Raw genomic sequence first — 72,089 nt, 5'->3', positions numbered from 1 at the left:
ACAGAACAATGGCAGAGTACTCTCTCTCTCTCTCTCTCTCTCTCTCTCTCTCTCTCTCTCTCTCTCTCTCTCTCTCTCTCTCTCTCTCTCTCTCTCTCTCTCTCTCTCTCTTCTCTCTCTCTCTCTCTCTCTCTCTCTCTCTCTCTCTCTCTCTCTCTCTCTCTCTCTCTCTCTCTCTCTCTCTCTTCTCTCTCTCTCTCTCTCTCTCTCTCTCTCTCTCTCTCTCTCTGTCCCTCAATTATATTCAATGCAAGGGGCTTGCCAAAGCAAGTTAAATAGATACTAAACAAAAGTTAAATAAACAATAAAACATTAACAGTAAACATTACACTCACAAAAGTTCCAAAGGAATAAAGACATTTCAAATGACATACTATGTCTATGTACAGTGTTGTAACCATGTGCAAATAGTTAAATTAAAAAAGGGAAAATAAGTAAACATAAATTTGTGTTATATTTACAGTGGTGTTTGTTCTTCACTGGTTGCCCTTCACTGGTTGCCCTTCACTGGTTGCCCTTCACTGGTTGCCCCCCCCCTTCTCCTTTTGATAGTCCTCCCGGTTCTGACCCCTGCCTGACTCTGGACTACTTTCCTGCCTGCCTGATCACCCTGCCTGCCCTGACTTGATTCTGCCTGCCCTTCGGTGCCTTTTGGACTCTGAACTGGTATTGACCCTTTTGCCTGTCCACGACCATTCTCTTGCCTTAACCTATTGGATGAATAACTATTGTAAGACTCCAACCATCTGCCTCCTGTGTCTGCATCTGGGTCTTGCCTTGTGTCATGATACACTGTAGTATTTCACCCAAGACGTATGGGAGTTTATCAAAATTGGGTTCATTTTTGAATTCTTTGGATCTGTGTAATCTGAGGGAAATATGTGTCTCTAATATGGTCATACATTTGGCAGGAGGTTAGGAAGTGTGGCTCAGTTTCCACCTCATTTTGTGGGCAGTGTGCACAGGCTGTCTTCTCTTGAGAGTCAGGTCTGCCTACGGTGGCCATTCTCAAAAGCAAGGCTATGCTCACTAAGTCTGTACATAGTCAAAGCTTTCCTAAAGTTTGGTTCAGGTACAGTGGTCAGGTATTCTGCCACTGTACTCTCTGTTAAACAGCTTGGAAAATTCCAGAAAATGATGGCATGGGTTTAGAGGCTTCTGATAGGCTAATTGACATAATTTGAGTCAACTGGAAGTGTACCTGTGGATGTATTTCAAGGCCTACATTCAAACTCAGTGCCTCTTTCCTTGACATCATGGGAAAGTCCAAAGAAATCAGCCAAGACTTCAGAAAAACAATTGTAGACCACAAGTCTGGCTCATCCTTGGGATAAATTTCCAAATGCCTGAAGGTACCACGTTCATCTGTACAAACAATAGTACGCAAGCATAAACACCATGGGACCACGCAGCCGTCATACCGCTCAGGAAGGAGACATGTTCTATCTCCTAGAGATGAACGTACTTTGGTGTGAAAAGTGCAAATCAATCCCAGAACAACAGCAAAGGACCTTGTGAAAATGCTGGAGGAAACAGGTACAAAAGTATCTATATCCACAGTAAAATTAGTCCTATATCGACATAACCGTAAAGAACGCTCAACAAGGAAGATGCCACTGCTCCATAACCACCATAAAAAGCCAGACTATGGTTTGCAACTGCACATAGGGACAAAGATCGTACTTTTTTGGAGAAGTCCTCTGGTCTGATGAAACAAAAATAGAACTGTTTGGCCATAATGACCATCGTTATGTTTGGAGGGAAAGGGGGAGGCTTGCAAGCCGAAGAACACCATCCCAACCGTGAAGCACGATGGTGGCAGCATCATGTTGTGGGGGTGCTTTGCTGCAGGAGGGACTGGTGCACTTCACAAAATAGATGGCATCATGAGGAGGGGAAGTTGTGGATATATCGAAGCAACGTCTCAAGACATCAGTCAGGAATTTAAAGCTTGGTCGCAAATGGGTCTTCCAAATTGGACAAAGACCCCAAGCAAACTTCCAAAGTTGTGGCAAAATGGCTTAAGGACAACAAAGTCAAGGTATTGGAGTGGCCATCACAAAGCCCTGACCTCAAACCCATCAAAAACGTGTTGGCAGAACTGAAACTGTGTGTGAGCAAGGAGGCCTGGAAACCTGACTTAGTTACACCAGCTCTGTCAGGAGGAATGGGCCAAAATTCACCCAACTTATTGTGGGACGCTTGTGGAAGGCTACCAGAAACGTTTGACCCAAGTTAAACAACTTAATGGCAATGCTACCAAATACTAATTGAGTGTATGTAAACTTCTGACCCACTGGGAATGTGATCAAAGAAATTAAAGCTGAAATAAATAATTCTTTCTACTATTATTCTGACATTTCACATTAAAATAACGGGGTGATCCTAACTGACCTAAAACAGGGAACTTTTACTTGGATTAAATGTCAGGAATTGTGAAAAACTGAGTTTAAATGTATTTGGCTAAGGCGTATGTAAACTTCCGACTTCAACTGTATATGTTGAAAATGTGGGGCTTAAGCTGCATCCCTGTCTCACAACTGTGGAAAGAAATGTGTTTTTTGCCAATTTTAACCGCACACTTGTTTCTTTACATGGATTGTATAATATCGTATGTTTTTCCCCAACACCATTTTCCATCAACTGTTTTATAGTGATCTGTTTTTTTTCTCTCTCTCTCTCTCTCTCTCTCTCTCTCTCTCTCTCTCTCTCTCTCTCTCTCTCTCTCTCTCTCTCTCTCTCTCTCTCTCTCTCTCTCTCTCTCTCTCTCTCTCCCCCTTGAGGGGTGTTTCTGTCTTCCTCTTCTCTCTTTTACTCTGTATGTATGTACGCATGAGTTTGTGAGTGTGAGTGTAGACGGTGTGTGTCTATCAGTGACTGAGTGAATGTGTGTTTATGAAGTTGTGACATCCTGACCCAAGCAGGCTGAGATTGCTGCTTTTGGACCAGTGGCGAGGTTGGATCGCACACGCTGTCAGCCAGAATGAGCTGTTGTGTTTAACCCTGCGCGGTCCAGACAGGAACGCATCACTGACCCCCCTGACCCAAAGGCAGTGGGGAGACAGACTGCCTGGTGTCTGTCCCTATTCCCTATATGATGCATTCCTTTTCACCATAGCCCTGTGGGTAGTGCACTTCATAGGGAATGAGTTGTCATGTGAGACGCATGCAAAGTATCACACGACGGTGATAAGGGAGATTGATATTTCTCTCAGTGGGGAATTGAGTAAAGACAGTAAGGAGAGTTGTGCTCTACTCACCGAACCTCTTGTATCCAAAAGACTGTACTTCCTCCTCGTCTGCAAAATCGTCTGTGGGCATGACAACAGAGACATGTGTGTTACCATGAGGTCTGTGAGAGAAATCACACACGGCAACGAATGGACCGTGTAGCCTATACTCCATTGGTTCCAGAACAAAAACACCATATAGATCAAGAAGATGGTACAGTCACATCACACACTGAAATCAACTGCGTGGGCTGATAAGTGTCACTACATTTACCGCAATGGAAATACGTTTTGACTTTTTTTGTGTCATCCTCAATGATTTTAAATGCGTTATGATGTGGTTGTATTGTGTATTGAATCATCAACTAAATATCTCTCTCTATAAACCTTCATATACACTGCATTATTGCATCCCAAATGGCACCCTACTTACTGTATACGGTCCTATACTACTATAGTATATGGGCCCTGGTCAAAAAACATTTGACACTCTGAATATATCAACTCCCCAGAGGAATGAGTACCCCACCCCACCTCAGCAAAGGTCAGGACCGAATGTTCTCCCCGAAACTGTTCTGTTACCATGGTTCTCTCTGGTTGAGAGACCTTGTGATATAACCAAGCATTTTCAGCCTCAACTATCACAACAAAAATGGCAAGATCCTGGAGGGACTGTTATATGTACACACGTTAGCACTCCATGTTTCACAGGGAATCCAGTGTATGTGATAAAAGTACAACTGACACAGACTGTTTATAATATGATACTTCCGGCATGTCTGAAGAATTATGCAGCACCGGGGATGTGTCCACAATGGCACCCTTTCCCCTGTCGTGCACTACTTTTAACCAGGGCTTACAATGGCTGTAGTCAAATGTAGTGCACCATAAAGGGAATAGGGTGCCATTTGAGACGTGACCCTAGGTAACCAAATGGATGCAGGACACCAACAGGCATTTGCTTCAGCCCAGGACACTACACAAATGTCTTTCTCTCTGGGGGGCGAATATATAGGCCTTAGTCAGCACATAGCTTTATCATCGTGGTATGTTATAGAGGCTATAACTCCCCATCAAGAGCCTCTTTCTATGTGGAAAGGAGACAGGAGGACTCAGGCCTGTAAAAGCCACAAGCTGCGGTTTCTCTGGGTTGTTGACTTTAAACCCTAATTACACTTTGCCACACTACACTGCACTCCACTTACACTAGAAGCCAGTGCAGGGAGGCTGCAGAAAGATAAGGACATCACTGACAATGGCTAGCAGATGTTGGAGAGGGAGAGATGCAGTTTTGACTGGGGGCAGTGTGAGGGGGAGGGGAGAAGGAGGTTGAGGAGGGCGGTAACACTACATAGAGAATAGGGCGCCATTTGGGATGCAAGCCTGTGTGACAGAGAGGTCCAAAATGGACATATGAGATGTTCTACAGTAAGACATTTCCTGTATTTTGTTTTACAATAAATGACTGGCAGCACAGTAGCTAGTAGGTTACTGTAAATGTACAGTAAATTACTAGCAGCACAGGAACCAGTAGATTGCCGTAGATTTACATGACCTTTACTGAAACAGAAATTTACAGCATATTACTGGACCACCTGACTACAGCAACATGCTGTATTTCTCAAATTTACAGTGGTTTACTGGAAGCACAGTGGTTAGTAAACTGTTGCAGATTTACAGCCCAGGCAGCTAGTGCCAACGATAGGCAGTATTTCTGTTACATGTATTTGATATAGGTATTTCCATATTTTCAATACCTATATTGAATACCTGTATTTTCTAATACAAAAAAAAAACTTACACGGTGCTCGCTTAACGACAACATTTTCGGTAATGGTAACATCCTCTTTTTACTTGCCATGATTGTGATATGTACTTGTTGATCTTCCTTAGTTCAATGCACTGACTGTAAGTCACTCTGGATAAGAATGTCTGCTAAATGACAGTGATGAAATAAATAACCTATCACAATAATAGCAAGTCAAAAGTTACTGAGAATGTTGTTGTAGTTAAGGATACATTGGTCTTCAAGGTATTTTGTATTTGTAACAAGGTACCTTTTGATGTCTCTTTGCCCATCTCTGGCTAGTGCAAAGTACGTTACTGTAATATTCACAGTAACTTGAAGCTACTGTAATGTCCGAGCAACTGTAATATCCGAGCAACGATACAGTACAATACTTAAACATTTGCCTACTATTGTCACGTCCTGACCTTAGAGAGCCTTTTTTATGTCTCTTTTTGGTTTGGTCAGGGTGTGATTTGGGTGGGCATTTTCTGTCCTTTATTTCTATGATTTGTTTGTTTCTATGTGATGGCAGGGACAGCTGTCTATCATTTTCTCTGATTGGGAATCATACCTAGGTAGCCCTTTTTCCCCCTCCTTTCAGTGTGGGTAGTTAACTTTGTTTGTGGCACTTAGCCCTGTTAAGCTTCACGGTTGTTTCTTTCGTTTGTTGTTTTGTTGGCGACATTTTAAAATACAAATAAAATGTACGCTCACCACGCTGCACCTTGGTCTACTTCCAACGACACCCGTGACAACTATACTGTATGGAAGTAAATGCTACTGTAATCGTAATATTGGTATTTTACTGTAATTACACGGGACTGGTGCAAACAGGTTGACTGCTAGGCATTTGTATAGTACAGAATATTTATGAATATTTGGTGTTTTATATCGCTTGCAAAGACTTCCAAAGTGGCTGTGACTACAGCGCCAAGCAGACCAAAAGGACTTGGCAAAAAACTCAACCAGTAAAGGTTTAAGACTTGCTGCCACTCTGATCTGTACCCTTTACACATGAAATGATTAGGGAACTTCAACCACATATCAGTTCAATTGCTACAGCATTCTCACTAACGGATGCACCAAATACCGTAGAGCCACTTACAAGTCACGCCAAAATATGTTGAGCTAGCGATTCTTTCCCCTCCCACAACATTTATCCCAAAACTTTGTCTTCATTTAAAGAATGCTGCAAAAAATATATACAACAACACAGCAATACAGTACTTTATGGTTAAAGCTGCAATATGTAACTTTTTTGGGGTGACCTGACCGAATTCAAATAAAAATGTGAGTTATAGATATGTAATTTGCATTAAAAGCAAGTCTAAGAAGTGGTAGATCTGTTCTATGTGCACTATTTCTTTGCCTCCCGTTATTAAGTTACTTTTGGTTTAGTACCCCAGCTTCAAACAGCTGAAAATACAATATTTTTAGTTATTAAAAATATATTCCACAGCGGTTTAGATGGTACAACGATTCTCCACACTATATTTGTTTTGTCACATCAATTGAAATTAACCACATTTTAGCAACCAAGAAATGGCAGAGCAATTTCAGCATATTGCACAAATTTAGCCCCCATAATGCATTGCTGTTTACAGTACTGTAATATAGATTTACAGTAGGTCTATGTACATCTTTCGCTGGAAACTTACAGCAATTGTTACAGTGATATTGTTCCCTGATCACTTTTGAATTTGAGAGACACATCTATCTGAGTACTACCATCTATGGTGTTACGTTTGATTTCGCACAGGTAAGATAACAAAACGGTTTTTCGCAAGGGAGTTAACATAACTATATAATGGAATACATCGATTTATAAGGAGAAAATGACAGATCCATGTAAAACACAAAAAATAATCAAATACGCAATACACGTCCATGCATAAAATATGGTTCAAATTCCACTTTACTAACATTACTGCAGCCTAGACCAAAAGTATCACTGCTATCGTACATGTAAGTCAAATCACCAAGGACCAAATTATCAAACAAAGACAGCCACTCTCTCATTGTCCAACCATAGAGAATGATGCGACTGGCGGAGAAAGGCAAAGTCATTTCCCAACGCAGCTGAACTCCACACCACAGGCTCTTAATCTCATCCAGATGTGCAACACACAGCCCAACGCACAAATAAGCACGCACGCACACATATACAGAAACCCGTGAATTCATCGAAATCATAGTTTAGCTACGACTTCAAATTTCTCAAAAACGACATTTTAAGATGAACATAACTGTGCATAACACATACTGTACCTTTCATGGCGTTATATAAATCTGTTAGGAGTGTAGAAGAGATGAGAGTCTCTATGTCACTTTTAGCGCATCTCAAAGTTCCGTCCAACCGGGCAGAGTTGAATTAGTTGCTTTGAGAACAGAAAACTAAACGTGTACACAAAAAGTTCAGCTCCCCCAACTGCAAAATGTAATGATTGCGCACGAACCGCTCCGTTTGGGCTATTTGTTCATCCCGAACATCCCGTTAGAATGTCATTGTTCCGTTATTTGCATACATAGTTGAATAAAATATGTAGCGTGCGTTGGAGAGAAATTTAAAAGTTCACGTATTCGTAATATTTTGTGTAGCTCTGTAAAATGTACCCGTGGCTATAGTGTTAGGTTGTTGATGTCTTCTTTCCAGTACGCTGCGCCTGCCACAATCACAAACCCACAAAAATGTCAAAGCCAAAGGAAGTCCCGCGTCTGGAGCCCCGTTCTAGCAGCAAACCACGTGTGTTCTACATCTGTCCGACCCCCCCCCCCCCCCCCCCCCCCACTCCTCGCACTCCTTAAAGGGGAAAAGGTGAGGATGCTTTTCAGCGCGAACTCTGGGACCCTTGTGGAGCTGCTAGCAGGAGATGAGATTAGATTACTGGCTTGATGGCGATCGCGTCCTCTGGGTGAAAAATCTGGTACTCATTAAAGACCATTTCAAAGGGGCTGCGGAGGGGGGCTCAACCAACATCACTGGACCAACCTGGGACATTAGACAGTGCACTGCATTTTTTTTGTGTGCATTCTTTCTCACTTCAAGTAGTATTTATAGGATATTAGACAAAACAGTTGGAATGTTCAAAATCCATCCACTCTTTTATAAAGTTGTACATTTCCACTACCACCAATAACTATTATCACCCTTGAGAGAAGTTACTACTCTCACAGCTGGGAATGTTGCTAGGAATGCCAGACCATTTTATTCAGCCTAATGGGAACCCAAACACAGACCTTATACCCTCTTTGGTTTGTGGCCCCTGAAATGTCATGCAGTTCGCTGATCAAATACACAGGGTCTTCTCGGGCTAATTAGGACAACAAGACAATGAGTATCTTTATCTTATCTTAAAGCCACATGTTTTACTGAGTGTCAATGGGAGTACACGCGGCGTTTCTGTTTTGTCTAAAACGGCCCAAAGTAATATAGAGTCACCTACGTTTGGCGCTTATGTCCACATTGAACAAAGCATGAATTGTATATGTGTGTGTGCGCGTGCTTATGTGCGCGTGTGTGTGGGTGTTTGTGTGCGGGTGCATGCATGTGTTTAGCGGCAAACTCCCTTGGTGTTCGCACTCAAACTGATCCTCTGGCACGCGTTCAGTCACAATCTGATTCTACAAACAGATCGATTTCAGGGAAAAACTGAAAATCCCCCAAGCTTTAAAGAGCAGCCACAGATCACCTCGTAAAGCTTCCGGTGCATTCCAAATGGCACCATATCCTGTTTGACAAGGGCCCATAGCGCATTATATAGGGAATATGGTGCCATTTGGGACTCAATTTTCTTATTTATGGATAGAGCCCATAACCAAGCCTAACCCAGGCTCAGTGTTAAGGGCTTGGGTTATGACACAGTCCGGAGGGTATCGGCTTCTAGATCAGTCTGAAATAATTTGAGGGGTCATCCAGTGTTTTCCATAGGGCTGCAAAACTGTTTTTTTATTTATATTTGTAACGTTTTTTGTGTGTGTTTTTTACTGTTGGCTATAATTGGAGCAGCAGGTTGGTATTAGTTCCCAGGTAGAGATCAGGGCTTGCTGATAGAAAGCAGTTGAGTGGCAGGTAGTCTATATACCAGACTCCTGCTGGGCCTCATTTAGAGGTTGGGACCTCATTTGCTGTGTCAGGGCTCTGTGCAGTACAGAGGGTTCATATTAACCAGGCAAGAAATACTGTGCCTTCAGTAAGTATTAACACCTCTTTACTTTTTCCACATTTTGTTGTCTTACAGCCTGAATTTAAAATGTATTCAAATTAGAATTTGTGTCACTGGCCAACACACAATATCCCATAATGTCAAAGTGGAATTATGTTTTTCGAAATGTTTCAGAAATGTATTAAAATTGAAAAACTTAAATGTCTTGAGTCAATAAGTATTTAACCCCTTTGTTATGGCAAGCCCTAATAAGTTCAGGAGTAAAAATGTGCTTAAGAAGTCACTAAAAAAGTTGCATGGACTCTGTCTACAATGATGTTTACATGATTTTGAATGACTACCTCATCTATGTATCCCACACATCTGTAAGGTCCCTCAGTTAAGCAGTGAATTTAAAAAAAGATTCAACCACAAAGACCAGGGGGGTTTTCAAATGCTTCGCAAAGAAGGGCACCTATTGGTAGATTGGTAAAATAAAAAGCAGACATTGAATATCCCTTTGAGCATGGTGAAGTTATTAATTACACTTTGGATGGTGTATCAATACACCCAGTCACTACAAAGATAAAATAATAATATTCCAAAATATGCATTCTGTATGCTATTTGGCACTAAAGTTAAACTTTATGTCCGGAATTGGGGCAAATTCAACACAACACATCACTGATTGCCACTCTTCATACTTTCAAGCATGCTGGTGGCTGCATCATGTTATGGGTATGCTTGTCATCAGCAAGGTCTAGGGTATTTTCTAGGATAAAAAGGAACGCAATAGAGCTAAGCACAGGCAAAATTCTTGAGGCAAACCTGGTTCAGTCTGCTTTCCAACAGACACTGAGACAAATTCACCTTTCAGCAAGACAATAACATAAAACATAAGGTCAAATATACACTGGAATTGCTTACCAATATGACATTGAATGTTCCTGAGTAGCTTAGTTACAGTTCTGACTTAAATCGTCTTGAAAATCTATGGCAAGACTTGAAAACGTACATACCCCAATCAGAAGCTATGGATTACAGGCAACATCCGCACCGAGCTAAAGGGTAGAGCTGCCGCTATCAAGGAGTGGGACTTTAACCCAGACGCTTATAAGAAATCCTGCTATGCCCTCCGACGAACCATCAAGCAGTCAAAGTGTCATTACAGCACTAAGATTTAATCTTACTACACCTGATCCGACGTTGGCCGGATGTGGCAGGGTTTACAAACTATTACGGACTACAAAGGGAAGCACAGCCGTGTGCTGCCCAGTGACACGAGCCTACCAAATGAGCTAAATAACTATATGATCGCTTCGAGGCAAGCAACACTGAAGCATGCATGAGAGTATCAGCTGTTCCAGACGACTGTGTGATCATGCTCTCCATAGCCAATGTGAGCACAGATGATGCAATCTCTATTGCACTCCACACTGCCCTTTCCCACCTGGACAAAAGGAACACCTACATGAGAATGCTATTCATTGACTACAACTTAGTGTTCAACACCATGTGGCCTCAAAGCCCATCACTAAGTGAAGGACCCTGGGACTAAACACCTCCCTCTGCAACTGGATCCTGGACTTCCTGACGGGCTGCCCCCAGGTGGTAAGGGTGGGTAACAACCCATCTGCCATGCTGATCTTTAACACAGGGGACTCTCAAGGGTGCGTGCTTAGTCTCCTCCTGTACTCCCTGTTCACCCATGACTGCATTGCGAAGCACGACTCCATCATTAAGTTTGCCGACGAAACAACAGTGGTAGGCCTGATCACCAACAATGATGAGACAGCCTATAGGGAGGAGGTCAGAGTACTGGCAGTGTGGTTCCAGGATAACAACCTCTCCCTCAACGTGATCAAGACTAAGGAGATGATTGACTAAGGAGATGGACTACAGGAAAAGGAGGACCGGGCATGCCCCCATTCTCATCGACAGGGCTGTAGTGGAGCAGGTTGAAAGCTTCAATTTCATTGGTGTCCACATCACCAACAAACTATCATGGTCCAAACACACCAAGACAGTTGTGAAGAGGGCTCGACAACACCAATTACCCATCAGGAGAATGAAAAGATTTGGCATGTGTCCTCAGATCCTCAAAATGTTTGACAGCTGCACCATCGAGAGCATCCTAACTGGTTGCATTACCGCCTGGTATGGCAACTGCCTTGGCCTCCGACCGCTAGGCACTACATAGAATAGTGCGTACGGCCCAGTACATCACATGGGGCCAAGCTTCCTGCCATCCAGGACCTCTATACCAGGCGGTGTCAGAGAAAGAAAAACATTGTAATTGCCAAAGATTCCAGCCACCCTAGTCATACACCGTTCTCTCTGCTACAGCACGGTAAGAGGTGCCGGACCACCAAGTCTAGGTCCAAAAGGCTTCTTAACAGCTTCTATCCGTTCTGTGACGACTTAATGCCCGTCAAGCTCGTTGGGCGTTGTTTTTTTCTCGTTTCGAGTTTGTGATTTCTTACCGTCCGGGTAGCAAGAACACCAAGCCTGATGCCTTATCCCGTCTGTTTAGTTCTTCTGTGGCTTCTACTGATCCCGAGGGGATTCTTCCTTATGGGCCCCCAAGCCATAACCGCTCCCATTCCTTCTCGACCATGGTCTCACATTGCCTTAGACTTCATTACCGGTCTGCCTTTGTCTGCGGGGAAGGACTGTTTTAAACTTCGTTTGATTGGTGCGAACAACTAATCAAATGGCTACTCGGACTATTTACATTGTCCCCCCTTCCCCATTTTTGCACTGCTGCTAATTTATGTTTATTATCTATGCATGATCACTTTAACTCTACCTACATGTACATATTACATCAATTACCTCGACTAACCTGTTGACCACATTGACTCTGAACCGGTAACCCCTGTATATCGCCTCGCTACTGTTATTTTATTGTTGCTCCTTAATTCTTTTTTATTTCAGTTTATTTTAGTAAATACTTTCTTAACACTTATGTTTCTTAAACTGCATTTTTGGTTAAGTGCTTTTAAGTAAGCATTTCACTGTAAGGTTGTATTCGGCATGTGACAAATACTATTGTGTTTTATTTGATTTGAAATGGTTGTCTAGCAATGATCAACAACCAACTTGACACAGCTTGAAGAATTTTGTGCAAATATTAAACAATCCAGGTGTGCAAAGCTCTTAGATACTTACCCAGAAAGACTCACAGCTGTGATTGCTGCCAAAGGTGATTCTAACATGTATTGACTCAGGGGTGTGAATACTTATGTCAGTGAGATACTTCTGTATTTAATTTACAATAGATTTGTCAAAAATGACTAAAACATGTTTTCACTCTGTCATTATGGAGTTTTGTGTGTATATGGGTGAATTTCATTCATTTTACATTCAGGCTTTAACACAACAAAATGTGGACTATGTCAATACAAATGTGTTCCACATTTACCAACCTGTTACCATACAGTTTAGATATTGACTAGTTCTGGTCCAGGGCGTCAATCACATTTCTACATTAAGTCAGTCAAGGAACGTGCACCAAGGCCCTGGACCAGAGCTCAATATTAAATATCATCTCATCAGGATGACGTAAAAATAGTCAGAAAGTGAAAAGGAAACAACATTCCCACAGACCAATTCGCACGCACACATGCACACGCACACACGCACACGCACGCACGCACACACATTCACACACACACACACACACACACACACACACACACACACACACACACACACACACACACACACACACACACACACACACACACACACACACACACACACACACACACACACACACACACACACACACACACACACACAGAGAGAGAGCACAGTTATTTTTCAATCGTGCAAATGCGAAAGCGGTGTTGCATGCATGGTGGATATTACGGGGCCCAAGGGATAGGAGGTCTTCGTGCCATGGGGTTCGGTTTAGAGTTTGGGTCTTTCTGGCATGGAGCCACAGTGAGGCCCTGGGTTGTGTATGTGTGATGGCCATGGCAAACAGGTTAGATTCAGAGTAGAGCCAACACTCAAACTTCGGTGCCAATGTCCGCCATGGGTCGGCCTTCTCTCTCTGCAGTGTGAATATGGGCGATTCGTGGAAATAGTTTCACTGAGACACGTAGCCTGTGGAGAAAAGGCTCTGAAGTCCTATGGAAAAGATAAGCAGATTGTTTTTTTTAGTTTAGTTTTGTTATGTATGCACTGAAACGGTCATCTCTAGTCAGCTGTGCAGGTGAGGTGTGGATGACGGCAGGCTTAGTGGTCGATATTGCAAATAGGCTAATTGGATACAAGATGACTGCTGTCTACAGCCATATAAATAGAACAAATCCTTGGGTTAATGCGAACACATCACGCTCGACCGCACGGCACTACCAAGTCTGCTGCTTCTGTTTTCTCTCATCTCTCAAGGTAAACGTACGTTTGTGCCATTCATCCTATAGCATGTTCCCATCACGTGTTGTCGCTTTGCTTTCTGATTGGTTTCTGGTATGTATTGAGTAAGTAATTAGGCATGTATGTAGGCTACTATGGATGCTGGTATGCAGGATATCTGTTCGCATTGGCAATATCTGATGACTGATATTCTGGTATGAGAAAGGTATGGTGTGTTTTGTGATGTGTTTTGCTGTTGCAGTCTTTTCTATGGATGATATTTTGCTCATACTGAAATAGAGATTATTGTCAGTAGGAGGAAAAATATTTTATGTAGTATTGAGTGGCTATCAGGGTTGGAGTCAATTCCATTTTAATTCCAGCCAATTCAGAAAGTAAACCAAATGTTCCTTGTTGAAAAGCATAGAAGAGAATTGGAATTTCAGTGTACTTCCTGAATTGATTGGAAGGGAAACAGAATTGACCCCAACCCTGGTTGCTATTCAGTTTACCATGTCGTTTTCCAGCCACTATTCAGTTACTTAATTTGCATTTCAGTGGAGAGAGACAGATGATTTATTTTGTGAAGTTGAACATATATCTTTTAAGTATGACCCATCTCTAACATTTGAACAATAAACATAAATAGTCTATCGAGCTATTGATTATACCCATCCGTTGCCCTTTATGGCTTCGAAATCATTGGCATCTTTTCACCAATCCTTTGAATACTTAAGATATTTGCACCCCCTTGTGGCAGACAACGGGATGCCTACGTCATGTCAGGTGTCTATTCAAATCCTCTTGTCTGTGAAGATCAGGCAAGATCCAGAACTGTCGATGAATCAATGACTTCCAGGAAGGTTCCGTGAGAAGAAGTCATCTCTCTAAAGCCAAATTCAAAGTCTACAGCCGGCAGAGCCACGATCATCCGGCGGCCCCATTGTGACATGCCTACGGGGGCCAGTCAAGAGAGCACATTTTTCTGTATCGATCTGACGTCCTAATATTTAACCAATTGGTTGTGTTTCAGAGCTGCACCTGTGAGAGTACGCCAGTGAAGATGAGAGCACTGCTGATTCTCACCCTCTACATTTCATCTCTTGGGGTCCTGCACTGTGGCCCCGACCCCTCTCCCACAGAACTGAGTGAGGATGTTCTCCAGGGTGAGACCTCATTTGAAATGTACTCTACCACATGCAACTTTCTTCACCTTTATCTAACATGTGACGTTCAGCAAACCCTTTTATCCAAATGGACTGACAGTAGTAGTGCATGCAAACATTTTCATATTCCTTGAACCCACAACCCTGGCATTGCAAGGACCATACTTTACCAGGACTATCGGTGTCACATAATGGCAATCAAAATCAAATCAAATAGTATTTGTTACATGTCGAATCCAACAGGTGTAGATCTTGAAATGCTTACTTACAAGCACTTAACCAACAATGCAGTTCAAGAAACAGAGTATTTAATAAAATAAACGAAAGTAAATATTAACACAATAAAATACCAATAACGAGGCTATATACAGGGGGGTACCGGTACCGAGTCAATGTGCGGGGGGTACAGGTTAGTCGAGGTAATTTGTGCATGTAGGTAGGGGTAAAGTGACTATGCATAGATAATAAACAGTGAGTAGCAGCAGTGTAAAAACAAAGGGGGGTGTCAATGTAAATAGTCTGGGTGGCCATTTGATCAATTGTTCAGTAGTCTTATGGCTTGGGGGTAGAAGCTGTTAAGGAGCCTTTTGGACCTAGACTTGGCGCTCTGGTACCGCTTGCCGTGAGGTAGCAGGGAGAACAGTCTATGACTTGGGTGACTGGAGTTTGGGCCTTCCTCTGTCACCGCCTAGTATATAGGTCCTGGATGTTAGGTATCATGGCCTTAGTGATGTACTGGGCTGTACGCACTACCCTCTGAAGCGCCTTACGGTCAGATGCCGAGCAGTTGCTATACCAAGTGGTGATACAACCGGTCAGGATGCTCTCGATGGTGCAGCTGTATAACTTTTTAAGGATCTGGGGACCCATGCCAAATCTTTTCAGTCTGCTAAGGGAGAATAGGAGTTGTCGTGCCCTCTTCACAACTTTCTTTGTGTTTGGACCATGATAGTTTATTGGTGATGTGGATACCAAGGAACTTGTATTTCTCGACCCGTTCCACTACAGCCCTGTCGATGTGAATGGGGGCTTGTTCGGCCCTCCTTTTCCTGTAGTCCACGATCATCTCCTTTGTGTTGCTCACGTTGAGGGAGAGGTTGTTGTCCTGGCACCCCACTACCATGTCTCTGACCTCCTCCCTATAGGCTGTCTCATCGTTGTCGGTGATCAGGCCTACCACCATTGTGTCGTCAGCAAACTTAATGATGGTGTTGGAGTCGTGCTTGCCGCAGTCGTGGGTGAACAGGGAGTACAGGAGGGGACTAAGCACGCACCTCTGAGGGGCCTGTGTGTTGAGGATCAGCGTGGCAGATGTGTTGTGGTCTACCCTTACCACCTGAGGGCGGCCCGTCAGGAAGTTTTTGTCCAGGTGGGAAAGAGGCCGTGTGGAGTGCGATTGAGATTGAGTCGTCTGTGGATCTGTTGGGGCGTTATGCAAATTGGAGTGGGTCTAGTGTTTCTGGGATGATGGTGTTGGTGTGAGCCATGACCAGCTTTTCAAAGCACTTCATGGCTACCTACGTGAGTGTTACGGGGCTGTAGTCGTTTAGGCAGGTTACCTTTGCTTCCTTGGGCACAAGGATTATGGTGGTCTGCTTGAAACATGTAGGTATAAGAGACTCGGTCAGGGAGAGGTTGAAAATGTCCGTGAAGACACTTTCCAGTTGGTCCGCGCATGCTCTGAGCACATGTCCCGGTAATCCGTCTGGCCTATATCCAGATGCTTTTTCTGTTGGTTCTGGGTCCAGGGCTGTCGAGGGATGGTGAGCGTTATGTTGACGAGGAGATGAAGAGAGCCTTGTTTGGGGTGAAGCGGATGAAGGAGGTGATGGAGAAGAACCAAGAGAAGCATGAACACCTCATGAAGACCCTCAAAGAAAGTAGCGACAAGAGGAAGGTAAGCCATTTCACAGACAAAGCCGTGCACATAAAATCATCATACAGTAACATATACAGTGCATTCGGAAAGTATTCATAGCCCTGGATCAAATAGTTTTTTTCCCGTTCATCAATCCGCACACAATACCCCCGAAATTACAAAGTAAAAACAGGTTTGTAGAACTTCTGTCATATCCAATTGGTAGTTTGCAGTCTTATCCCATCGCTGCAACTCCCGTACGGACTCGGGAGAGGCGGAGGTCGAGAGCCGTGCGTCCCTCGAAACACAACCCTGTCAAGCTGCACTGCTCCTTGACACCACGCACACGTTTAACCCGGAGGCCAGCCGCACCAATGGGTCAGAGGAAACAAAGATGAATGGAGAAAAGTACAGAGAGAATGGGTGAAACTCCTCGTTATACCCAAGAAGACTTGAGGCTGTTATCGCTGCCAAAGGTTCTTCAACAAAGTACTGAGTAAAGGGTCTGAATACTTATGTAAATGTGATATTTCAGGGCCTCCCGAGTGGCACAGTGGTCTAAAAGGTCCTGCATCGCAGTTACTACAGATCCCGCTGTAGTTTTGGTACCCTTCCCCAGATCTGTGCCTCGACACAATCCTGTCTCTGAGTTCTAAGGACAATTTCCTCTACCTCATGGCTTGGTTTTGGCTCTGACATGCACTGTCAACTGTGGGACCTTATATAGACAGGTGTGTGCCTTTCCAATGTCCAATCAAATTCATTTTCGACAGATGGACTCCAATCAAGTTCCAAACTTCTTCCATTTAAGAATGATGGAGGCCACTGTGTTCTTGGGGACCTTAAATGCTGCAGATCTGACTTCCCCATACACAGAAACCCATCACACATTTTCTGCCTCATAAAAAAAGGGTCATACAGAGACCACAAAGCAGACACTGAGTTGTGGATGTGGACTTAAGGAGGGCGTAAAGTACAATTTTTTTTTTAAACTGTTTTTGCATTGTCATTATGGGGTATTGTGTGTAGATTGATGAAGGGAATAAAACATTTTTTTTTTAAATTAGAATAAGGCTCTAACTTTACAACATGTGGAAAAAGTCAAGGGGTCTGAATACTTTCCAAAGGCAATGTATAAGGTACCATGATAATAACAAATCACAGATTATTATCTGCATATGATTTAGGCAGTGAAAGATAGCACTTGGTTGAACACACCACAGCATTTAAGGCACGAGACAATTTGCGTTAATGTAACTCTATTAAGCATATGTACAAATATGTAAGTTATGCTCTTCCCCGAGGATAAGAATGTCCTCCAAGTGAATAAATAACGTCATATCTGATTATATCATCAATAAAATAAACCCCACTGTAAGAAATTAATCCACGGTGAGAGATTGGAGTCCAAAAAAGCATGAATTATCCTGAATCTAACAGGATGTGTCCCAAATGGCACCCTATTCCCTATGTATTGCATAGGGTTTAGGGTGCCATTTGGGATGCAAACAGGCTCACCATCTTCTACATGCCGTACACTGACACCAACGCTCTGACTTCCCCACACACAGACACCCATCGCATAGTTCCTGCCTCGTAAAAAAAAAGCTCATACAAAGCAGACAGTGAGTTGTGGATGTGGACCTAAGGAGGGCGTAGAGTACAGCCCAGTCAGGATTAATGGGCTGACTGTAGATTTATGTCTGTGTTCTGCATTCGTTCAGAAGGGAGGGTACTGTGAGCCAGGGCCTAGGAGGACCGCTGAGCTGAAGGGGCCTCAGAACCACATCCTCCTCTTTCTCTCCTCATTGACCACATATTCACCCTACACACTGACACAGATTAGTACAGAGGTAACCAGGAAGAAATGGAGAGGTTACAAGGACCATTAGGCATGGTTATATTAAAATGCAGCACAGTACTTTTTCATAGTTGTGATTATTGAAATGTGGTTCCATTAAGTCAGTCCAGTTGATCTTGCCTGTTAATACCTCTAAAGAACACCCCAGTTTGCTATTGAATTTACAATTTTGGCTGCATTTTAGTTCCCAATATGGTCTATTCCATAGTGAAGTTTCCTCTAGATACAGATCTAGGATCAGCTTCTCCTCCCCCAAGCCTAACCTTAACCATTAGTGGTGGGAAATGCACCCAAGATCTGCATCTAAGGGCAACTACACTTTACTCTTTATTTTACTGAAGGGGGCAGTGCAACTGGCCACAGAGGTGGAGCTAAAGCTTCAGAAGGCGGAGGAGCAGTGCCATGATTCGCTAAGGACATCATTTATGGAGTGTCGACCCTGCCTGGAAGACACGTGCAAGACATTTTACACCTCCACCTGCCGGAGAGGCTTCTCCTCCTTCTCTTTCAAAGTAAGGCCTTTATCTCTGCCTTCAAGGCCCCTTACACATCCACGGCTGCATCGACCCATGTCTTATCAAGTAGGCCCAAGATTGGTACAAATTCAGCTCCATTTAGGTATTTGGTTCTCTTCTGCTCACAGGTGGAGGAGTTCTTCAGGAAGTTATCCTCTCAACTGGAAACTCCAGACCAGGTTGTCAATCAGAACCAAGATAACCTGACCCAGACCCAGAACTCGGACGATCCAGATCTGGAGCTGGTGCGGCTGAATGCCTCCTTCAGTCAGATGCAAGGGAAAATGAGCTCCCTGCACAACCGGAGCACAGAGCTGGTCAACAACATGCACCAAGAGTTTGGCCATGGCTTCTGGGTGGCCTTCACCACTAAGCTGAAGCCCGAGCCCCTCTCCCCCACACAGGAGTCCCCTAGTGGGGGCTTCTTCATGGGCATGGGCCGCCTTGGCAGCATGGGCCTAGATGATGTGCTGGAGGAAGTATATGACTTTGGCCGGGCGGTAGTGGAAGACTTCAGCGATGCAATGACAGATGTCTTGGACGAGATGCAGGAGGCTGTAGATGAGGAGTCTTGGCAGCAGAGAGGTATCCAATGATATTAGCCATTCGATACACATTCAGACTACTGGCAAATTGGATCATTATCAGATTTGTCAGGAAATACAGTATCTATTTATCATATACCATTACATAATGTTGAGATTTCAAGATCTGAGTACTATAGTCAAAGATTGTATAGTATGAAGATGCCTAGAAACTGCTCCTCCAATATAAATCCCAGATTGCGCTTGTAGGCGATGTCATGGCAACGTTGGCTAGCTAAACTCATGCGCATAAACGCTTCATCGTGTCTAACTGCCATTCTCGCACCGAACTGCTCATGTGCAGGCCGTCAAATCAGAGGCACCCCTTCATCCCTTTCATGAGGTTGGAGTAATGACATGTTCAGCTACGTAAGACATTGACTCGAATCTAGTTTGTGCCTTTAGATTTAGAGAAAAAATAACAACCAATACTTTCTCCCGTTGACTTCCCAAACCCCAAACCCCTGATTGGTCTTTCGAGTCTGCTTCGCAAAGTGTTCCCAAAATATTTTCAATGTTGGGCCTCTGGGTTTAGAAACTCTGTGCTATAGTTATCACATTGTGGTGTCTCTCACTAATTTGATACAGCTCCGATCATGTTTTCCTGTGTGCTGTGCCCCTTTCCAAAAACACAGAGTCCTTCCCTAGCTGGAGCTGGGTCCCAGTTCCATTCCCAGACATGTATCTCTGTAGACAGCTCCGCAGGCAGGTAGCAGAGTGCTGGCAGCTGCAGAGACTGTGCGAGTCCTGTCAGGACACTTTGGTGAAAGGTAAATATTGATGATCATTATTGAACTCATTGATTTAAAAGGTTTCCTGTCCTATTGGAACACATGGTTCAAATCACACATTGCGCCCCTTTTGGGGATTCCCATGAAATGGTGTTCTATGGTCTAGATTCTAGACTGTTAACTTAAGTGTTTGACCGTGCCTTTGTGCAACAGAGTTGGTCTCAATTGAGCTTTTCTAGTGTAATTAGCTAAGACAGGGACAGATGAGGAAGCTATACTGTTAAACAAGCACAGTGTTATAGGGGGGAATGGGGTAAGTTGAGTAAAATGGGTCAATTGAACTACCCTTGTTTCTAGGAAACCATATACAAAATGTCTCATTTCACCAAATATTTAGGAAGAGGTTGTCAAGTCATGGAATTTGTGAAGGAGGAAACCACATGGAAAAGGTTGTAGCAAGTTAGGTCCAAAAACTGATTTTCACCAAGTCAAATTAATATATTGTGTTAGAGGTTTCATGATGCTTGTATCTAAACCAAAGTAGATAATTTAAAGGTTGTTCTCTAGATCAGTTGTGGTCCCTATCAACTTAAATATGAGGTACCTAAACCTAGCATGAAATTGCTTCCTTGTAACTGTGTGGGCTAATATAGTCAAAATGTTTGCCTTGGGGTAAATTGAGCCAATGGCAAGTTTGAGCAAATTGAAGTGTTTTCTTCTCAGTTGTAACGCAAGGCATTATCGCTGGGATATGAGATAACAACAGGGCCTGGCCTGTGTTAAAAGTGTTTAAAAGAAAAGTTAAACCTGTGTTAATAGCTGCTTAAAATGATTAACAGACAAAAACACGATTGTGTTGAATTGTGTTTGGGAAAGAAAGATAGACATGTTTTTAAAAGGTAGTGGTAATATTACATTTAGTACAGAAATGTGTAGGCGGCTTAACTTACCCTGTCCAGTGGTAATGTTTACATACATTCTGATTATTTCCAGGGAGACAACATCCTGACATACATGTAGACATCTTCGTCATAAAGAATACTATATTTCCCTTGACAGAGTTGATGGTGAATGTAAGAAATGTCTAAATTTCTCCCCACTCTCCCCTTATCTTGTATCATGTTCCCCAGAGTGTCCCAGTGTTAGGGAACTCCACTCTGCGCTGGAGGAGACCTACCATAGTGCTCAACACGTCTCGTCTGCAGTATGAGGAGATGCTGCAGGTGGTCCAGAAACACACGGATGACACACGCACCTGGCTCAACGCCATGGAGGCCAAATATGGCTGGGTGACGCAGCTCACCAATGGCACCCTGGGTCCTCAGTACATCTTCGGTGTGAGCGCGGTAAGTTCACAGTACACACGTAAATGGTTGTCCTTTTGTACCTCTGGTGATGATGTTGTTGATGATGATTTCAGCCCTTTAGAAAATATATATATATATTATTCTCACGATTACTGTGTTGTAATATGTTTACAGGTGATTCTACAGGTGAGGGATAACGGGTTTAAAGGTGACACCAGAGTGGTGTTGAACATCCTGAACTCTCCTTCATTAACCCTCTCCGTCCCAGCAGAGCTAGAGGTGCAGGACTCTGCCTTCATTCAGTATGTGGCCCAAGAGGCCCTGGCCCACTACAAACAGTCAAAGGTAAGTATAAAGTCTGCAGCTAGGCAAAACGTACATGCCATGATCACAGTACCCAGACAATTCCTTATCATTTAAATGTCTCATACAGTAGGCTATAGGCCCAAGCTAGTTATACATGACAAAAGTAATGGGTTGTATCCTGCATTGTTTCTGATCCTTTCACAGATATGAAGTAATCTGAGGATTTTGCAAGCTGTGCTATTCATAAGCCTCAATTTACCATTGTGTGTCTACCAGTTCCTTGGAATGGAGCATTATGTTTAAGGTTGTATGCAACATTTGGTCGAGCTACGAGCTATACTCTATACACTAAGTGATGGAATAAAAAAATGTAAGCAACATGTGTTTGATCAACTTTGACATTTTATTGATGATTAAACTGTGATTGTGAACATTTCCATAGTTATTTTTATTTATTTATGCTCATACATCACTGGTTTCTGATCACTCGTCTCTATATTCGCGGCATATAGAGAGGCGGGGATTACCTTTTGCGCGTTTTTTCCCCAATCTCCCATTGGTCCAGTTGTAAAACCAAGAATCACGCTTGCCCTCGTCTTTTACTTGATTGGAGGAATATATTATATGTAGGTGTGTCTTCGAGGGAAAACCAAAATAAACCGGGAAATGTTCAATTTAACACAGGAGTAGAAGAAATCAACCAGCGCTTCCACTGCATGAATTGTGTCAGTATTTTTTGTTGTTGTTGTTAAACTAACCAACAAAATGCCTGCTACTTCTGACATACACACAGCGGAACCTTGTAATAACGAAGAGCCTAAGAAGGCAGATAGTCAAGTGGGACAAAGTTCGTTCTCTCTCTTCTGTGATGAACGCGGGTATCTGAACCAATGTGAATACATTTTGCAACATGGACATCGAAAGGGAGACCGAACAGGAACGGGGGTCATCTCTGTTTTCGGTTCACAAACGAGATACAGTCTCCGGGGTAAGTCGATTTAACTAATGTTAAGTATGTGTGGGAAGTTGTGCGTAGACGGTTAATGCACGATTAAAACATGTAATTTTCCCGCCATTGCACGCACAACCCAAGTTGAACGTCGCCTTAACTGGCTTTGCACGGGACCCCTGTTCAAATGACTAGCTTTTTTTTTTTCCCGTTTATCATTCCAGATCAGTTTCCTTTGCTGACGACGAAAAGGGTTTTCTGGAAAGGAATTCTCGAAGAACTACTGTGGTTTATCAAAGTAAGAAGGAAGCCATGTCCCCCGAAATAATGCCCCAGTGACCACGTTTACATGCACACCAATATCCAGAAATTATTCGGAATACTCAAGTATTCTGTTTTTTGAGTTGGCTAATATTAACATCATATCCCCTTAACAATGACCGGAATACAAGCTTTCCCGGGTTATGTAAAACCAGGATAAAATGCCTAGGATATGGTGCTTTTTAGACGGGGAAACTCATGTAAACATCTTATTCGGTTTACTGTTTTACGCGGTCTGCGCATGCTCCGGTTGCATAAATCGTGCCATCGTCACACAACACCCTAGACTGCGAACACCCATGATTCAAACGTCATCGCACAACACCATGGCAGTCTGGTGACGTTTCCATCTGATTGTCAAACAAATCATTTCAAAAAAGTAGGCTACCTGTGCAGTTAGATCCACCATTAATAATGCCATTTATTTATCTGATATTCCATAGGGGACCTTTAATGCATACTGGCTATTTTCACCCCCAATAATTAACTACATTTGTTAGGCCATTTGTTTGTCACTATAGTTGAATACATGCAGCTTCTATTCTGTCATAACTTGTTCCCTTATAAGACTAGTCCTCATCAAAACAATGTCATGCATCTATAGAATGAATGCATTAATCTAGTTAACACCGGTGAAGTTGTCTATTTCGTTTAGGAACCCGGAGAAAACGCAACAACTCAAACCGTGGAAAGATTGGACCTGTGTAAAATGTCCAATGCCATCAGTTTGATCGGTTTTAAAGAAATTAAAAGCTGAGAACGATGAAACACGTTTCTGGTAAGACTTCAGTTCGTCTGGGACGCATGTTTTATGTGGTTGAAATACAGTCTGTGCATAAGTGTCGAAGATAACACTCGAGATGCTGAACAATATTATTTCTTCACTCCTGTTGCTGAGCAAATGATTATTTGTTGTATCCATTATTCTGCAAGAGTAAATATGATATTTCCCTACATGTGAAAGGTTATAGGCCTACAGCCAGTGTCCATCCACACTTCAGTTTTCTGTTCCATTTTACCCATATGAAGTTAAATGAGGAATATTCTGTCCATTCACAGATACAGGGATACTCGTGAACGGGACATCACATGTGCATGTAAACAGATATTCCTGAATAAGATCTTAAGCGTGATGTGTGCTGCTATCTGGAATACTGTATGCATGTAAACGTGGTCACTGTTATAATGCATTGAATTGAATGTTTCCACTAGATGGCGCGCCATACCAATACATCGGCCAGAGACGTTGACTGATCTTGTTCTGTGTGTTTGCTGTAGGGCTCAACAAATGCCAAGGAGCTCGCAGAGAAAGGGGTGAAGATCTGGGATGCAAATGGTTCGAGACAGTTCCTGGACAAAATGGGGTTTACAGACCGGGAGGAGGGGGACCTGGGACCCGTGTACGGTTTCCAGTGGAGGCACTATGGTGCAGAATACAGCGACATGCACAAAGGTCCATCACCCTGACATGGTGTTGTAGGATTATGTTGTGTTTCAATCCAGCCAATTTGAACTGTAGTGCTTAATTCTCTTGCCTAATACCTCACTTTATAGATTACACAGGGCAAGGTGTGGACCAACTACAGATGGTTATTGACACTATCAAGACTAATCCAGAAGACAGGAGAATCATAATGTGTGCATGGAACCCCAAGGGTATTTGACTAAAATATTACATTCTGATTTTGCACAGGTCTAGATATTACATTTGCAATAATGATTTCAATGTGTATTCCACACTTAACAGTCAGTGTTGGTTTGTATCGCTCACACCCACTCCTGTGCTGTTCTCAGACCTGCCCCACATGGCGCTGCCCCCCTGCCATGTCCTGTGCCAGTTCTATGTCATCGACGGGGAGCTGTCGTGCCAGCTGTACCAGCGCTCGGGGGACATGGGCTTGGGAGTGCCCTTCAACATCGCCAGCTACGCCCTCCTCACCTACATGATCGCTCACGTCACAGGACTCAAGGTGGGGCAGACACTGGTTTAAATATCCTACTCTCAACACCTCCCTTTGACTAAAAGAAAAGAGGATATTTTAATAAGAGGTGTAGTAAATAAGAGATTTCTTGCCTCGTTTCCCCTTTTAGCCTGGGGACTTTGTGCACACTCTGGGAGATGCTCACATCTACAGCAACCACGTCGAACCCCTCAAAGTGCAGGTAGGTTCATGACCCGATACAGCAACACGGGCAACTTTGACATTGAGATATACACTGCAGTGACAGGTGTGTAATGCTACAGCCAATGAGATGTGTATGCATACAGTACCAGTTAAGTTTGGCCACACCTACTCATTCAAGGGTTCTTCTTTATTTTGACTATTTTCTATTTTGACTATTTTCTACAATGTTTTGGACAATATTGTCCCTTTTGATGTTGTTTGTCAACGGATGACTCCCATTTTAAGAACCATTGTCTCAATCTATAGTTTTTGGACACAATGTCTGGCCGCAGCCTAAACGTGATGACCCTTCCCTTACAGCTCCAGAGAGAGATTCGGCCCTTCCCCAAGCTGAAGCTCCTCCGGACGGTTGAGAATATAGATGACTTCCGTGCAGAAGACTTTGAGATTGTTGACTACAATCCCCACCCCACCATCAAAATGCAGATGGCAGTTTAAATGGGCTTCAATTAACTAATATATGGGTGGTTGTCCTTTTAACTGATTTAAATATTCAGGTACAGTCTACCTGTTGCCTTTTTATTTTATTTTTAGATTTAATTGTGTATTTTGTTTGTCATGTGATTTTTGTAAATAAAGAATTTATACATTTAGTTGACTTGTTAGTTGGCACAGAGCATTGGAAACATGTTCTAATATTAATTGACAATTTATTGAGACAGAACATTAGAGTACAGATCTAGGATCAGCTTACACTCCTCCAGTCATAACCTTAACAATTCGTGGAGGAAATGAATAACGGACCCAAGATCCACTTCTAGGGGCAACTTCACCCTACTCCACATTCCTCACGGGTCCAGGAGCTTTTTCCACATTTCTGAAGGGTATCAGTGTCTGCACTGATGAGTCCCAACATCTCACTGGAGTAGCCTGGATCCTGATGGAACAATGACCAACATAAATGTTGGTCATTGTGATCATTATGATTAAAACATACCTTGGGAGGCATGTAGTGGGTGTTCTGAATCACATAACTTACAGTGCTCATCCTGAGAAAGACTGGAACAGATTTAATTTCAGCTCGTGACCCCAGGTCAAATATTAGTTATAATTACATCGATTTTAAAGTAATTATGGGGGTCATGGTTATATTGAATGTTTTGTCATTGTGGCTGGAATATTACCCTAAGTGACAGTGAAAGGAAGCCTCTACATAATACAAATATTCCAAATTATGCATCCTGTTTGCAGTAAGGGACTAAAGTAAAACTGCAAAACATTTGGCAAATAAATTCACTTTGTCCTGAATACAAAGCATTATGTTTGGGGCAAATACAACACATCACTAAGTACCACTCTTCATATTTTCAAGCATGGTGGTGGCTACATGTTATGGGTATGCTTGTCATCTGCAAGGACGGGAGTTTTTTAGGATACAAATAAATGCCATAAACACAGGAAAAATCCTAGAGGAAAACCTGGTCTGCTTTCCAACAGACACTGGGAGACAAATTCACCTTTCAGCAGGACAATAACCTAGAACACAAGGCCAAATATACTCTGAAGTTGCTTACCAAGACAATATTGAATGTTAGATTTTGTGACTAGTTACAAAATCTATGGCAAGACTTGAAAATGGCTGTCTAGCAACAATCAACTTGACAGAGCTTGAATTATGTTCAAAAATGGTACATTCTAGGTGTGCAAAGCTTAGACTTACAGATGTAATCACTGCTAAAGGTTATTCTAACATGTACTGACTCAGGGTTGAGAATACTTATGTAAATTAAATATTTTATTTTCAAAACCTTTGCAAAAAAAATCTAAAAACATGTTTTCACTTTGTCATTATGGGGTATTGTGTGTAGATGGATGAGAGAGAGAAATCGATTTAATCCATTTTGAATTCAGGCTGTAACAACAAAATGTGGAATAAGTCAAGAGGTGTGAATACTTTCTGAAGGCCCTGTATCTATGTCAGTCTGTGTCTCTGTCTGTATGTTCCTATAGTTGCGCACTGCATTATGAGGTTTACTGAATCCAATGGCGTAACAGATTAGATTTACCAGTGTGTTGTTGGGTCCAATCATCTGCCGTATGAGACTTCACTGGCAAATGTCATTCTCTAGGTCAGACCCCACAGTCTTGCACTAACTGATGGATGGACCAAGTTCAAAGTGATGGTGGGGGCTGACCATACGGCAGATGATTGGACCCAACAACACACAGGTAAATTTAATCTGTTATACCATTGGATGCAGTAAACATCATAATGCAGTTGATTGGACCAATTCATCCTGCAGCCAATTGTCTTCTCTGTTTAAGACGATTGATGCCAACCAGAGGTTGGACGTAGGTGCCCTTGGGGACCAGGCTGGCTGAGTACAAACCCATGTGGATCAAAGAGCCCACCTCCCCCAACAACATCCTGGGACATGCTGCCATCTCCAAGGTGATAAGGGGAAGTGAGAAGGATCTGAGGCCTGGGCTCTTTCTGAATGTGTCTTTCTGTGATTCCTCACATCCTATTTCCTCACTTCCTTCTCAACTATGTTGGAGAAGGTCCAAGGTCTTTCCCCCAAGACCTTCTTCAAAAACATTTAATTTTTTAAATGTTTGCAAATATATTAAAAACTAAAACAGAAATACCTTGTTTACATAAGTATTCAAACCCTTTGCTATGAGACTTGAGGAACTACAATGGTGTTGATCCATCCTCAGTCTTTTCATATCACAACCATTAAACTCTTGTTTTAAAGTCAAATCGAATCTTATTTGTCACGTGCCGAATACAACAGGTTACCATGCACCGAATACAACTTCACCGTATAATGTTTACTTATAAGCCCCCGGCCTCGTGGTGAAATCCGTGAGCACTTTCCTTCCTCTCCGACAACTGAGTTAGGAAGGACGTCTATATCGTTGTAGTGACTGGGTGTATTGATACACTATCCCAAGTGTAATGATTAACTTCACCATGCTCAAAGGGATATTCAATGTTATATTATATCAATGATATTCAATTAACCCATTTACCAATAGGTGCCCTTCTTTGCAAGGCATTGGAAAACCTCCCTGGTCTTTGTGGTTGATTCTGTTTGAAATCCCCTGCTTGACTGAGGGACCTCACAGATCATGTACAGCGATGAGGTAATCATTCAATAGAGTGAGTCCATGCAATTTATGTGACTTGTTAAACACATGTTTTTCTCCTGAACTTATTTAGGCTTGCCATAACAAAGGCTTTGAATACTTATTGACTCAATACATTTCAGCTTTTCAAATGATTCATTTGTAAGCATTTCTAAAAACATAATTCCAGTATGACATTATGGGGTGTGTAGGCCAGTCATGCACAATCTCAATTTAATGTATTTTAAATTACACAACCAAATTTTCTATGCCTGTGATATGTGGTTGTCCCACCTAGCCATTTTAAGAGGAATGCACTAACTAAGTCGCTCTGGATAACAGTGTCTGCTAAATTACTGACATGTAAAACATTTAACACTGCATTCAGGACCGCCGCTGTGGCCAACTGAATTAATCATTTCTCTGGTCCAATCCGGCACAAAATGGGGAAAAGTGCTGCACACACACACACACCTTTCAGTGAAGGGCGGCAGGTAGCCTAGCGGAGAGAGCGTTGCGCCAGTAACTGAAAGGTTGCTAGATCAAATCCCCAAGCTGACAAGGTACAAATCTGTCGTTCTGCCCCTGAACAAGGCCGTTAACTCATCATTGTAAATAATAATTTGTTCTTAACCGACTTGCCTAGTGGAGTGGCTGTGTGTAGGCCTGCTCACCAATCACATCTGCCTACTGCCGGTGAGAAGGTAAAATCCACAGAAATAACTCAATCTCCTCTAGATTTCCCCACAACTAGGGTTGACAGGGTTTCCACAGCACACACCACCGCAGTTTGAAGGGACAAAAGTGAAAGTTTAGTGATCCATTTGAAAACAGTAGATAGTATTATCCTCAGACTAGCAGGTAGGTTGACATTGGGACAACTAGCATAAAATCTGCATAAATCTGTGAAATAATATGGTCAGCTTGCATTTGTTCTCGTTGTGCCTATTAATACAAAGCCAGCCTGTATTGTCTTGACACATATTACCACAAGATGACGCTGTGGATAACATGTATTTGTTGGTTACAGAAAGCCAACCAATTATAATACTCCGAATGTATTTAAATTGTGTAGTTTGTGGCCCACAAGTAAAAGTCAACCCATATCCTCGCATTCCTTGATCAGTTTCGATGACAACACAGGCGACAGAGTAGTCCAGGTTGGTGATGAAAGAAGCAAATGTATTATTGCATTGTGTAATAGTTAGAACTACTGGTGGTACCTTATGTATAACATTTAACGTAAAGCAAGCGCAGCCGCAATTATTAACTTTTGTCTGCAACTTATGTAATAAATCAGTCATTACATTGATGCACGTACCATTGCGCCTGAACAATGCTCAAAATACGTTTGAAATCTGATATCACTGACTGTCAATTTGATATTTGTAGAATTCAAATATAAAAAAGCTAACAAAGTAGCCCTTTCTGTACTATCGCAATTTCAACAGCTAGTCCCGCCCACTGCGACTGGTTGAAATGCCTCTGCACCTGGCAATAATGTGATTGTCACGTGGCTGCAATGTAACTGACAAAAATCAATTCATGCCAAGAATATGAAGCATTCTGACTGACAGCTTGAGATTCATAAAATGTTGTGCCTGTTGTCCGTATTAAACTAATGAATCTCACGAATTCAATACAGAATAACATACAAATTAGAATCAGAAATGTTTTATTTTCCAACTGTACAAATTCCACAGATTAGTATCTAAACCATAATTATTTATCTTTCCCCCAACGTCTTTGCTGTGCTTTTTATAAAATCAGGATTTTGTACAAAGCCCTTCTTTAAAACCCCAGTTGACCAATCTATGTTCTGCCCAGCTGTGTAAGTATGCATAATCAAATGTAACACTTAACTGATGAGTTTAAAGAAAAGAGTCAAATGACCCCTGTGGATGCGACATGACGCATTAAAATGACCTTCCTCCATTTTGCGGTCTTAAAATATGACTAAGCGTTCACTGGTTCTGTCTAATGTATTAAAGGAAGACTCGGCGATATGATGTAGGTGCACAAAATAAACAGCATAGTGGGTCAAATTCCGCAACTACTAAGAGCTTTGAAGCGCGAGGCTAAACTCCCCCACTGTTTTGGTCCCGTACCTACCACGCTCTTACAGCGTGAAGGGAACCCTAGCGCAAGCACTGTATGTGACTGAGGGAGCAAAGGCTTGCATCTCGCTCATCGCAATATCTGCGGTGCTGCTCGTGGCAACGTCATTTCGCTGAGTCTACCTTTAAAAACAAACATGTCTGAATAAAAACGTATCCTCTTTGTATCTAGGCTGAAACTGTTGACTGAATTGAAATCCGTTCACGCTATAAAATCACATGTAGTCAAAATAAAACAGTGTTCAGGTGCTTTGGCAATATGTTCCCATAAAGGTGAAATGGTTTCCTTTTCGAGCATCTTCAGGTCTGAAAATAGAACATTTGATGAGTCTAGTAAATGACTTAACCATGTAAGTGAAGGAAAAGGCCAAGTCCTTTTTAACATAATTGTGTACAAGTTATTGCTGGCCCGTAACTGCCAAATCAGGTGGTTGCATCCATAAATTCAGATTCTAGTCCTAGATGTACATTAGTCTATACTAGCTCCATTCAAGATTGCCTCCTGTTGCGTAGTGCTATGACATGTGCAGAGACAATCTGCGTTGGCATGTAGCTTAGTGATCTACAGGGCTGTCGGCATTGCCAGGTGAGAGCTGAATATTCTCCTATCTCACAGTGATACATTGCTCCGGGGTAAAGTTTCCCTTAGATAGAGATCTAGGATCAGCTTCCTCTCCTGTAATCCTCACCTAAAGAATTTGTAGGGAAAATGCTAAACTGTCTCCAGATCAGAGTACAAGGGAAACAAGGTTTAGTCATACGCTGTAGTGATCTTTAAAGAGGTAATATAACTTGGCATGGCAACAGTTTGTCTTGGACACATAACAGGATGGACTTAGTGTTGTAGAAATGTCCTGTATGTTAATGAAGGACTCGAGGGCTTCACATGAACCTAGAACCATTTCCAAGATATGAATAATTCTTGGTTTATATAGAATAAAATCAACTAATAGAAATAAAATACAAAATGAGCAGACAAGACGGACCCACGCAACTGTCCCTGATCCGCGCCACTCAAGTCAATCATTCAGAAAAACATGTAGAAAGAAAAGCATTTTCCAGTTGAACACAGAACTGAATTCTCATTTGAAATATTCCCACAGTACTTCCATTCGAGTTTACACAGGCAGCCCAACTCTGATCTTAATTTCACTAATTGATCTTTTACCCAATCAGATCAGCTCTGAAAAATATTTTAAAAGATCTGATACGATTGGTCAAAAGACCAATTAGTGGAAAAATGAGCAGAATTGGGCTGCCTATTTCTAAAACGCAGCCGTACAGTACATCCTTCTCTCTTGTCCTCCATTTCAAAGAGCTCTCATTCCGAGAGCCTCTACCCCGATGAGCTTTCTCGTGCCATTTTCATGGTTCAACAAATTTGTTAAAACAACTACACAGTTGAATGATTGGTCACTTTGAAAATGAACATGATCATTGAGGACAAAATAAAGGATACAAAATAAAATAGTAAATTCATACAAACTAAGACTATATTTAGTACCTGAAATTAAAAACAGAACGTAAAAATACAATTTTAAAAAGATGTAAAAAATAAAAAAAAGATCAGCGATAGCAGTGGTTTGTGCAACTTGATATCCAAGCTTCCAGTTGGCTTTTCTGAAGCACATTATTCATAGAATTACGTCTCCATGCGTCTGTATCCAAGTCTGCTCCTCCTGGGTGGAGAGATACATTGCACGGTGAAGTGGTTCAGGGCTGCGCTGCGGCCAGGCCTGACTATAGGTTATCCCCAGGCTGGTATTGTGGCTCCGTGGCTGTGAAGTAGTCCTCCAGGAAGGACTGGATGTACTCGAAGGTGGGCCTCTCGTCAGGGTCCTTCTTCCAGCACAGCTTCATCATCTCGTGGAGGGACTCTGGGCAGCCCTGGGGGCAGGGCATACGGTACCCCCGCTCCACCTGCTCCAGGACCTCCCTGTTCACCATGCCTGGGTGGAGAGAGAGGGGGGGGTCAGTCTGTTTAGTGCCCATTCCATTAACAGTGCAGTAAATCATGTGAGTTATGTCACAATAAAAATCAAGATTATCCACAACAAAACAAGGTCTGTGATCTATTTCCATTGTCACAGTCCCGAGATGGTAGTGCATTGTGAAATCACCCAATAGCTCCATTCGACTATTACACCCCCCCCCCGAAAAGCATAAATAAAAAAGGGGTCTGAAGGTTAGTGTGTGTGTCAGCGTTTCACAGCACCAGTCAGCCTCGCTCTCTCTCTCTCTCCCCTGAGCCCGATCAGTCTGGGACAGATGGTTATAAACAAGAGTGGTGTTCAATCTCCAGATCAGACCCTACCAGATGGTTCCCTCTAACCTCAGTCAGTGTTTACCCCGTAGAGACAAAAACAGCCATCACGACAGTGTCACCCCCAGCCCACTTCCTAGGACAGTATTAACTAGTCTAGGCTACAAAGACTTCCCTGTTTACATTGTGCTGGCACGACTCCTCCTGGTTACACAAGACACCTACTTCCCTAGCTTTGGAGATCACACAATTGACTAATCCTAACCAGAGAGACAGCCTCAGACTGCCATTGTTGTTATGGGATTTGCATTCTAAAAGGCATTGTAATCCCTACATGGGCTCACATGGAGTGGGCACTAAGTCAAAAGAAGTGCAGTATATTGGACAGGGGTATTCCAACTCTTACCCTCTGCTCGTTTTCTGCAATACCTGATAATTAATTGCACCCACCTGGTGTCCCGGGTCTATGTTAGTCCCTGATTGGAGGGGAACAATGAAAGAACACAGTGGAACTGGTTTGGAGGTCCAGAGTTGAGTTTAAGGGATATAGGGGGCCCATGTGGGACAAACATTGTTTTGTCTGTTCTCACCTGGGTAGGGCACCCTGCCCTTGGTGACCAGTTCAGTGAGTAAGATGCCGAAGGACCAGCCGTCTGACTTGATGGTGAAGCGGCCGTACAGGGCAGCCTCAGGAGCCGTCCACTTGATGGGGAACTTGGCACCTACAAACCAGGAGCAGGAGGGGAAGAGATGGGCAGAGACAAAGAAGAGAGGGGAGAGAGAGGGAGAGACAGAACATTAACTTCCACTAGGGGTCATTAGGGAGCCTAGAGTCATAATAGAACCACTGAGAATAGAACCAGTGAGAATAGAACCAGAGAATTGACTCATATCAAAGTTCATGCTTCAGTCTGCCATGACAATTACACTATTGACCTCGAACAAAACAATTCAACATTTTTCTTTAACCGATCATACTTGGTTTTAAAAAATGGTTTAAATCAGATCTAATTGCAAAGGTAACTGATTGAACTAAGATACAACATTGTCAATAAAGACATTCTTGTATGTGAACTGCAGGGTAAAAACAAAAAGTCACATTCCATAAGGTTGAAGACTAGTGTTGAGTGGGAAAAACAGTGGTATTGTCAGGGACGCCTGTTTCTCTGCTCAAACCATTGGTCTTAAATGGTTAAGCAGCAGGCAGCTTGAGAGTCAGAGTTTACTCACCGCAACTAATCAGAGTAAATGAGCATCTGCTTTCCGCTATTAGCTTAACTTACCATGGTAGGAAACAACAGGGTTTAATCTACGCCAGTGACCTCACACCCCCCCAAACATATACATCTCAAACGACTGTGACATTAAGCCCTGTGTCCCCGTAATCTCTCCTTTTTCCTGAAGTGTGCACCCGTTGACTACTTCCCCCAAATGTAAAAGCATTGTAGCGGTGTAGGCATGGGGGTAGAGGAAGGTTCCATATATTAATAATAACACAATAATATACAAGTAATTTCAAATCCATGACGGGAAGTGAACAAGTAAGGAACACTTCGGGAGAAAGGAGAGATTATTGGGACGCAACCAGAGTGTTCTAAGCCCTCTGTCTGTCTGTCTGGGGGCCTAGCGGTTAACAACGCTAGGCCAGTAACCAAAAGGTTGCTGGTTCGAATCCCCGAGCCGGCAAAGGTGGAAAAATCTGCTGTTCTGTCCTTGAGCAAGGCAGTTCACCCCAAACAACAACTGTTCCCCGGGCGCCGATGACGTGGATGTCGATTGAGGCAGCACCCCTCTGATTCAGAGAGGGGTTGTGTTAAATGCGGAAGACACATTTAGGGTTGAATGCATTCAGTTGTGCAACTGGCTAGGTATCCTCTTTCCACCCATACACACCTGCAACAACTGGGATTCTAAGTCCCTCTGTCTCGGTGCTCTACTAACCTTGCCTAGCCGTGTACTCGTTGTCCTCGATCAGCCTAGCCAGACCGAAGTCTGCGATCTTGCACACCAGGTTGTCCCCGACCAGGATGTTAGCGGCGCGCAGGTCCCTGTGGATGTAGTTCATCCTCTCGATGAAAGCCATACCGTCAGCGATCTGAGAAAACAAGCCGATTCATTTTCACACGCCGTTTGATCACAGAGGCTCGGGTTAATAATTGATGTGATCCACTCGGAGAGCAGAGCCGTTGGTCTTGTGTAAGTCCCAAATGGCACCCTATTCCCTATTTAGTCAACTCCCTTTGACCAGGGCTCTTTTGGGATGCAGCCTTACAAACAGGAGGGAGAATGCTGGTGATGGATGCGGAAGAGTACACTAAAAAGGTTCTCTTGTACAGCAGTGTACTACGGGGATTAAAAACAGCTAAAACCTATCCTTAGGTGGAAACACAGAGGGGCGAGACACTTGGAAACATACATGGCAGCTACCAGCTACATATGTAGAAATGTCAATGTTACCCGAGAGGTTGACTTAGGACTTACCTGTGCTGCCATATCCACCAGCAAGGGAAGCTTGAGGAATTTACCGTCTCCCTCCTTTAGGAAGTCCAGCAAACTTCCTACAAAAACACCAGCAAAACATGACAGTTACAGTACCAGAGAGACTGCAGCTAAATGTTGCAACAGCGAAATACCACCATAGAAATAGTGAGAGTGAAGACTTCTTAAAATACACCTTCTTAAATATTCATGGTCCATCCCTTGGTATTGATGAAGCTAGCAGCTTGTGCCTATGTTCGGTACACGGCTCCTAATGACATCTAGTGCCTGCCCCAAATGGCACCCTATTCCCTATATAGTGCACTACTTTTGACCAGAGCCCTATGGGACCCTGGTGGAAAAAGTAGCTGACTATATAGGGAATAGGGTGCCATTTGGGGCGTAGGCGGCGCCATTTCCTCCGTGTGAGAGAGGGACATTTTCTTTTAATTGACCCCTGAACCAAGATAAGAATCAAGGGGATACCAAGGGAATTAACACACACACGTTCCTCTGGTGCATTTATACATATATACACAGGGGTCACTGAGTCCGTTTAAAAGGGATGAGTCATCAGCGTTCAATCACTAATAAAAAAAAGAAACAGGGTGACGCATTGCAGCTGAGAAAGATGAAAGCTTGCCACAAAACTGCTGCAGTTCTCAATTAAATATCTCTGCTTCGGGCCTTATAAAACCCCACATGGGATTCCCAAGGACTTTCAAACTGTAGGGTACGTTAATTAAAAACGGCCATACATTTTAAATGGGGTCCTTTAAGGAAAATGTCCGGGATACATGTCGATAGGACGACGTTGTGTTGTGGCATGATATCTAAAATTCGGATTTAGAAACATCTCATCAATTCGGCGCCTGAACAACCTTCGGCGTCGTGCAACAACTGACATCAAAATCTCTGGCATGTGGCCAACGTTCACTACGTTTGATAAAATACCAAGTTCTCCAACTCCATCACACACACACACACGTATAACAAGGTCCAGCTGAGCCAGCCAGCTAAACACCTCCCCCAGGCATGTGTGTGTATGGGACCCTTCTGGAGAGAAACTCCAGCTATAATGTTTTAATTACACATCTAATCAGCCGTGAGGAATCTATGTCAACATCACGCTGCCAGCCACATACGTCACCGCATCTGGACTGGAGAAGGAGAGGCTGTGTTTATCTGTGTCTGTAGAGGAAAGTATTCAGACCCCTTGACTTTTCCCACATTTTGTTACGTTACAGACAATTTCTAAAATGTATTACATTTTGCCTGGCCCCCCATCAATCTACACACAATACACCCAAAATGACAAAGCAAAAACAGTTTTTTAAATGTTTGCAAGCAAAAAGACAAAAATAACTGAAATATCAAATTTACATAAGTATTCAGACCCTTTACTCAGTACTTTGTTGAAGCACCTTTGGCAGCGATTACAGCCTCGAGTCTTGAGTATGACGCTACAAGCTTGGTACACCTGTATTTGGAGAGTTCCTCCATTCTTCTCAGCAGATCCTCTCAAGCTCTGTCAGGTTGGATGGGGAGCGTCGCCGCACAGCTATTTTCAGTTCTCTCCAGAGATGTTTAATCGGGTTCAAGTCCGGGCATTGGCTAGGCTACTCAAGGACATTCAGAAACTTGTCCCGAAGCCACTCCTACGTTGTCTTGGCTGTGTGCTTAGGGTCATTGTCCCGTTGGAAGGTGAATCTTTGCCCCAGTCTGAGGTCCTGAGCACTTTGGAGCAGGTTTTCATCAAGGATCTCTCTTTACTGTGCTCCATTCATCTTTCCCTGGATCCTGACTAGACTTTTACTGAGGAGTGGCTTCCGTCTGGCCACTTGACCATAAATGCGTAATTGGTGGAGAGCTGCAGAGATGGTTGTCCTTCTGGAAGGTTCTCCCATCTCCACAGGGGAACTCTGGAGCTCTGTCAGGGTGACCTGACCAAGGCCCTTCTCCCCTGATAGCTCAGTTTGCCTGGGCGGCCAGCTCTAGGAAGAGGTTCCAAACTTCTTTCATTTAAGAATGATGTAAAGCCACTGTGTTCTTGGGGACCTTCAATGCTGCATAAATGTTTTGGTACCCCTCCCCAGATCTGTGCCTCGACACAATCCTATCTCGGAGCTTTACGGACAATTCCTTTAACCTCATGGCTTGGTTTTTGCTCTGACATGTACTGTCAACTGTGGGACCTTATATAGACAGGTGTGTGCCTTTCCAAATCATGTCCAATCAATTGAATTTACCACATGTGGACTCCAATCAAGTTGTAGAAACATCTCAAGGATGATTAATGGAAACAGGATGCATCTGAGCTCAATTTTGAGTCTCATAGCAAAGGGTCTGAATACTTATTGAATAAGGTTCCTGTTTTTTATTTGTAATATATTTGCAAAAAAAATGTTTACAACTATTTTCGCTTTGTCAATCTACACACATTACCCCATAACGACAATGCAAAAACAGGTTTTTATATTTCACTGATATTTCATTTCTCTTAATGTATTTTTTAAATCAATTTCCCAACATTTAAAAAAACATGTTTTTGCTTTGTCATAATGGGGTATTGTGTGTAGATTGATGAGAAACACCCCCACTCATTTAACATATTTTAGAATAAGGCTGTAATGTAACAAAATGTGGAAAAAGTCAACGGGTCTGAATACTTTCCAAATGTACTGTATCCACACACACACACACACACACACACACACACACACACACACACACACACACACACACACACACACACACACACACACACACACACACACACACACACACACACACACACACACCTTTGGCCATGTACTCAGTGACGATGTAGATGGGTTCCTCAGACACCACGGCGTAGAGGGGCACCAGCTTGTCGTGTCTCAGCTTCTTCATGATCTGGGCCTCCTGGAGGAAGGCCTCGGGGGACATGGTGCCTGGCTTCAGGGTCTTAATGGCCACCTTGGTGGTGCCGTTCCACGTGCCTGAATAGAATTACAGAATTAGAATGAGCCAGGTCATACCGCTGCTTACTGAAGAAGCAAGACAATGGTGTAAAAACAGGAGTAAACAAATAGTAGTGTTCAGCACAGTACACATTCTGGCTCCATATTCCCTATACAGCCCGGTCAAAAGTAGTGCACTACATAGAGAATAGGGTGCCATTTGGGATGCAGCCCCCCCGACATAATACAGTATGGGTGTATTTGGGTACATGAACACATGTAGTTATGAGCTGTGGCTGGATGGACTTGTGTCTCACTGAAAGAGAAAGCTACTTCCTCCGGAGATAAAGATAAAAGGAGGAAGCATCTGAAGGAAGTGAAAGATTCCCTGGCCTGGGATAAAAATAGTGTAATATATTTCCTGTCTGTTCAGACCATCCAGATTGTGTGTGTGTGTGGGCGCGCATATTTGTTCTTTGTGTGTGTGTGCCCGGCTGTGTCTAAACAGTATTTGGTCTTACCCATCCAGACCTCTCCGAAGCATCCCTGGCCCAGTTTTAGCTCCAGGCGTAGGGACTCCCGGGGGATCTCCCAGGCATCCTTGGCCAGTCCCTGGGTCTGAGGCTTCACCGTGGGGCACACCGTGGTCAGCCGGTAGCACAGACCGTCTGCATGCTCTGCGTGGGGGGCACAAACAATCATGTAGGGATTCTTATGAATCCCAGCAATAAAGTACGAGGGAAACCCAGCGAAGCTTGAAAAGGGGAAATTTCACACAACACTTCAAGTTTGCCCGTCAAACATGCGATACGGCTGAATTTAGACATGCCTATAATAACAGAGCTAAATATGAATGAGAATCGGATGATTTAACACGACTGGGACTTCTTGCTTTTATAGTGCACCAGAGCAAGGTTTTCTTTGCCCCAAATGCCACCCTATTCCCTATATGGTGCAATGTTTTTTTTTATTTTTATGTAGGGAGCAGGGTGCCATTTGTGACGGAGACGTAAAGTGGGCTCTCCCAGAGAGTTTTAACCTTTCTCCTTCTGCTGAAAGGGAGGCATTTAGGGAAGGTCTTTATTAAATATTCAATCTGTGAGCCATTCATCTAGCTGGGGAAATCACAGGGTCAATTACAGGTAAGCCTGCTACTACAGAAGCACAGATGTGAGAGAGAGACCGCAGTGAATGAGTGTGGATTTATCATCAGAAACTGCACTTGGAGAAGGGGAGGAAGCTGTGGATAAGACAGTTACTGCGGAGCTACACTGGGGGGTGTTGGGAAAAACAGGTTGTAACTGCGACATTTTGCCAGCGGGAACAGAATGTGAGCCACTTTATCAAGTGTTCTCTTGCGTGAGCTACCCGTCAAACTCTTGAAAATAGAACCAGTGTCATTTTACGCTGAGCCGTGTTGCTTAGGCCCAGGTTTCATAGAAATGAATAGGAGCATCTCACGCTCAGCAAGGTTACGTTTCCAGTGTGGCAGGCCTGTTAAAGAGGGAGTTGGAGAAAGTGAGTGTTGGGAGAGATCGAGAGACCATACATAAAAGGAGGTAGAAGACATACCTGTGTAGTGTTTGACCAGTTTCTGCAGCGTGTCAAACTGGGCGCGCGTGGTGATGTAGTAACCCCCGTTGTCAAGTTTGCGGATCTTGTAGTGTTTCACATTGTCGCCTTTGGCATCGTCCCAGTCTCGTATGGACAGGGAGTAAGCACCTGGAGACAATGACCAGATTCTTCGTCCATCCAAGCAACAGTATTAAGACCTAGGCTTTATTCATGGAAATGTGAGTGTCACTGGCTATTTCTCAAATGACTCCATATTCCCCATTATAGTGCACGACTTTGTCTTAGGGTACCATATGACTTCAGGGCCAGTATTCACAAAGTGTCCTACTTGTGACTACTTGTCCATGTAGTCTTATTCAGCGTGATCTCAAAGGCTAAACTGATCCGTAAAATCAGCAGTCGTACTCTTGAGATGCTTGGAACATACCGGACCCCAGTCAACACAAAAGTAGTGCACTACATTGAGAAATGGCGTGTAACTAGAGACGCAGCCCATGCACGTTCGCACGTCAATCATCTTCACCTTTAGTAGTTTCACTCTCTCGCACCAGGAAGGTGCCTCGGTTGTTGCCTTGATTCAACAGAAGCCTCTCAGCATCTTTGCGTCCCATTTTACCAAAGTACCACCTGAGGAAGGACACAAATAGAACAAGTAGAGCCTTTGTAAAATGTTGCAGTACAGCAGTTTCCCAAATCTGTCCTTGAGAATCCCCAGCCGCTCAAAGTATTTGAAGAGCATTTTATGTGTTCCAGAACTAGCACACCATTCTATTTCTATGGAAGGACCAACATTTACAGCAAAACCAGCATATGTTACTATGAACTTTACTTGAATCACTACTAGCAGGGATCATTTCAGTGTTCGGAAAAGTCAAACTTCAAATACACAACGAGAGGGGGAAAAAAGCATTGACTCCATCAGTCAAGAGACCTCACAGACATGCATCAGGGTCAATCTAACAAAACGGGATAAGATTCAATTTCCTTGCTAAACGATCATCAACCTCTAGGCTCATTTGGAGATTGTGGCTGAAACCCCCTGTGGCCATATGTATGAAGTGCAGGGCTCTACAAAGTACATGTGCTCCTAAATTGAAAAAAATGTAGGAACACAAAGATAAGAAATGATTAAAAAAGTTGATAAATAAAAAAAGTAGTAAAGCACAATGCCTCAAATATTTAGTTACTGAGGGTAGACAAATGTTCAGCTGCCCCTTTAAGGGCGGCAGGTTGGCGTGGTAACAGGGCACTCGCATGGCATGCAGGCTCGCATGTCTGTGAGGTCTCTTCACTAGCAGTTGAGCAAGTTCAAACTAAAAACAACCTAGCGTGTGAACAAAACGACGTAGCCTAAATAGCCAAGAAACACAAGGACAACAAAGTCGCACTTCAGTAGTCTCCAATGCCTGTGCGCACTCACAGTGCAGACAGGCCCCAGACACTGTTGCTGCACGACGTGGGATAGCACCTGGCTCCACGAGGGGGCCTAAGCCCCCTCAGTTCAAACTTGTACCCCTCAGTTTTAGTTCAATGTCCCTACATAAAAACAGCAAAAATGATTGAGTGAAAAAAATATGCATCTCCGCTGTGTCAGCACAATGGACAGAGCATGCCACGGTGTGTGAAGGGGGGCTATGGAAAGCCACTGGGGCAGTTAGGTATGACTCCTTTGTGTTTTAATAAAAAACGGGGGGCCTTACCACAGAGATAAGGGTTTTGGGTTAAGTGACACGTCCTCACCATGGCCTGTCATATTTGACTTACATTTTACAAAAGGCAAGGGTCAAGTTTACCAGTCGGGCCATAGTGAGGACGTGGTGTTGGAGGCCGAACCGTCTCCTCCTCTTCCGTTGTTCTTATCGGGGAGGGGTAATCTGCCCTATGATGGGGTGTGAGGTTTTCATCCGACATTGACTGATACCGATAAATGTAAATGTAATGACCAAGCTCTTTTCTGGAGCCTGGAGAGGGTGTGCTCGGACCTTTTCCCTGGGCTTGGAGAGGGTGTGCTCGGACCTTTTCCCTGGGCTTGGAGAGGGTGTGCTCGGACCTGTTCCCTGGGCTTGGAGAGAAGATGACTGCACCGCAAAAGGTTCCTGGGTGTGGCACGGACGTTGTGTCACCGCTGGGGGTATGGAGACAACCCCAGTGTCCACTATGAATCGTTCAGGGGAGAATTCTCCCCTTACAAGCTTCAGCAAAGGCCCATGCAGGAAGTTTGTGGCCCCCGCATCACCAAGAGGTTAGAAGACAGTGTTTAGGGCCTGGGCAAAGTGTTAATTTACCTCAGGCCAACTGCTATGATGCTCCTTTATTTGGCGGGGGAATATGCATCATGTACCCAGTGGTCGTTTTATAAAGTGCCGTCCCGCCTTGCTGTCACATGTCCATTAGTTTGGGTAGTGTGGGCGCATTTAAGGGTCGGGTGGTGAGAAACACTAAATCATGCTGATTTCAGTTGAAGGGAAAATGAGGACTGCTAGGTCCTGACAATGTTTGAGGTTACTGCTTGTGTGTGAGGAACGTGTCTCGAGCATCAGTTTAAATGTCGAGACCAGAATAAAGGGAGGGGGGCGTGGCGGCGACGCGCTATAGGCACATCTCTCTCCACTATTGCACACGGACACTATCGCGTACTATTTCTTTCCTTGAGCCAATTGTTTGTCAATGTTGATCAATGCCTTGTGAAATAAACAATATCTTCATCAGTAAAGTTACTGCTAATCCCAACATATTCCCCCATTCATTTAGAATGTTTGATGTCTACTCATACCATTCTCCAAGTGGAAATGTTGTTTGGAGAGCTCACAAATTGCAAGTATTACTTGTGATAAAGACTTTTGGTTTATTTAATTGCATTTATCAGTTTACTGTACATTTCTTTGTTTGGATAGCATATATGTCTGATTTCTCTTTTAAGTGTGAATAGATATACCTGGCCTGTGCACCAAGAAAAGGTGTGGCTAAATGTACTTAAGTGCCCGTTTGGGGATGTTGTAGTTAGTTCACTTTTGGGTAACTCAAGGGGGGGCTGTATCTGAGCATGGCAGACCCAACCTGTGCTTTATTGGCGAAGATGGGTTTTGCCTGATGAGAGGCTTTTTCTTTTGAATCCTGACATTTAAGTCAGAACTTAAATATATATCACACACACGCAGTACGAGTCAAAAGTTTGGATACACCAATTCATTCAAGGGTTTCTTTATTTTTTAAACTATTTTCTACATTGTAGAATAATAGCGAAGACATCAAAACTACGAACTAACACAAGTGTTAAATCAAAACATACATTTGAGATTCTTCAAAGTAGCCACCCTTTGCCTTGATGACAGCTTTGCACACACTTGGCATTCTCACAACCAGCTTCATGAGGTAAACACCTGGAATGCATTTCAATTAACAGGTGTGTCTTGTTAAAAGTTAATTTGTGGAATTGCTTTCCTTCTTAATGCGTTTGAGCCAAACAGTTATGTTGTGACATGGTAGGGGTGGTATACAGAAGATAGCCCTATTTGGTAAAAGACCAAGTCCATATTATGGAAAGAACAGCTCAAATAAACAAAGGGAAACAACATGAAGGTGAGTTAATTTGTAAAATGTCAGGAACTTAAGGTTATTTCAAGTGCCAAACCATCAAGCGCTATGATGAAACTGGCTCTCATGAGGACCACCACAGGACAGGAAGTTGCATCTGCTGTAGAGGCTAAATTCAGTAACTGCACCTCAAATAAATGCTTCGCAGAGTTCAACTAACAGACATCTCAACCATCAACACTTCACATTGAGGAGACTGCATGAATCCGGCCTTCATGGTCAATTGTTACAAAGAAACCACTACAAAAGGACAAAAATAAAGAGACTTGCTTGGGCCAAGAAACCAGAGCAATGGACATTAGACCGGTAGAAATCTGCCCTTTGGTCTGATGAGCCCGAATTAGATTTTTGGTTCCAACCGCTGTCTTTGTGAGACGCAGACTAGGTGAACGGATGATCTCCGCATGTGTGGTTCCCACTGTGAAGCATGGAGGAGGTGGTGTGATGGTGCTTTGCTGATGACTGATTTTAGAATTCAAGGCACACTTAACCAGCATGGCTCCCACAGTATTCTGCAGCCATACGCCATCCCACCTGGTTTGTGCTTAGTGGGACTATCATTGGTTTTTCAACAACAGGACAATGACCCAAAGGGCTATTTGACCATGGAGAGTGATTGAGTGCTGCATCAGATGACATGGCCTCCACAATCACCCGACTTCAAACCAATTGAGATGGTTTGGGATGAGTTGGACTGCAGAGTGAAGGAAAAGCAGCAAACAAGTGCTCAGCATATGTGGAAACTGCTTCAAGACTGTTGAAAAAGCATTCCTCATGAAGCTGGTTGAGAGTACGCGTACAATCACATGTGTGATCATTGTTGTGTAGCCCCTGCAGTGTACGATCTCAAATATGTGATTGGAACAGTAGCAACAGAACACATGACGCAACAAACGCGTCTAAACAGCACTGTTGTCTGAACAGCATCTAAATATATTTTGTACTGATGGAAAACAAAAAGGTCTTAAATGCTTCATCATCCAAGCATCACACGGAACACATCCACAGCCAAACTCATTCTATAAACCGGTCTAAATAACAGGTTGCGCTGACAAAAAAAAAACGTAAGTTAGCAACCTAACTGCTAGACTAGTTTACAATGTACCACATCTCTGGTGAGCACAAGAGACTAATGTAATGTTGTTTAGAAAATAAATGCGTGTCAGCTAAGCTAACAGCAGCTAAATTCTTTATGATGGCTGCCATGTTTGTTTATATTGGACTATCTGAAAAATCCTTAATCCCAGAATGCCATTCACTATAAAACGCAAATAAACAAACTCAGATGGCTACACTCATTGCCTGAAAAATATCATCTTAGTTTAGCAACTTTTCAGCATTTAACAAATCGTCAATATACTTGTTGCAGTGTATACAAGAACCGAAGCACATGACTTGACAAGTCGTTACCATTTTTGACAAATCACAAAGCAAATACAATGTGTTCACCTCACAGACCTACTGCCTAGCCTAACCGTAGCGCAAAAGCTAAACAGGAATGAAAACATTTTACGGGGGTTTGTGGGAGAGTCCATGGGGTGTAGAAATGGGGCAAGGTATTGTGAGGAGATATGGTGCAGAAAATATTACTATGATTGGGGATATCAATAAATGGGTGGCAAACAAGGTAAGTTTATACTCCAAATAAAAATAAAACCCCTGGAAAGGGGGGTCTGGACTGGCAACCCTGAGGCACCAAAGTCTCAGACTTGCGACTTCAGTGCGTTCAAGACAACTGGGATGTCGGGGGGGGGGGTGAGATGTCACCAAACTCGGAATTCAAACTCAGAATTCAATGCAGAATGCGTTGTATGATGTCAACAAACATGGCGCAACACATAGCCAGTAAATAGCTTAGCATTTGCTCATTATAATCAGTGCAACATTCAAAAAAAGTATTTTACACACATCATGTGTGTCCATTACAATCTATGCAAGAATCGGAATGCATGATTTGTCACCAGTACATGAAACCGTGAATAAAACAGTAAATAGATTATGACACATACATACTAGGAGGTCGACCGATTAATTGGAATGGCCGATTAATTAGGGCCGATTTCAGGTTTTCATAACAATCGGAAATCGATTTTTTTTAAAGGATACATCTTTATTTAATCTTTATTTGACTAGGCAAGTCAGTTAAGAACACATTCTTATTTTCAATGACGGGCCTAGGAACGGTGGGTTACAAATAAATAAATAAAATTGGCCGATTAATCGGTATCGGCTTTTTTGGTCCTCCAATAAATCGGTATCGGCGTTGAAAAATCATAATCAGTCGACCTCACATACATACATACAGTGGGGCAAAAAAGTATTTAGTCAGTATTTAGGACAGAGGAGCCTCTTAAAGAAGAAGTTACAGGTCTGTGATAGACAGAAATCTTGCTTGTTTGTAGGTGACCAAATACTTATTTTCCACCATAATTTGCAAATAAATTCATTAAAAATCCTACAATGTGATTTTCTGGATTGTTTTTTTCTCATTTTGTCTGTCATAGTTGAAGTGTACCTATGCTGAAAATTACAGGCCTCTCATCTTTTTAAGTGGGAGAACTTGCACAATTGGTGGCTGACTAAATACTTTTTTGCCCCACTGTACATACATATGCTATGCTACAAAGTCAACCAAGGACAACACGATATACAGAAAATAAGCCACTTACTTTGATAGGAACACACACATGTCCAAAGTCCAATTTGTAAGGAAAAACAACCATGAAGGCCATGCAAATGCCAGACAGAAAATGTTTGTGCAAGGCCTGTTCTGACTAGTGATGCGCAATGTCTTCATACTTGATCTGGGGAAACACTAGGGAAGTGCTTGGTTCTAGTTGAAGAGAGAAGATTAGCCGGCTCAGTAAAGCCTCAAACATAAGTGATCCGCAACAGTGAAATGGGCTACTTCTTATGTGAATTAACGAGGCGGCAGAACACACCCCAATTAAAACAGCTTGAGAAAATAATTTGAAAATAATTTGAAATTGACAAGTTGAAACATAGCCTATAGATAATTAGCAGGCAGCGTGCCTTGGTTTGAGGGCAGCGCGGATAACTGTCCTGTTGTGTAACAATCACATTTTGGAACAGTGAGAGCATACTGACATCATGAGCAAAAAAACTAAACAAAAAAAACTCACGCAGGGGCGACGGTTAGAGATATTTGGAACTCACGCTTTAAAAAAGGTCAACACTTTTTTGGATACTACATGATTCCATGTGTGTTTTCATCATTTTGATGTCTTCACTATTATTCTACAATGCAGAAAATAGTAAAACAAATAAAGAAAAACCCTTGAATGAGTAGGTGTGTCCAAGCTTTTGACCGGGACTGTATATATATTTGCAAATATCACTGTCATCTTTGAAAACACCAGTGACCGTGTAAATAAATCCAACACTAATTTGCACCTCTACCTGACAAGCCTCCTGCTGAATCTTTGTCCTTGTGACTGCTAGAAGGCTCCTATTTTACTCTGAGACGGCGCAACGGATAGGTTGACGGCGAAATCTGTAGCATGTCACTTGACAAGCACTCAATGATCTAGGAATCTCTGCATTTGAACTTTGTTTATTATGGTATAGCGTGATGTTAGCAGAATTCAATATAATTCTAACACAAGAAACCCCCAAAAATGTAGCCCCTTCGCTGATTTCAACTGCCCCCTTAGTCACTTTATCCTGGCGCCAGATCTGACAGGATTTGTAGTTCTTTGAGTGTTTAGCTACCATATGTAGCTAGTTTTGATTCCAATTGACCCTTCACTAAGCCCCACCCCATAATTGTGGGCAACCAATCGCAGCGCTTCAACGGACACATTTTTAAGGCTGCCCCAGCACCTTTTGGTTGATTTAGCAACTTTCCTGTTTGTGTGTGTGCCCACTCTTGCATCACTATGGATAAGATCACCTGGACAGGTGGAACCTGATCTTAGATCAGCACTCCTACTCCCGAGACACTTGATACATATGGACCCAGGAGAACAGGAGAAGCTCTGAGATCTTCTAGTGACTGTGCCTCCAGCGAGAGCTGTGTGGTGTAATTGTCACGCTGCAGTTATTAGGCTAGCTCTATTTGCTGTTGTAGCCGTGGATAGTCTTAAAATAAGGTTATGAGTGACAAGGGTCTTACTCTTCAGCCTGGATCGAGTCAGCTGGTGCCACATAGTTACTGGGGATGTAACCCTTCTTCCCTGTGTTGATGGAGCGCGCCTCCCACCAGTCCCCTTCTCTGTAGGGGGGGACAGAGAGAGAGAGATAGATACAGACAGAGACAGATATAAAGAATCATCCAGATAGATATAGCACTACTATGCCTGTACAACGATAGTCTGGTTATGAAAGGGACTTGTATGCTTGTTTTATCTGTGTCTTGGCAGTGAGCTTGTACATGCTGTCTTTTATGCATGGATTCTATTGCTATATTATTAAGGCATGCAGCAAAGTATTCATTTGAATTTAACAAAGTCAACCAAGGCTACATTATAGAGCAGAAAGTTATATATGACCTAAGGCACCATCTATGTTAAAGGTTTTGTTAAATTAATCAAATGAAAGTTTTAAAAAACAAACAGGATCGGGGAGGGAGGGACAAATCTAACCCATTTAGGAAGAACACTGTACAGAACAGGTAGTGTTCTTAAAGATATTCTGTCATCGTTACACCACTACTCTACGGGAATAAGCCCCTGATCATGGTGAATGATGTTCTCAGAGGGAGAGTGCGTCCCAAATGGCATTCCATTCCCTATATAGTGCGCTACTTTTGACCAGGGCCCATGGGGACTCACGTGTTGTTGATGATCTGGAAGCGGTCCCCTTTTGTGAACGACAGGTCGTCTGAGGTTCTGGCTTCATAGTCGTACAAGGCCACAAAGAACGTAACCCCACCTGAATACAGACACAGAAAACATTAAATAAAACATTCAAGTTAAATGCACAAGTGAAATTCATGACAGTATGTCCATTTAAGAGGCTGAAATTGTTTTTGTTGACTAACTCGCAGAGATGGAGAACCAGTTAGAATAGAGCTACTAATAGCCTATTAAAAGATACAAAGACTTCCTATAAATACCTGCTGACCTTTGTGCCAAGATTGACAGAAACAATGTTGATGAATGTTCACAGTACCAAACTCTGCGGCAAAGCTGTGCAGGCCCATTGAAATGACAGGAGACCAAGGGACCAATGGAAGATGAGTCAGAGAATATAGACCTGTAGTGGCGGTTCTGTTTCCATAGTGGCCGTGACTGACTGGTGTCTGTGGTGTGAATGTTTGTGAGGGGAGAGTAGCATCTGTGTTCTCTAGCCTGCACACTCCCTAACGATTTTTCACTGTCGGTAATTCTACTCTATAGAAATTGCCAGTATATAGATTGGAAATAATGTCATGTTGGTCCGGAAACGGACCGGCCATAGTGCAGTTTGGGCGAATGCCAGATGGGTCGGTCTATCTTAAGCCCAGTGGGCTGGTCTTTGGTGTGTGATTTTTTAAAATCATTATGGCTAATGGGGGCCTCAAGAGAGAGAAATAAAAAAAATGGGGAGATATGTTAGAAATGCCCAGGCCGATTTCTGCTCCCGGTCCATCCCTGTGTAGGGCATACTAATGGCAGTGGGATGGGTACGGTTCTGACAGGGAGTCTAAATCAGTCGGGGAGCAGACTTAACGGTCCGGCAAGGTAGTTGTTTGCATAGCGTCTTAAAGGAAATGATTACGACAGCTCGGTGCAAAGCGAACATCGTTACAAGACATGAATAATAACATGGCACAGGTCAATCTCATCTCGCAGATACGTAATGTCAATAAATACACTGTAAACCATTCTGCTTACTGGGCAGAGAATAGACACGGCAGATTGTGTGGATAATAGGGCTGTGACCATTACAGTACCATGAAACAGAGCAGGCCAACTCTTTGGTCCTTTAAAAACCTACATACCTGCTGTATGTAAAAAAAAAAAATATATATATTAAAGTGTGCTATAGCTTTGGAAATAAATACATGTGACTCTGGATGACAACATCATGATGTTGGTTTCCAACATTAGGGCAGTTTTCCTAAAGAAGTTAAATCCCTTTGCGTTTCGTTTCCTTGCCACGATTCTAACAAGTATCGCGATACTGCCATCATCCTGGCCCTGGCGGATAAATATCTGTACGTTCGTCCCAAATGGCAGCCTATTACCTATATAGTGCCCTTAGGGCTCTGCTCAAAAGTAGTGCACTACATAGGGGCAGTGTTTCCCCAACTCCGGTCCTCAAGCACTCCCAACAGTACATATTTTTGTTGCGGCCCCAGACAAGCACACCTGCTTGAAATCAGGCGTTTTTGGGAAACACTGACATAGGATGTGTCCCAAATGGCACCCACTTCCCTATGACACCCCTCATGGGGAGCTCATATTCATCATACCCATTGCTGAACAACCAAGCTGCCAAAACCAATCCCATTATCTGGTCCAGGAACTAAATACCGTGCCCTGTAACTCTTCCCCCCCCCCCACACACACACACACACACACACACACACACACGAGCAGATAATCCAACAAAGAGGGGGATTACAAACCTAATCCCACCTAAACAGGAGAGCTCAATCTCATCTCACTGCTCTTTGGGACCTTATCAGATTGATTAGTCTCCCTGCCACCTTTGAAAATCAATCGTTGTTGATTTGTTTGTGAATGACACCTATGGACAACGTGATTGAAGGACATCTTAAGGCATCTGCGTGCTTATGAGCCGAAACAGTGGAACGGTATTGAGTTCCTGGGCCAGATGATGGGATTGGTTTTGGCAGCTTGGTTGTTCAGCAGTGGGTACGATGAATATGAGCTCCCCATGGGGGGTGTCATAGGATGTGTCCCAAACGGCACTTTGGTAGAGTTGGTGCATATATTATATGACGACATTGTGATGTTTTTGGTCATTTTTTAATTCAGTGAGGGTTTTTTGTCTGTTCAAGCACACAAATTCTTTCCTGGAGGCAAGCCGAAGTTTACGCCCCTTCATCAGTGATTGGTCAACAGTAGGGATTCTTCATTAAAGTCAAGAAGAACTCATTTTCATGCACATTTGTTCATTGAAAAATACTGCACCGAACAGCTTAGTTGGATGTAAAAGATCTCTTTGGCAAAAACATCAAAATTAATGACAGATTTCTTGAGTAATCTTGGAGTCATTCTGACTACTTTGAGGAAGTGTATACTGGCTATGGCATCTCAAAATGGACAAACAATATTATTGCTGCTTTTTTCTCGTTTTTCAAGCAAAGGTATGCCAGCATACTCATTCGAGTCGGCTAGCCGAGTTAAGCTAGTCGCCAGCCAAACTGAAGCATGCTGACGCCTTAAGAAGGAAATGGTGAGAGACCACTGGATTTGAATCATCTGAAATGCAATGGCAGGTGGACTTTGGAGTGACTCCAGATATTGGAGTTGTCAGATCAGCAGCTATTCTGTTGTGGGGAATAAGCATATGGGTCCTTGTGAAGGAACTATAGAAGAAGTTTCAAATGGCAAACTTTAGAGTACTTATATAGTATCGATGCGGTTAAGAGGACAATGGCACTAGAACAAAACAATGTAAATTTGCAGACATTTAGGCTATTGTTTATGTGTCTATTTCACACTATGTTGAGGTAAAAATCAGAGTATAATGCTTGTATGGATGTCAACCCCAATACAGATGTTGAACGTTTGCCAATCCAGAATCTCTTATCCCCCACCTTCTGCTTTATTGTAGTTACGATAGAAAGGCATACAGGTGCGTAAGGAAATCCACACTTGAAATCTACACGCCGACAAACGCATCGCACAAATCATCCATTGGATGTCAACGTGTGATTTGCGCAAACATTTTTATGTAGGCTTTGCTTGAAGATCTCAAGTTAGGATCGTGTGGATAATATAGGCAAGTCTCACCTGAGACTGCACCGGGGAACGTGCCGGGTAGAGCGCCGGAGAAGGAGGTGGAAGCCCCTCCGAAGGGGGTCATGATGGAGGAAGCTCCTCCGAAGGGGGTGATGGCGTGGGGGTTGAAACCTGCAGCGGGCCCCACGGAGGACGGCTGGTTCTGCTGCAGCTGGGTGGGGTCGGGCCCGTAGTGGCCCACGTGGGGACCGATGACATCTGAGACCGGAGCGTTATCCGGGCGGTACTTCATGGTAGGCCCCTTGTCCTCTTTACTCTTGATACAGCCCATGGTCAAGTCTGGAGAGAAACAAAGTTAAGTTTATATATAATAATAAATGCCATTTAGCAGACGCTTTTATCCAAAGCGACTTACAGTCATGTGTGCATACATTCTACGTATGGGTGGTCCCGGGGATCGAACCCACTACCCTGGCGTTACAAGCGCCATGCTCTACCAACTGAGCTACACAGGACCAACAAAGCTTAGTTTCAGGACAGAACTGAAACAAATCCACAGGACAGTACAGGCCTGAATATTCACTCCTGTGTCAATCACCGTTGGCATAGATGTGATAGTTTCCCCCCACCTCCCCCCATACAGTCTAAGCATACAAATGATTAAGAATTACAGCATACAGACTGGTTAGAAGGATTCCATTAATGAGACGTCGACTACCACTGTAGCCACAACCTAGAGAATTGTACGTCTATAAAAATGTAATTTGTAAAAATAATAATAATAAAAATTAATTGTCAAACTATATGATGTACTTTTATTATGGCTAAAGCCATGAGTACATGTGCTGTATATCTTGGACAAAAATCCTAAATCTGATCTGAAATTATTTGGTTGTAGAGAGTCACTCGCGGTCATAATCAAAAAACGTGACCTGGTTCAATCATACACATATAACATAACTAGTCTAGTGTATCCTATGCAAAGTACATACATCATGTTATACTGGTTGACTGTCTAAACATTTTACAAGTGGGTTTAGAGCTGTTGTGTTTATCTGTATGACTAGGAGAGAACGTGTTCATTATATGAATATCCAACTGACAGCAGATGAAAAGCCATGCTGTTGCAAATAGTAAGAATTCTGGGAAACGCATGTTTTACATTTGCCGCTTTTTTGTGTGGGTCAAACCTTTACAATAATGGATGCAACACAGTCACCAGCCATTTAAAAACAAATCACATTAGGTTATGTCCCAATTCTCCCAAAGTGTGCACTTGCACACTCCCCGTCATGGATTTAAAGGCATAGGATTGGTGCAAGGATTGGCAGGAGAGAGAGTTTCCACCTTGCCTCAACCCATGCAAGAAAGTGTGCAAGTAGACTACATACTTCGGGAGAAGGGTGAAGAATCGGCACACATGCCTTAAAATCACCAGCAACTCTTAGGTCAAACCATTGTCCCGAAAAAGCAACACTTTTATACTGACGTGTTCACCATCTCTGCATTGTTCTCATTCTTCCTTCTCAACAGAATTGGCCAGTGTTACCCCGAGGTATTCCCTTTGTGAAGAGAAGGCCACGTAAATATGCTCCAGTCAGGGGGATGTTTTGACTGATCTGGAAACAGCTGCCCTAGACTGAGAGGGTTACAGCCATGACTCTCAATCGTTTTCTTTACCAGGGGGGTGGGCTAGACTTCTACGAAATTGTGAACCTTCTTTGAAATCTCAAGCTCGGCTTGCAAACTACAAATGGCTGTCAAGGGAACTAGGGGCCGGCAAACAAGGTGTGATGAATTCATAACTTTGGAGGAGAACTTCGATTTACACTTGAGCTGACAAAAAAAAAAAAAGTTTGAACCGACCACCTGAGGGACCTGTCAGTTAGCAACGTCCCGGAGACTTATGCGGACACATTTTCCCCAAAATGTCCTGCTCATTACCTCCTGACCACAGCACTATTTAAACGGAGCCTCCTGGAAAACCTGGGAATTTTGGGGAAAGTTAACAGAATCTTGCATCCCTATGACTGCGAAACACTGGTCTTAGTCGACAGAGACAGAGAAAAGGGGGATGGCAGAAGTTCACTGAGTTTTTCAGCTGCCGAGCTGCCAAGTAAAACAACAAAAATGGGGGCAAACCGCAAGAGGACTTCACAAGAAATCAGGGCATTTTGCTCAAAAAAAAATTGTACACGGAATACATTTCATGCTATGGTTCGAATGGCGTGTTGATAGATCTCTATAAAACTGATTTAAGAGTGGTCAGTCGTAGGTAATAGGCCTACATTAAGTCAAAATGAGATTTTAAAAGAAATGAAAAGGAAGATACGGTTCATATAAATCTAATCTCAGATGTTCAGATCAGAGGCCAAGACATTCTTGTCAGCCACATGAATATGGATCCAGCCCTCACTTTAAGGGAGTCTAACCCACTCTCCCCTTTCACTCGAGATGGTATGCTGGTCTCCTTGGAGGGTAAGAGAGGTTGGGTTGGTTGACTGTGGGGTTTGAAGTTCACCATCAGAATGAAGTGGCCCAGAGACTTAGGGTCAGCGCTTAACTTGCCACACCATAAAAGCACAGTTCCAGGCCTACATCCTGGTCATATAGCTGCAGCCTGCCCAGCTTTTACGACATCTCAATAAAACAAACCATCTGTTCTAGGATTTATTTGTCTCTCAACAAAACACAGTTAACCATTCGCCAACTCTGCCCTTACGTCACATTTGGTCATATAGTCATACACTGAGTATACAAAACATTAAGAACACCTGCTCTTTCCATGACATAGACTGAGCAGGTGAAAGCTATGATCCCTTGAGGTCACTTGTTAAACCTCCTTTCAAAAATCAGTGTAGATGAAGGGGAGGAGATGGCTTAAAAATCCTTAATGAACCTTTAAGACAATTGAGACATGGATGGCGTACGTGTGCCATTCAGAGTGTGACCGGGGAAGACAAAACATTTAACTGCCTTTGAACGGGGTATGGTTGTAGGCACCAGGCGCACCGGTTTGTATCAAGAACTGCAACACTGCTGGGTTTTTCACACTCAACAGTTTCCCGTGTGCATCAACAATAGTCCACCACCCAAAACATCATCCAGCCAACTTGACACAATTGTGGGAAGCATTGGAGTCAACATGGGCCAGCATCTCTGTGGAACTCTTTGGACACCATGTAGAGTCCATGCCCTGGCTAATTGAAGCTGTTCAGAGGGCACAACTCAATATTAGGAAAGTAATATACTCAGTGTATAATGACCTCCGTCTCTCCGAGGAAACGGACTGGATTGGTTTCGGGCTGGCAGTGACACAGATATGTAAAGTTGGAGAGGCAGTGTATATTCAGCAGCACCCGACTATGTGTGTGTACACACACACACACACACACACACACACACACACACACACACACACACACGTTCCTCTGGTGCATTTATATAAACAGATAGCAGAGGAGGGAAACATGATCTTATGATCCAAGCATTCACACCAGTGCCGTTTTAAAAGCCCCTTCACTAACCCGCCATGGCCTAAGCATAACACTTATCCTATCCTAAGTAAATGGGGGGACTGAAGCAGGTTCATATTGCCATGAATAGGCCAAGTACAGTATTACAAGTGATTGTTTTTCATCTCGTGTCATTCTTTCACCCACACACTAATCCCTATAGCCCTGCCTCTTACACAAATGCCGATAGGCAAAGCAAAACTCCATTGCATGGCAAAGCGGGAGGGAGAGACATTTGCTATGAATGTAGAGATAAAATGACATTAGTATTTGTGTGTGTATCAGAGAGACAGGCTGGGAATGGGACATTGTGCCAAATCCTCTCACATGGGTGACTGTCAGCACAGAGAAGAGCCAGCTGAGAAAAGCCACACAGAGAGCGAGCGAGAGGAGCCAGAGAACGAGCGGAGCCAGAGAGCGAGAGCAGAAGCCAGAGAACGAGAGGAGCCAGAGAGCGAGAGCATGAAGCCAGAGAGCGAGAGCATGAAGCCAGAGAGCGAGAGCATGGAGCCAGAGAGCGAGAGAGAAGCCAGAGAACGAGCGGAGCCAGAGAGCGAGAGAGAAGCCAGAGAACGAGCATGAAGCCAGAGAGCGAGAGAGAAGCCAGAGAACGAGAGCATGGAGCCAGAGAGCGAGAGAGAAGCCAGAGAGCGAGAGAGAGGAGCCAGAGCAAGAGCATGAAGCCAGAGAGCGAGAGAGGAGCCAGAGAACGAGCGGAGCCAGAGAGCGAGAGAGCGCAGCCAGAGAGCGAGAGAGAAGCCAGAGAACGAGCGGAGCCAGAGAGCGAGAGCATGAAGCCAGAGAGCGAGAGAGAAGCCAGAGAACGAGCGGAGCCAGAGAGCGAGAGCATGAAGCCAGAGAGCGAGAGAGAAGCCAGAGAACGAGCGGAGCCAGAGAGCGAGAGCATGAAGCCAGAGCGAGAGAGCAAAGCCAGAGAACGAGCAAAGGAGCAGAGAGCAGAGAGAGAGCAAAGCCAGAGCGAGAGAGCAAAGCCAGAGAACGAGCGGAGCCAGAGAGCGAGAGCGTGAAGCCAGAGCGCGAGAGAGGAGCCAGAGCAAGAGCGTGAAGCCAGAGCGCGAGAGAGGAGCCAGAGCAAGAGCGTGAAGCCAGAGCGCGAGAGAGAAGCCAGAGCACGAGAGCGTGCAAAGCCAGAGAGCGAGAGAGCGCAGCCAGAGAGAGCGAGCGCAGCCAGAGAGCGAGAGAGCGCAGCCAGAGAGCGAGAGAGCGCAGCCAGAGCGAGAGAGCGCAGCCAGAGCGAGAGAGCGCAGCCAGAGCGAGAGAGCAAAGCCAGAGCGAGAGAGCAAAGCCAGAGCGAGAGAGCAAAGCCAGAGCGAGAGAGCAAAGCCAGAGCGAGAGAGCAAAGCCAGAGCGAGAGAGCAAAGCCAGAGCGAGAGAGCAAAGCCAGAGCGAGAGACGGTGGAAATGCACACCATAGGTGTTGTCTTGTCTTATTAGGGAGAAACTCAGACTTCTCAGGAGTTGTTTCATTACAGTCATTACAGTCCGTTAGATGATGCTGAAATAGAAGTGTCCTTTCAAAACTAGGTCAAAGTTTGTGCATAGTTCCGTCTGTCTAAATCAAAAGCATTTGTGATTTGAGACAGCGAATACCACGCTGTCTCAGGAATCAAAAGACAGCTAAAGACAGCAAATACCACGCTATGTAGCAGGCGGAGGAAAAACCTACACATTTTGTCCTCAAAAGTATAGACCTGCTTTGCATAGGGATCTTGTGGCACTGACTTTACCCTAGTATATTTGGAATGCTATAGCTGGTGTAGGGACCCCTATACGCTGAACTTGGGGTCCGTTTTTCATTTCCCCCCACTAAGGATTGGGGAGGGGACGCTGATCCTAGATCTGTAGAGCTGCACAGTATGCCCTTCATACATTCCAGAGGGACCCGAAGTTACACCTCCACCTGAGGCTCCTTGACCTCTGATCCTTGACCTCCACACCCCTGGTGTGCTCACTTTACCTAGGGCTCAGGCCTCACAGAACACATAAGATTAAAGGGCCCAAGTGGGACCCTTCAGTGTGATCCCAAAGGTCAGCCCAGATTGGTGGGTCAGGGCTGGAGAGGTGGTAACATAGCTAGGGGCTATTATTTAAAGCTGTATAGATTTAAATCAGTTGGTAGTCTGCACTGTGTTATTCAGGTCACTTTACTCCAGTTATCTTTGGCTGCATACCAATAAAGATTCTAGTCACGCAATGAAAGTTTCAATTGTAGAGGATTAAAAATAAATTGCCACCCCAAATCCACATCAAAACAGAGGAGAATACGCTTCCATAGTCAGTTTACACAAAGGGATTTGATGTGCTTTCTCTAAATCTCAGAATCTGAATATTTCTGTAGAGAATGTCAAACAGTATCAAAAACTGCATTCAATCAGAATGAGATGTCTTCTCTTATTCTGCTGAACATGGCAAAACTGAACTATAGTAAATGGTTCTGTGTATTGTATCCTACACCCTGGCCCATTCCTCTCCTGACTGAGTTGGAGAGAACTGGGAATTCCACAGAAAGGCCCTGGGCTGAAACAGCCTGGAGAGTGGAATTCTGGCTCTGGGGTGACGTTTTCCCTAGGTACAGATCTAGGATCAGCTCCCCCTCCCCAAATCATAACCTTAACCATAGTGGGGAAAACTGACCCAAGATCAGCATATAGGCAACTTCACCCTACTCTGGAGTCTGCATCAGACTTCCACTCGACAAGTTGATCACATTGGGGTGAATCCTAACTTCCAACTCCTCGTGGAACTGTCAAGAGAGCAGAAACAGACTGGCACCCCGGCTTGAGCTCATAGCGAAGAGGGACATCGATCCCCCTGTACTGAAATGGAGGGAGTGCTGGGATGATCAGTGAGAAATGAACAGATCCCTCTGGCCCGGATGTCCTTCCGCCGGGCCTTTGTGTTCCAGACCACCTGCTGTAACTTTCACGGAGAGGAATGCAGGCAGGCAGAAACACGCACACACACACACAAAAAAAAACGCAAACACATATGATAGCCTACACACCAGCGCACTTGCACACACACATGTGCACGCTACGGAAACTCATCGATGAATACACACACACACACTCAGTACAGCCAACAGACCTCTATTTGCTCCTCCTACGAGGGAGATAGACATGGAGACAAGGAGTGGGAAAGAAAACAGGCTACAACTGGTTAGCTGATGGATATCAGTCAACCCTGTGGTTCTGGAACTGCTGAGACATGGTTTTTGTTACCAAACAGGGTAACTTAGACATAAAACTGATGCCCGACATAAATGAAAGCTGCAGGTGAAATAACATGCAGACACGGCTAAATATCAGTTATTAACAGACATTGATTGGCACATTGTTACGCAAGGAGAACTATTCCTACGGTTTGATGCTGGGAGTTTCCACAGCAACTAGGGGTCTGTGAGTAAGCCCCACCCGACGTGGACAGCTGTTAGCAACTGACACCAAGACTGTAGACAGGGAAGGCTTTACCGTGCTTAAAACTGCCAACAGATGCCATTGGAGGAAGACGAAGTAAGGGTTACATTGCCCATGGGAAGGTGCAGTTGTACAATATCAAAGAGTATATGCCTATTGGTACTGTAGCTTCAATAAATATTAAAAGGAAGGAAGTTGAAACATCACTTTGCTTTGATACCATAGTCTATCAGCATGAATACAGAATTAGGCCTAATGTAGTCTCTCACAAGTGTGGCATGTGAGACTAGGCCTTACATGAATTTTAAAGCAAGAAGCAGTATAAAATGTTGCTGTGATGATTAAGGACGTGTTACTCTGTTCAAACACCACCTAGCCTACTGTTGGCAAGACATCTCTCCACCTCTGGAGCTGTACCAGGCTGCCAGCCTCACAGAATACCTGGCTACGCGTCTGCCAACACATGGGTTAGCTGAAGCTTACTCATAGCCTTGTCTCAGGTTCGACAGTAGACACAGGACTCATTCTATAAGGCTGGCCCTGGAGGACAACCTAAAGGCAGGAGTTCACACGAGTGTGCAGGAGCTATTTTAGTAGCGGGAGGTGACCACAGTAAGTCAGAGAGTGGCGGTTTAAACTATCAACGCCTACTTCTCACTCAGGGGTTGCCCTGAGTGCCAATGTGTGATGTGGTAACTTCAGTGACCTCACCATTACTAAGCATTCCTTCACACACTGTGTGCACTCTGTCACACCAATGTACACAACTGTGGTACTGCAGTAGGGCTAATAAGATTAAGCTATATCCTGTGCTACATACTTCAAAAATAGTCTCCCTGGTGTGAGTTCACTCAATTTCAATGGTTCCACACTTGAAAATTATCTCTCTGTTATACTTAGACAAAACAGACAGACACTACCACGGAATCACCAAGGACAAGGGTCATATCTTTCAGTGTACACAGTAGCAAAACATAGTGGAACGAAAATGATGGCATCTTTTATTGAAGTTCTGGTAGTCCCTCTCAATTTCAGTCCGTTCCCCCTCCCCCACTGGTGCCTAGTACATACGGCCCAGCTCTGCCATTGCCCAACTTTTACCAACAGCTCACAGAAGGTCTTCCACATACTCTTCAATATACCGTATCTGTCCCAGATCCAAGTGAGATTCTGGCTTCAAGGCACAGGCGTAGGGCATGAATTGTCCACATTCCCACTGACTGTCTAGAGCCCTCAAACTCAACTCTGGACCTAGAAATCAGTTCCACTGCGTTTTTTCAATTGTTCCCCTCTAAATCAGAGACTGATTTAGACCTGGGACACCAGGTGGGTGCAATTATTTATCAGGTAGAACAGAAAAACAGCAGGCTCCGGACCTCATAGGGTAAGAGTTGAATACCCCTGGTCTAGAGAATGAGAGCCAGCCATGCATCTCCAGTCATGACCTACTGTAAGAGAGAGACGTTCTCATTCTTCAATCACAGTGGCTTGGAATTTTTCTTAAGGCATATGTTATTATTGTGAGGTTACACTCCTGTTTCTTCATAGCCTAAATACCTGGTCATTTCTATACCATAACATTAAGTGCAACCGATATCACATAGAGCAACACAAGTACCAACTCCAGTGAATACTAGTGGACATTAAGCTGACAAACAGGCTAATGTTGGTACAAAACATGACCCCACTCGGCTTAATGCATCCAAGATCAGCCATGGTTGGTTCATCGCTTTCTTTGTACATATTCCTTTTGTCCAGTGTGATGGCGTTGTCTGTAATCCGCCCCAACAGGTCCACAGATGACAATCGCCGTCACACTGCCCTATCCCATCTGGACAAAAGGAATACCAATATAAGCATGCCTTTCATTGACTACAACTCAGCATTCAACACCATAGTACCCTCCAAGCTCATCATTAAGCTGGAGGTCCTTGGTCCCAAACCTGCCCTGCGCAATTGAGTCCTGAACTTTGACGGGCCGCCACCCCAAGGTGGTGAAGGTAGGAAACAATATCTCCACTTCGCTGACCCTCAACACCCGGACCCCACAAGGGTGCTTGCTCAGCCCCCTCCTGTACTCCCTGTTCACCCACGACTGTTTGACCATGCACGCCTCCAATGCAATCATCAAGTTTGCAGACGACACAACAGTAGTGGGCTTGATTACCAACAACGGCGAGACAGCCTACAGGGAGGTGGTAAGGGCACTTGGAGTGTGGTGTCAGGAAAACAACCTCTCACTCAACATAAAAAAAGGAGATGATTGTGGACTTCAGGAAACAGCAGAGGGAGCACCCCCACTATCCACATCAAAGGGACAACAGTGGACAAGGTGGAAAGTTAAGTTCCTAGGCGTACACATCACAGACAAACTGAAAGGGTCCACCCACACAGACATTTCTTCAACCTCAGGAGGATGAAGAAATGTGGCTTGTCACCTAAAACCCTCACAAACTTTTACAGGTGCACAATCGAGAGCATCCTGTCGGGCTGTATCGTAGCCTGGTACGGCAACTGCACCGCCCTCAACCGCAAGGCTCTCCAGAGGGTGGTGCGGTCTGCACAACGCATCACCGGGGGCAAACTACCGGCACAGTAAAAAAGTTGATGTAAAAATTACAGTGTTGACTTATATTAACCCAGGATTAATATTTGCAACATTATGAGGAGTCAATGAACTCATGTCGGAATTAAATCGGAGTGTAAAATTATGCAGTCATTGCAGTGTAAATTCAACTCAATTCAGTGGAATGAAAATGTGACACTACCTGTAGAGTAACTTTAACACTATGTAGACTGGGAACAAATGTTGTTTTCTAAAACAGTGTTGAATTCAACTCTATCAAAGTTAAACTAACAATTATTTTTACTGTGTGCCCTCTATGACACCTAGAGCACCCGATGTCACAGGAAGTCCAAAAAGATCATCAAGGACATCAACCACCTGAGCCACTGCCTGTTCACACCGCTACCATCCAGAAGGCGAGGTCAGTACAGGTACATCAAAGCTGGGACCGAGAGACTGAAAAACAGCTTCTATCTCAAGGCCATCGGACTGCTAAACAGCCATCACTAACTCAGAGGCTGCTGCCTACACTGGCCACTTTAATAAATGGATCACTAGTCACTTTATACAATGCCACTCAAAATAATGTCACTTTAATAATGTTTACATATCTTACATTACTCATATCACATGAAAATACTGTATTTTATACCATCTGTTGCACCTTGTCTATGCCACTCAGCCATCGCGCATCTATATATTTATATGTACATTTTCTCATTCATCCCTTTAGATGTGTGTATTAGGTTGTTGACGGGGAATTGTTAAGATTACTTGTTAGATATTACTGCACTGTTGGAACTAGAAGCACAAGCATTTCGCTACACTCGCATTAACATCTGCTAGCCATGTGTATGTGACAAATAAAATGTGATTTGATTTATGTTCTAGCCTAGGGGGTCACACTTGGGGCTTGTCTAGGTTGAATCCCGAGGCCAACCGTAGACATTACAATGCTTAAAGGCCTTGGAACTTTTAGACACAGTGGTTTAGTCCCAGCAACACTAGTCAGTCCGTAGTTCTCTCCTATTAACTGACACCACTCCAAAACATGGGATGTGTAAGTGTTATTATTAACAAACTCAAGCATATGCCTCAGATATTTTTTAACGTGGTGTGGAGTTGGTAAGTTTTTACGAGGTTGGTACTCTAGCCCCTTCTACCAAAATAACCTATGCATTCGGGGACTACTACTGTAGGCCTATAAGTAAATATCATTTGAGGTCATTTATTTTACGCTCAGTACTGGCAATCATGGGCTACGTGTAGCCTGCAGATGCACATTCTTCAGCTAACCACAATCACATTCCATAACACACAGTTAAGTTGCTTTATCTCAATTAACTAGTAGCGACTATCGGGAATATGATGTGTTACAATTGACCAAGGCCATGTGGTGAGAGTCCAGACAATGCTAGTGTTGCTACTTCAGCTAGCTGTTCCATGTGTTCCGTATTGGAACAGCCGTCTTGCGTTACCGGACACTACCATCCAGCAAACTGGACTAGCTTGATTGTCCAACAAGAAACAATTGTTTGTCAGTGTTTGAGAAATGAATTATTTCACTTAACATCTTACATATAACGTCTTATATATAAGACGTTAAATACAATGCTGTCTTTGGGGACGTTAAAGCCGTAACCTAAATGTAAAACTTCAATTAGTCTACAGGCTCACAATCAGAGAGAGTGAACTACAGTAGGTCTATGTTGGTCTCAAAACATATTTGAACTCAACACTTTATACGAATTGAATGGATCTTTAATAATAGGCTATATTTACCGCAATTCTTCGGGTCAGAACAAATATATGCAGACAATGCTCTGGAAAATCGATCCTACCAGAGGACTGGTGGGGCCCATCATTGGGCTATTGGATTGTCAACTTGTTTTTCTCATTTAAAAAAATCTTACCTTTTAGAAATTAACGATGTTGTGTCGTTTGTATTTCCAATGTATTTCTGGGTTCGACGAAAAATCAGCTAGTATTCCAACATGGAAATCACAGTCGCCCCCATCCCGCCTCCCTCCAACACAGGTCTTTCTCAATCGTTTTTGTGTTCGGTGAATGAAATAACAATGAAGTTAAATCAAAGCAAAACGAAGGATGAAGAAATTAAACGATTAGAGGGGTTGACACAGACAGAACGCCTTAATGAATAAAACCCCAGCTGAATGTATCCAGCGACATGACAAAATAAGTCACCAAAAGTAGGCTAACCCAGTTCCTGTAGATGCACTTCCTACCTCTAAACTTGCATCAACCCCCACTACAACATGGCCGACGCGATTCCAGTAAATGACGCCGCAGTTGGAGATATCAATCCTGCAGACCGGTGTCGAGATCGTTAGACGATCATCACAGACAAAAGTGACTATAGCAACAAAACAAAAAAAATCTATAAACAAAACATTGAAATGTTGAAGTAATTTTGTGAACCAAAAATGCGTCTGTATGCCGTGTGTGTGGCTTTAAAGGGATTTGTGTATTAAAGAAGAATATAATTATCTCTCCAAAACGGGTCTTCTATCGCCATCTACTGGCAGTATCGCCTAATATCGGGTTACTGTATTAGTGGTCGAGTGTGGGAGTGGTTACATCTTTTGCTACAGGGGCCAAGGGCCAATCTTCTCAAAATCCACCGGGCGCCCCACTGACTCTTCTTGTCTGCTGCTGTTGAGGCACTGAGGCCTAATACATCATTTAATTAAATCCAAGTATTAGTATTTAGTATTTTATTAAGATCCCTATTAGCTGCAGCCAAGGCAGCCACTAGTCTTCCTGGGATCCAAACAGGAACAAAACAACACATCACAACAAAATATAATCTACATCATCAATAAAACAATACATCACAACAGACATTGTGCACGATACATATTTACACTGCTAAACCAGTACACATTTACAAGATAAAATGTACAATACTACAAAAATATAATACTAAAATATAAGAAATGTGCTCACTGATGAAGTCTTTGAAGTCCAGCTTTCTAGCTAACTGACTCTCAATGGACAGCAAGGCAAGACTGCAAAGCCTGTCCTGGGACATAATGGACCTCACATCGTTTTTTATCAGTTGTAGCTTACTGAAAGCTCTCTCACCACCAGCGACAGTCAAAGGCAGTGTGCAAAATACACGTAAAGCAATCCACACTTCTCCAAAAACGCTTTGCAGCTGCATCTTACAAATTGCATTCAGGAGACCAAGTTAGGGGGGAAGGTGGCAGCATGTACAGTGTTCAGGTGTCTTACTTAATTTTTAAACTCAGGAGTAAGATCGCTGGAATACTTCATCAGTGGTTGGCACACAAAAGGGACTTTATCCTCACTAATCTGCCCCACTTTCAGAACAGCAGAAGATTATTCTACAATTTTTACAGTGGTGTGGAACCTAGTGTCCAAGTCACTTATGATGTTGGCCATAGCAGTAAAAAAAACACTGTGTTCCGATACACCTTTGCTGCACTGTCCTGAGCTGTCTCCTCTTGAGAGGTCTCATCATGGATTCTCTTCCCTTTCCTCTTTTGGCTGTGTTCCTTGCTAAATAGAGGTACAACATCCATTTGTGTAGCAATCAGTGTTGCCTTAGACAGGAGAGACTCCCATCAATCTCTAAGAGCCTGCATATCTTATTTTAAGGCTCTGATATTGCCTGCCTTTGTCTCAAGTTATATTTTTCCTGACTGGAGAATTACATTCCTGACCTCAATGCATTGCAGTACCTGCAATTATGTCAACTGACATGTCATTCAACACAATGCTGCTCACCTCCTTCTTCAGTTGGGAGTAGGGCTGGTTCAGGGGTATGGGGATGGGGAGACAGGGCTGGTTCAGGGGTATGGGGATGGGGAGACAGGGCTGGTTCGTGGGTATGGGGATGGGGAGACAGGGCTGGTTCAGGGGGATGGGGAGACAGGGCTGGTTCAGGGGTATGGGGATGGGGAGACAGGGCTGGTTCAGGGGTATGGGGATGGGGAGACAGGGCTGGTTCAGGGGTATGGGGATGGGGAGACAGGGCTGGTTCGTGGGTATGGGGATGGGGAGACAGGGCTGGTTCAGGGGGATGGGGAGACAGGGCTGGTTCAGGGATATGGGGATGGGGAGACAGGGCTGGTTCAGGGGTATGGGGATGGGGAGACAGGGCTGGTTCAGGGGTATGGGGATGGGGAGACAGGGCTGGTTCAGGGGTATGGGGATGGGGAGACAGGGCTGGTTCAGGGGTATGGGGATGGGGAGACAGGGCTGGTTCGTGGGTATGGGGATGGGGAGACAGGGCTGGTTCAGGGGAATGGGGAGACAGTGCTGGTTCAGGGATATGGGGATGGGGAGACAGGGCTGGTTCAGGGGTATGGGGATGGGGAGACAGGGCTGGTTCAGGGGTATGGGGATGGGGAGACAGGGCTGGTTCAGGGATATGGGGATGGGGAGACATGGCTGGTTCAGGGGGATGGGGAGACAGGGCTGGTTCGGGGGTATGGGGATGGGGAGACAGGGCTGGTTCAGGGGGATGGGGAGACAGGGCTGGTTCAGGGGTATGGAGATGGGGAGACAGGGCTGGTTCAGTGGTATGGGGATGGGGAGACAGGGCAGGTTCAGGGATATGGGGATGGGGAGACAAGGCTGGTTCAGGGGTATGGGGATGGGGAGACAGGGCTGGTTCAGGGGTATGGGGATGGGGAGACAGGGCTGGTTCAGGGATATGGGGATGGGGAGACAGGGCTGGTTCAGGGGGATGGGGAGACAGGGCTGGTTCAGGGGTATGGGGATGGGGAGACAGGGCTGGTTCAGGGATATGGGGATGGGGAGACAGGGCTGGTTCAGGGGGATGGGGAGACAGAGCAGGTTCAGGGGTATGGGGATGGGGAGACAGGGCTGGTTCAGGGGTATGGGGATGGGGAATGGGGAAACAGGGCTGGTTCAGGGGTATGGGGATGGGGAGACAGGGCTGGTTCAGGGGTATGGGGATGGGGAGACAGGGCTGGTTCAGGGGTATGGGGATGGGGAGACAGGGCTGGTTCAGGGGTATGGGGATGGGGAGACAGGGCTGGTTCAGGGGTATGGGGATGGGGAGACAGGGCTGGTTCAGGGATAGGGGGATGGGGAGACAGGGCTGGTTCAGGGGTATGGGGATGGGGAGACAGGGCTTGTTCAGGGGGATGGGGAGACAGGGCTGGTTCAGGGAAATGGGGATGGGGAGACAGGGCTGGTTCGTGGGTATGGGGATGGGGAGACAGGGCTGGTTCAGGGATATGGGGATGGGGAGACAGGGCTGGTTCAGGGATATGGGGATGGGGAGACAGGGCTGGTTCAGGGATATGGGGATGGGGAGACAGGGCTGGTTCAGGGATATGGGGATGGGGAGACAGGGCTGGTTCAGGGATATGGGGATGGGGAGACAGGGCTGGTTCAGGGGGGGATGGGGATGGGGAGACAGGGCTGGTTCAGGGGTATGGGGATGGGGAGACAGGGCTTGTTCAGGGGGATGGGGAGACAGGGCTGGTTCAGGGGTATGGGGATGGGGAGACAGGGCTGGTTCAGGGATATGGGGATGGGGAGACAGGGCTGGTTCAGGGGTAGGGGGATGGGGAGACAGGGCTGGTTCAGGGATATGGGGATGGGGAGACAGGGCTGGTTCAGGGGTAGGGGGATGGGGAGACAGGGCTGGTTCAGGGGTAGGGGGATGGGGAGACAGGGCTGCTGAGCCTGAAGCTGCATCTGTTGGAACTGGCACCAGACGGGGCAGGGACAACTGATTCAGCCTCCAGTATTTATGCTGCAGTAGTTTATGTGTCGGGGGCTAGGGTCAGTTTGTTATATCTGGAGTATTTCTTCCTGTCTTATCCGGTGTCCTGTGTGAATTTAAGTATGCTCTCTCTAATTCTCTCTTTCTTTCTCTCTCTCAGAGGACCTGAGCCCTAGGACCATGCCTCAGGACTACCTGGTATGATGACTCCTTGTTGTCCCCAGTCCACCTGGCCGTGCTGCTGCTCCAGTTTCAACTGTTCTGCTTGCGGCTATGGAACCCTGACCTGTTCACTGTGATTACTATTATTTGACCATGCTGGTCATTTATGAATATTTGAAAATATTGCCCATGTTCTGTTATAATCTCCATCTGGCACAGCCAGAAGAGGACTGGCCACCCCTCATAGCCTGGTTCCTCTCTGGGTTTCTTCCTAGGTTTTGGCCTTTCTAGGGAGGTTTTCCTAGCCACTGTGCTTCCACACCTGCATTGCTTGCCATTTGTGGTTTTAGGCTGGGTTTCTGTACAGCACTTTGATATATCAGCTTATGTCAGAAGGGCTATATAAATACATTTGATTTGATTTAGCATGAATAGCTTGCTAAAAGTTTGCCTGCATTGATTAAATGTTTCCTAAAAGAGGAACGAAATGTAAACACTCAGAATTTTCTATGAAGATATTAAGTAACTAATGTTAGGGTAGACAAATTAGCCTATTTTACTAGGACTAAACTAACAGGTTAATTTCCACCACTCACGACTACACCCACCTTCCGTTGTGAAAAGTGGGTGACATACTGTCGCCCTTTTATTTCTCCTGTCTTTCTTTTCGTTTTTGAAAGCCAGATTTTTCTTTAGGAAGCTGAGACATGATGCTCCACCGGCACTCTTCGCTCGCAATTCACTGCTAGCAAGTATAGTTCGCGCCTGGTTTGGGGGCAAGACCGAACCATTTCATGTAAATAGACGAGGGTTGGGCAATACATAAGCTCTCTGGATGAAACCGTTAGTTTTATTAGTACATTGTAAATAAAATATTATGTTAATGATGATAGGTTAATAATTTATTCCTGAAAAAATGTACCTAATGTTCTAATCATTTTTGTCAGTCACAGGCCCTTTGAATCGTCAGAACTCCCCCTCCCCCCATACAAACGCACCTGACACCAAGCAGTTAAGTCTCCTCAACTTGCTCAATTGCCATATTATTTATTGCAAGATTTAGATGAGGTTTAGGGTTTAGAGAATGATTTGTCCCAAATACAATGTATTTTGTTTTTAATATATTGTAGCGACCCGCACAGACAGCTGTGTGTTATGTGTTAGGCTAGGAGGTGGTTGTGTTGTACTGACCAGTACCCGGTGTTCGCGGGGTCCGACATGTCAATCAACCTGCTATCTGCCAATCACGGGAATGCCTGGAATGTTCTGATGCCGGGCATCCTGGTGGTTGGCGGAGTGGCGTGGAGGGGGGTTGGGCAGGGGGGTGGAGCATTGGAAGTTAAGACCAGGTTCAGCCTTTGTTCTCTCTCTCTTACGTCTGGGCTTCACAAGAGAAGGTCACGATTGGCTTGTGGGTTATCTGTCATCTATTTGGCGTGTGCTACGGCCCAAACAGTAGCCTGTGTAAAGTTGGTTTAATAAACCGTCAATTCGCAAACTCAAGCCTCTGTCTGGACAATTGTTCATTTATGATCTAGTCAGGTCATTACAATATTTATTCTAAAACTTATTCTAAAACTGACTGCAGCTCTTTGTTAAGAGTTGCAGTGATTTTACTTGCTGTGGTAACTGACATGTATAATGTTGAATCATCAGAGTACATAGACACACAGGCTATACTCAGGGCTAGTGGTAGATCATTAGTAAAAAATAAAACAGTAAAGGACCAAGACAGCTGCCCTGAGATATAGCGCACTCTACTTGGTTTACATTAGAGAGGCTTCTATTAAATGCCATTTTTAAATGTGTGAACATCAGACTTCAAAAGTAGCAGACTCTTTGGTAACACTTTAAATTACAAGGGCATACTCATGTACACTGAGTGTACAAAACATTAGGAACACCTTCCGAGTATTGAGTTGCACCCCCCTTTTGCCCTCAGAACAGCCTCTTTTTGTTGGGGTATGGACTCTATATGGTGTCGAAAGCATTCCATAGGGATGCTGGACCATGTTGACTCCAATGCTTCACACAGTTGTGTCAAGTTTGCTGGATGTCGTTTGGGTGGTGGACCATTCTTGATATCTTGACATTCTTCAATGTCTGCTTTTTAAAATTTTGACATCTACCAATAGGTGGCCTTCTTTGCGAGGCATTTGCAAACCAACCTGTTCGTTGTAGTTTAATCTGTGTTTGAAATTCACTACTTGACTGATGAACCTTACAGATAATGTGTGGGATACAGAGATGAGGTAGTCATTCAAAAATCATGTTAAACACTATTATTGCTAACAGAGTGAGTCCATGCAAATTATTATGTGACTTTGTTTTACTGATGAACTTTTTTAGGCTTGTGCCATAACAAAGGGGTTGAATACTTATTATTTAAAAAAAAGTATGTTTTTATGTTACAATGTTGGACATTTATGGGTCGTTCCACAAATAGAGTATATTTCACATCCCTTTGATATTTTAAACCCCTAAGGTTCGATGTCTGAACCCCTGTGGAAATCTAATTAGCATAATATAAAAATCCCCATAAAAATCTGTCAGTTTAAGCTAGAACAATATTTTTTTTGTTGCATCAACCCGCTGCATCCAACTATGAGTAGCTGCGGCCCAATATGACAACCGGAGTATGGGCGAGTGGGTGTGTTGAAAGGAGTGGGTGTATGGAAAGCGAATCAGCTAATTGGGCAGATTTGTTGACAGTTATTAAGATTGTTTTGTGTGGCTGATTGGGCTGTACAACTAGTGGATAAGCCGGTGCACCGGTGTTATATCGACTTGCCTGTGGACCCGAGGTGCTCCCTCCTGGGCAGCTGCACGGCCGTGTTGCCGGCAGTAACTAATGTGGCCATTTTTTATTTCGAGTAGGATAGCAGCCTACACAATAAATAACTAATATTGATAACCATATAGATTACATACAGTCTACTATATTGATACATACAGTCAGTCTACTCAATGGGGAGGCCATGAACGGAAACAACACTGAGACACAGTGCCCATCGCTCCCACTTGCCAAGGACTGCTGTCCGGCAACACGTGGGAAGTAGATACCTGGACAATATAAAATGCATACAATACATTAAGCAACAGTACACCCATCAGCAATACACTCTTAGAAAAAAGGGTTCCAAAATGGTTCTTCGGCTGTCCAACCCTTTTTGGCTCCAGGTAGAACTCTTTTTGGTTCCAGGTAAAACACTTATTGGTTCCACATAGAACCCTCTGTGGAAAGGGTTCTTTCTACATGGAACCCAAAAGGGTTATACCCAGAACCAAATAGGGTTCTTCTAAGGGTTCTCCTATGGGGATAGCCAAATAATCATTTTAGGTTCTAAAAGTGTACTTTTAATAAAAAAATAAACAATATTCAGTTTGTTTATTTACAAAAATGTGTGTTAAACTAACTCAAACTAAGTCAAACTCATCCTCTGGCTTAAACTGAATTTCAAACGTAAGAGAAAAAAAACGACTCAATCAAAACCTTCTAACCTATAGCACAGCGCTTTCGACACACCCACTCCTTTCCACATACACGCTACTTTACCTTTCAACACACCCACTCGCACATACTTTGATCGCCATTTCAGGATGCAGCTACCCCCTTCTCACCGCATCCGTTTATGTCGCACTTCTGAATCTGCAGAGAAAGGTGAGAGCTAGAGTGGTGTTTGTCAGACCATGAGACATCCCAAAAAGCATTATTCTCACAAAATCGTCTGTAGCATCAGAAATGGTGTGACCCCTCTATGGAAATATGAGACTTTCACGAACACTTGATTCACTCTGCCCTTTTGCTCTAGAATGCCCACAGGCTCATTTGAATGTCCCCCGGTACCAGTTGAAAAAAAAAAATGTTTCCTGATCATCTTATACAGTGGGGCAAAAAAGTATTTAGTCAGCCACCAATTGTGCAAGTTCTCCCACTTAAAAGATGATGAGAGGCCTGTAATTTTCATCATAGATACACTTCAACTATGACAGACAAAATGAGAAAAGAAGATTTTTAATTAATTAATTTTTTCTCATTTTGTCTGTCATAGTTGAAGTGTACCTATGATGAAAATTACAGGCCTCTCTCATCTTTTTAAGTGGGAGAACTTGCACAATTGGTGGCTGACTAAATACTTTTTTTGCCCCACTGTATGTCTTTATGTATGACTTTTTTGGGGGACGATCTGTTGTTCCATGTAGTGAATCTGTTATTCAACGCATTTGTATGGGCTAATAGCAGCAAGAAAATACATTTTTATATATTGTTTTGATACTTCAATGGGTCTTAAAATTCAAATAAAATAGCAAAATTATCATTGGTATTACCTTCTTAAAACAATTCCATATACCTTAGTAGACCCTAAATATGATGGAACACCATCTAAATACCATGGCTTCCTACTCCAGTGCTCCCTCTACCGAGCCCCAACCAGAGCTCCAAGGTTGCTTCATTTATTTCTCTGCTGAATGGGCAGGCGTTGGAGTAGACTACGGCCGTCTGGGAGAGAGGAGGAGCTGGATTCAGAGGGGGTTCATGGCTCTGTTCAGAGGTATCTTTGATCATCCACTGGAGGGCAGAGAGAGGGGTGAGCACCTATTCCAACTACGGCAGGATGACCAGACCACTGCAGAGTATGCGCTCACCTTCCGGACTGTAGCAGCATCCAACTGATGGAATGAGCCAGCGCTCCATACTCTATTCAGACTGCTTGAGGAGGTCCAGACGGAACTGGCATGTCGAGATGACAACCGTGATGGCCATCCATCTGGATAACCTACTTCGGGAGCGTCGGTACCCTCATCGCTTCTCTCCCTCCCTCAGTGACCCCTCTGTATCAGAGCCTGAACCCATGGAGGTAGGGGTCACACGCCTCCCCACGGCTGAACGACGTAGACAGAGACAACTGGGGCTCTGTCCCTATTGTGGTCAAGGAGGGCTTCAGCAGTGTCCAGTACGTCCCAACGTGGGATCCACGAGAGCAGGTCATGTGATCTTCCACCTCCTGGGACAGGTGTGAGTATCCCATCATTTTCTTGCAAACCCTTTTTAGTGTCGATCACACTTGCTGGCTGTCCATTATGTATTGTTTCTACAATGCTAGGCGATTCTGGTGCAGCAGGGAACTTTTTTGACCAGACCCTTGCCTCTCTTAAAATCAACTCATACCCACTCTCCGGTCCAAGCCCTTGATAATCGACCAGTAGGCTCTGGAACAATTACACACATTACCACACCACACCCCTCACCATGGAGTCCATTCATCAGTAGAATATTCTCTCCATCACTAGTGCACCAGCTCACAAGATCCTCCTCAGCCTCCCATGGCTCCAACGCCATAACCCCATCATCTCATGGTCGAGGATAAGAATCATGGACAGGTCACCTGAATGCCAGATGATCTGCTTTCTAGTTCCCTTGAGTCATATCCCCT

The 72,089-nt window shown here is 43.9% G+C and overlaps 4 protein-coding genes across 5 annotated transcripts in view; 2 read left to right on the top strand and 2 right to left on the bottom strand.

Annotated features, from left to right (window-relative positions):
* The window catches only part of LOC124039791 (collectin-12-like), a 66,931-nt gene extending 59,178 nt beyond the window's left edge, over positions 1-7,753 (bottom strand). Inside the window, exons 1-2 of one of the 2 annotated variants that reach the window (XM_046356173.1) lie at positions 7,288-7,753; positions 3,261-3,311 (exon numbers count right to left, since the gene is read on the bottom strand). In XM_046356173.1, coding sequence (XP_046212129.1) covers positions 3,261-3,311; positions 7,288-7,294 — 58 coding nt within the window. In that variant the 5' untranslated portion in view covers positions 7,295-7,753. Of the gene's footprint in view, positions 1-3,260; positions 3,322-7,287 lie in introns of those variants that run through there. The other variant, XM_046356172.1, reaches the window with a different exon arrangement.
* A 5,840-nt stretch (positions 7,754-13,593) lies between these two features.
* LOC124039789 (clusterin-like protein 1) lies at positions 13,594-22,197 on the top strand. The gene is given in 10 exon segments (XM_046356170.1): positions 13,594-13,752; positions 14,560-14,692; positions 16,441-16,589; positions 18,753-18,923; positions 19,055-19,511; positions 20,146-20,280; positions 21,372-21,418; positions 21,420-21,587; positions 21,723-21,893; positions 22,059-22,197. Coding segments are annotated over 10 exon segments (1,446 nt in total). The 5' UTR covers positions 13,594-13,743; the 3' UTR covers positions 22,065-22,197.
* A 286-nt stretch (positions 22,198-22,483) lies between these two features.
* tyms (thymidylate synthetase) lies at positions 22,484-25,903 on the top strand. The gene is made up of 7 exons (XM_046356171.1): positions 22,484-22,842; positions 23,028-23,101; positions 24,403-24,577; positions 24,679-24,780; positions 24,919-25,094; positions 25,216-25,287; positions 25,611-25,903. The coding sequence occupies exons 1-7, from the start codon at positions 22,620-22,622 to the stop codon at positions 25,746-25,748; spliced, it is 960 nt and encodes a 319-aa protein (XP_046212127.1). The 5' UTR covers positions 22,484-22,619; the 3' UTR covers positions 25,749-25,903.
* Positions 25,904-30,040: 4,137 nt separating this feature from the next.
* On the bottom strand, positions 30,041-63,211 carry LOC124039788 (tyrosine-protein kinase yes). Its single transcript, XM_046356168.1, has 12 exons — positions 62,660-63,211; positions 51,280-51,567; positions 48,145-48,244; positions 47,487-47,585; positions 40,281-40,384; positions 39,755-39,904; positions 38,704-38,859; positions 38,042-38,221; positions 35,244-35,320; positions 34,704-34,857; positions 33,353-33,484; positions 30,041-32,448 (listed from the first exon to the last, which is right to left on the bottom strand). Exons 2-12 carry the CDS (start codon positions 51,557-51,559, stop codon positions 32,240-32,242), a joined length of 1,641 nt encoding a protein of 546 aa, XP_046212124.1. The 5' UTR covers positions 51,560-51,567; positions 62,660-63,211; the 3' UTR covers positions 30,041-32,239.
* Positions 63,212-72,089: the final 8,878 nt, after the last annotated feature.

The sequence above is a fragment of the Oncorhynchus gorbuscha genome, linkage group LG07, assembly GCF_021184085.1.
Source record: "Oncorhynchus gorbuscha isolate QuinsamMale2020 ecotype Even-year linkage group LG07, OgorEven_v1.0, whole genome shotgun sequence".
Taxonomy (NCBI): domain Eukaryota; kingdom Metazoa; phylum Chordata; class Actinopteri; order Salmoniformes; family Salmonidae; genus Oncorhynchus; species Oncorhynchus gorbuscha.
This window is presented reverse-complemented; position numbering and strand designations above follow the sequence as displayed.

Coding starts and splice junctions, on each gene's coding strand:
- tyms (XM_046356171.1), top strand. CDS start 22,620: ATGCCTGCTACTTCTGACATACACACAGCGGAACCTTGTAATAACGAA. Junction 22,843..23,027: donor AACGAGATACAGTCTCCGGG/GTAAGTCGATTT, acceptor TTATCATTCCAG/ATCAGTTTCCTTTGCTGACG. Junction 24,781..24,918: donor GTGTGCATGGAACCCCAAGG/GTATTTGACTAA, acceptor TGCTGTTCTCAG/ACCTGCCCCACATGGCGCTG.
- LOC124039788 (XM_046356168.1), bottom strand. CDS start 51,559: ATGGGCTGTATCAAGAGTAAAGAGGACAAGGGGCCTACCATGAAGTAC. Junction 47,586..48,144: donor TTCCAGATCATCAACAACAC/GTGAGTCCCCAT, acceptor CCCCCCCTACAG/AGAAGGGGACTGGTGGGAGG. Junction 38,860..39,754: donor ACTGGTCAAACACTACACAG/GTATGTCTTCTA, acceptor CCCCCCACGCAG/AGCATGCAGACGGTCTGTGC.